Source organism: Marmota marmota, unplaced genomic scaffold (assembly GCF_001458135.2).
Source record: "Marmota marmota marmota unplaced genomic scaffold, marMar, whole genome shotgun sequence".
NCBI lineage: Eukaryota > Metazoa > Chordata > Mammalia > Rodentia > Sciuridae > Marmota > Marmota marmota.
In genome coordinates, this window is record NW_026000037.1 from 14,014,980 (window position 1) to 14,087,068 (window position 72,089).

Genomic DNA, 72,089 nt, shown 5'->3' on the forward strand with positions numbered 1-72,089 from the left:
CCCACCAGGACTCTGGGTAGAATGACAATAATTAAAAGTACAAGCACCAATAAATGCTGATAAAGATGTAGGGAAAAGGTACATTCTTGTGTTGTTGGTGGGACTGCAGGTTAGCAAAACCACTTTGGAAAGGAGTATGGAGATTCCTCAGAAGACTAGGAATGGAACCACCATATAACCTGGCTGTCCCACTCCTTGGCATTTGTCTAAAGGAACTGAAATCAGCATGCTCTAGTGAAACAGGCACATCAATGTTTATAGCAACACAATTTATAATAGCCAAATTATGGAACCAGCCCAGGTGGCCATCAGTAGATGAATGGATAAAGGAAATGTGGTGTATATACACAAAGGAGTTTTCCTCAACCATGAAAAACGAAATGGCATTTGCTGGTAAATGGATGGAAGTGGAGAACATCATACTCAGTAAACAAGCCAGACTCAGAAAGTCAAAAGTCAAATATTCTCTCTCAAATGAGGAAGTTTGAGAGGAAGAAGGAAATTTTAAAATGTGAGTGGGTGTGAATGCCATGAACATACAAGGGATATCAGTGGAGTAGAGGAGGGGGATTGAGAGTAGAAGAAGGAGGGATGAGAAAAGGGAGCGACTATAGAATGAAATTGACCAAATTATTCTGTGAACATACATGAATATTTCACAGTGAATTCTACCCTTATGTATACCTATAGAGAATCAATTTAAAAACAGTAAATAAAAAGAAGGAGGAACAGTAGAGAAGGGTAACAGCAGGAGGGATGAGGGGAGGGAAAGAAAAAACACCGGGGATTGTAATGGGCCAAATCATATTCCATGCATGTGTGAATATGTGAAAATGAGCTCCACTATGATGTCTTACTACAGTAAACTAATACAAACATTAATAAAAGAAATCTCTCCCAAATATTTCTATGCGAATAGAGATGAACTGATTCAAAGACTATAAAATTAAACAGGTGTTCGGAGATGAATGCACTTGTCCTGGTGAAAGGTGATGGGAACCTGGACTAAGATGAAGTCAAGGTTGCAACAAAAGGAAACTTTTAGGAGACACAGAAGAGATGAAATCAACCAAACCTCATTACAAAATCAGCTATCAGTGTTGGGCAAGCGAGGTTTTGAGGATGATGCTCAGGTTTCTGAATAATCTTCTCCAGCACATGATGCTAGAAACCCCAGAGCTGAGAGCTGAGGCTTGGACGAAGGTGTCCCTATGGTTGTCAAGAGCGAGCCAGGCCCCACTCAGCTGGGCATGCATTCTGCTATTTCCTGTTCCTGTTTCAGATCACCCCTCTGTGGCCGGTGGCATCAAGTCCCCCCAAGACGGCCATGCTGTAATCCTGGAAACTGAATGCTAGGTCATGTGGGAAATGGAATTAAGGTTGCAGGTGGAATTAAGTAGCTCACCCGTTGACCTGCAAACAGGGATAGTGTCTTGGATTATCCTGAGAGGCCTGATGTCATCACAAGGTCTTTAAATGTGAAACAGGGAGTCAGAAGAGTCAGCATCAGAGTGATGCAATGTGACAGAGACTTGAATCGTCACTGCTGACTTCCAAGGTGGAAGGGAGCCAGGCACAAGGAAGTCAGGCAGCGCTAAAAGCTGGAAAAGATAAAACAAACAAACAAAAAACCCTTGCAGCCTGACAGTTCCTTGCTTTTATCCTAGTGAGACCCATTTCAGACTTCTAACCTCCAGAATGGTAAGAAGTTAAATTTGTGCTGTTTTAAGCCACTAAATCTGTGAGAATGTGTTATAGCAGACAGTGGGTGTGGAACACACTTGCCATTTATCCTCTCTTAGCAAATCCCTGGTCCCAGATTCATCTACAACCCTAATTTGTTTACATCTCACCAGCACCTCATGGTTGTCTCCACTTGTTATCTGCAGTTTATTTAGATAGTATTTACAATATGCCTGCTGCTGGGTGACTACCACTTTAGTGAGTTAAACCACCAGGTATATTCCCCAGGAACAGTTAGGCCCATGAAATTATCTCAGTACAAACATGAACAAAAAGAATATTTTCTCTCTCTCTCTCTCTCTCTCTCTCTCTCTTTCTCTCTTTCTCCTGCTTATCTAATCATAATTCAACTAAAACATTTCTCAAGCAATAAATAATTTAGTTATAAAATTTAGGCAGCTTTCTGTCACAAGATATAATATTTATTTTGCTGTGGAATTAATTAATGTTTAGGAAATGCCATGTAAATGTTAGCTCTGATTCTTTTTTTATTTATAGTAAGTACATAACCTTAAATTTAATTTCATGCAATAGAAAATGCCATGAAATATAAGTGGTAAGGATGGATGAACATTATATGCCCTCTGACTTTTTGTCAGTAACCTACATATAATATTCAGAGCTTGGGATGATGAAGACAATATCTCTCAGGCCAAACTTGGCCCACCATTCGTGAAACATAGATGTAAATGACTTTGGTTGGCAGGCTTAAAAATGAAATGAAGCCACAACAACTTTCCTATAATTTTTAAATGGGAGTAAGAATAAGACAGCAAGAGGCAAGACTGTCCAAACTGTGTCTTTAGGGCAATGAGAATATTCTATGTATTTATTTAGGTCCAAAATATATTTCCAAATAGAGATAAAACAATGCTAATTTTTAAGGTCACAAATATTCTTAACATTGGCTTCCTAGGTTTATACTGTGGATCTCTCTCTTGGAAGATTGGGTCACGACTGAAAGAGTGCTTTAGAATCACTGTGCCACTGCAGGATGCTCTTAGAGGTTAAGGGGAAAGAACAATGGTGTTTCCAAGACCACACCATGTTCCTGGTGGGAGCAGGAATCATGTGAACAGGAGGTTCTTAGATAAAGTGGCCACCATCCATCCACCCAAACCAACACAGCCTCTGATCTCTGGGTTGTCCTTAGTTTTAACATTACCACCTACAGGGACAAAAATGTTAAAGTGGGTCAGAAAGAAATGCATGGGTCATATAAGTAAAGGAAATTTAGACTTATCTCCATGCACAAAACAAGGCAGAAAGAGACTCTACCACAGAACCCAAGAACTTTCACTCCAATCTGTGCCTTGGAATAAAAGGCACAAAGAAACTGATGTATGAAAATGACACTAGAAACAGCAGTTTGATTAAGGTTGAGATAGCATGGTTATAAACTGCAGACAAAATCACAAATATTTTAAATATTTGAAAATTGGGTTTTTTTTTAAAGAGTTAAGCCATATGCCATAAATCTCAAAACACAGGGTAATTGCAGTCTGTGTGGCAAGTCTGTTTGTACAGCAAACCTATATTTGAGCCTCTCAGGAGGACTGAGGTGTCATCTGCCACAGCTGTGTAATTGAAGATCTGATGCACAGAACTATACAAGTTATTTGCAACTCACAGAGCTCAGGAGGTTTTTCTTTCAGAATGAAACCGTAGAGTTCTGGGTTATAATTGTATTTCTACCACACAAATGTTTATGTTGTGATAGAAGCAGGTCCTAAAACAGACAGTCCAAATGTATGGAATTTCACCTTTTCTCAATAATGCAATTTTTAATCAGTTACTAAGTACCAGAAGTAAAATGCACCTGAGCCCAGGCACTCAGTGAATCCTGGGTGGCAATGTTCATTCCCATGTGTTTTGCACAAAGTGAAGGTCCTGAAATACATCCTCATCCTTTTTCTCATTATCTGCCCCCTCTTAAATATTGAGGCAGAAGCATTTCATGAATATCTTCTGCCTATGTGAGCATGGTTGTTCCATGCGCACAGAATCAGGTATTGCTCCATGCAGACTCTGGTGCAATACTAGACACTTGGGAACTCCTGTGACCTGTGCCCCATGGAAGCATACTCCCTTTTCCTCTGCACTAACTTGAGAAGAGTTGGTTGGTTTGTCCCTGAGGTTTTCTGGGTGAATTTCCACAAAGTGTCATCAAGAGGGTCTGATCGCTGGTTCTTGCCTTGATGAATAAAAGGTGCAGTTCAAATAACTGACTGTGGGCCACCCAGGTGTGCCTCTGAGGTAAGCTTGGCACAACTTCAGTCCATAGATAGGACCCAAATCCTTCTCTGGCCTATGAGAAAATAAATAGAGAGGAAGCCAAATGACCACCAAGGACTACAAAGAAGTTCTATAAGAAGTTCTAGCTTTCTGTTCATTTTATTTATTATTTTTTAGTTATTATTAATAGTATTGTTGTTGTTGTTGTTATTTGCAGTTGTGGGGATGAACTCAGGAGAGCTCACCCACTGAGTAATTCCCAACCCTTTTTGTTTCAAGACAGTGTCTTGCTAAGTTGCTTAGGCTGCCCTCCAGCTTGTGATACTCCTGCCTCAGCCTCCAGTGGAGCTGTGATAACAGGTGTGTGCCACCACACCCAGTTTCTGCTGGTCATTTTAAAGACACCATATCATCTGCAGGACTCAGAACAAAGAGAACCCTATGTTTCTCACGAACAGACCTTGAGTTGCTTTTAGAGTCAGAAGCTGGGAATGCAGTTCTTCGTGAAGTCCTCACTTGAAGGATTTATCTAGAAGGGCAGCCTTTCTAAGAACTTGGCTTGGAAGGAATGCCATGAGGAAGTGAGAGAAGAGAGCTGATAAGAAAGCCCCACATCAGCCAAAATTAGAGTCAGAAAGATGGCAGTGTCAAAGGCAAGAAGACTGCTCTTGGTTCCTTTTGTATCCCACTATTTAAATTTTCCTCCATTTATGAGTTTAAATTTTCCTCATAATTTATTTAATTTTGCCACAATTATTCTCTAACTCTGCATACAACATAATAAATAAATAATAAAACACTATTATGACTATATTAGAGTCAGTTCATACAAAGCCATCCTTTGTTGAGCTGTTTTGGCAGATAGTGAACTGTTTAAGCAGGGACATATTCATTTTTGTATGTCTAGAATTAAGTGTGTATTTGGCAGTGAATGCAGAGAAGAGTTTATTCATTTGAGTTGGTTTTACTGGGGACAGAACCCAAGGTCTCACGCATGCTAGGCAGTGCTCTATCACTTTATATCCCTAGCCCTTAATTTGAGGTTTTTTTTAAAAAAAAAGTCCCACAAATATCTAGCATCTATATCTTCCTTAGCATGGGTATGTCCTAGTCCTTAGAAACTTTGAATAATGAAGTATAAAATAAATATTTATCATAAGGAAAGACGTGTTAGGATTCAGACAGATTAAAGAATGTGAAAATTCCCATTAGCCTGAGACAGCTTGCCATAGTGTGGGGACAACATGGATCCAGGAAAATTTCATTACTTTCATTCAAGGATATGTTCAGAGAGGATATTGTGCACAAATTTTAAGCGATTGACAGCTTATGGAATAATGGTGGTTTGACCCTCAACGGAAAGGAAAGCCGAATTAATGCTGAAAGTAAGTGTCTGACCAACACAGGGAAAGTAGCTGCAGTATTAAGTTCTGCATAGTCGCAGTTGCGCCCCAGATCCCACTTCTTCAGCTCCACCCCACAAATCCAGAAGCAGAGCAAATGTGTAAAAGATTCAGTGAAGTCCTCATTTGAAGGATGCGGTTCTCAGAGCCATGATTTTCTTGTTCTTCCTTTCCTTCAGACCTAGTAAAAGTAAAGAATAACAAGGCTGTAAGATCCCACCTTGCCTGCAGGGGTGCCCAGTTTCTCCTCTCCTGGCACACAGAGGCAGCTTCAGATGTCCATCACTCCATAGCCAGCTAGGTGGAGCTGGCGCACATGTGGGAGGAGATGGACGAGGAGAAGAGGGACCACCATCCTCCAGCCTCACCCAGGCCACAGACTGCCATGGCTCAGGAGTCCACAGTGAAACCATCCTGACCCAAAGCTCAAGAATCACCATTTGCAGAACATTTTCCAGCATTAGCAGAAAATGTGATTTTTTTTTTAAGGAGACGACTGGCTACAGGACTGGGGTCTACCATTAGGCTCTGAAAATCCTCTCTCCCTGAGGTATGCAGCTCTCTCTTCTTTTTGTAGTCATGGCACCTCCTATGCTATCAGTCAAGGCAAAAACTAGACAGATGAGCAAACAGGCTTCTTATAGACCTGAGCCTCCATGAAACCTTGCAACTGTTCAGATGAGGTCCTTGCAGCCTAGAACAAGGGAGCATCCTGAAGCTCAAGGACAAGAGGAGGGATGAGGCAGCATAGAAATAAGGCAGTTCTCACCACTTCATAGACAACTTGCACCTGTGGACACTTGATTTCTTCCCAAATTTCCATGATGTCAGACAACCAAGCAGAGCTTGGGATTACCTTCCTTTAACACACATGGTAGTATAAAGCACACTCAGTGATCAAAGAGGAAACTGCCCCCCAAAACCCTCGTATGCAGTGAAGCCCTGCAATATTTTCAGGTCTTGATTATGAATTTAAGTAGGACAGTAGGTCAGTGTTCACTCAGGTTCTATGGTAGGTTAGTGGTCAGGCCACGGCTTTGGAGTCATGCTGCTGGCTTGGAATCCTGGCTCAGCTATTCTATAGTTAAGTGACTTGATGGCAATTATTGAACCTCTCAGGGAATCAGTTGTCTCACCTGCAAAGTGGGGATGGTGATAATGTACCTAGCTCACAAATATTTAATAAAAGAGATGTGTACACAACAAGGGCTTCCTAAGCCTCAGTTATGCCTAAACTGGCATTTCAACATTTTATGAAAAGGAAATGTTGGGAAAATAGTGAATAGATTCTATGGTCTTGTTAGAGGATGAGAAAGTACTTGGAAATAATTTTTAAAAAGAAGGAAACAAAAATCCTTGGAAGCCAAAGAGGGAATAAGACCTAGGGCTGTTTAGTAACAGATTATACTCAAGAAGAGGAAAGTCCCTATACTATGCAGTGAAGTAAAATGTGTTTTTCATGAACATTTAAAATTTTCTATGATTGAATCAGCCAACCATTAAGTTTTAAATTAAGAAAAGCCCTATAGAGAAGATAGACAGCCATCTAGGACACAAAAATAGAGATTAAAAAAAAACTTTAATTTGATTTTCACATAATCTCTTTATAAGATTAATACAAATGTCTACAAAGCAGAATAGCCTATGTAAACCAAAAGTTTTTTACAAAAAATTGAGCTTAGATGAGATATCCCTAATAAATCCAAGCAAGTGGTTCATATATTGTCACTTTCATATGTAGCACATCTAAATAGCTATTTCAAAAGAAAAAGCAAAAAATGTAGGCTTACTTTTTAAATTCACAATAACAGAGCAATATTGTTAATAGTTCCATTTGGGATTTATTTACATATTCATTATATGAATGCTATAAAAAGGTTAATTTCCCCTTCACTACATTAAGATTTATACAGAGTAGTATAGAATTGTAGAGGCATTTTAAATAATTGACCACCACCCTTACTTTTTCATTTTTGGAGGAGAGGGGAGAAAATGGGGATGGAACTCAGGGGCACTTGACCACTGAGCCACATTCCCAGCCCTATTTTGTATTTATATTTAGAGACAAGGTCTCACTGAGTTGCTTAGAGCCTCGCTTTTGCTGAAGTTGGCTTTGAACTCACGATCCTCCTGCCTCAACCTCCTGAGCTGCTGGGATCACAGGTGTGTGCCACCACACCTGGCTTAATTTTCAATTTTTAAAACTGAAGCCTATAGAAGAGAATCAACTTGCCCAAAATTATAACTAAAATAATTCACAGGATTATGTCACATGGGAATGTGTCCTAATTCAGAGGGGACCACACAACATTGCATATGCAGTGGATCAGATTCCTTGAACCACTAGAACAAATTACCACAACCTGAGTGGCTTAAAACAAGAGAGATGTATTCTTTAGGGGTCCTGAAAGCCATTAAGTCCAGAACCAGGGTGTAGGCAGTGCAGCGTTCCCTCCAAGGATGCAGGAATGCGTCTGTTTCTTGCATCTTCCAGCTGCTGCTGGCTCTTGGCCTTCCTTTGTCTTTTATTAAAGTCTTTGAGTTCCTTCTTTACATCACCCTCTCTCATGGGTCCAACTTCAAACTTCCTCGTTTAGAGCTCACTTAGGACAATCCAGGATAAACTCTTTCCTCAAGATACTTTAGTTCATCACTTTTTTTGCCATACAAGGCAATAACCCCCCAACCCACCCCCATATAAACCAATAATCACAGTTTCTGGTGACTCAGAGGTAGCCATATCTGAGGGTGGGAGGAAGAGGAGCTGGAGGAGCCACATTCAGCCCACTGAAGCCCAGGAGTACTAATGAGCCTACAATCACTGCCCTTTACTCTTTGACCTATAACTCACCCTTGTTAATTAACTGAGAGGTGATTCTAGAACTATGGAATTCCATTAACTCAGCAAACCATTTTTATCTAGATCTCAGGCTTCCATTCCCCTGGGCAGGTGAGTTCCGGTTAAACATGACAGGTTGGATGCATCCCATTACCTCTGCTCATTCCTCAAATTCCACTGAAAAAGCAGTTAAGGAATACAACAGGGAAAGATCTGTATGTTCAAACATTATGGTAGAATAGACAAAGACAGAGAGATATGTAAGGCAGAGTTTGCAAGATGGAAAGCCTGTGGACAAGCGGTGACAGACTTCATGTCACAGGAGGAGACAATGCTAAGCTGGCCAAGGGAGAGGTCAGTAAGACACATGTGGATTCCTACTGGAGACTTCCAGGGAATCTGGGGGATCAGAAGCATTGTCATCTTCAAGGCCAGAGAGAGAGATAAAGGTTCAGTAACCCTTTTCTTGCAACTCCAAAAGATAGTATTTAGGAGTTGAAATGTAAAGGGTTTTTTTGTTGTTGTTGTTGTTGTTTTAAAAATACTCCTTTGGCAGCAAAATTTGCTATTGCCCAAACTAATTCACTATCAATTTATGACCTAAAATATGTAAAGCTAATTTTAGTCTTTATTCATGCCCTCTTAGTGAGAATGAGAATATCCATGTTCCACTGCAAAAGATTCAATGTGTTTGATTAAGGAGGCTGCTGCAGATTCCTCTAGGTAATATATCTATTTTTGCACCTTATTACTTTCTAAAATTTTAAAAAGAATTTGAATTATCAAACACATCTGGCCAGAAGGGGTTTTGATAAGAGATTCTGGATCTGTGCAATGAACAATTTCTAGTCCCAAATTCCTCCCATATCTTTCTCTATTCCTACAGGAAGTGAAGTTTATTCTCTGGGAAAACCGCATCTGAAAAGTCCGAGTCTCTGTGAGATCTTGCACATGAAGGCTAAATATGGCTCTATCCTAAAATGGGAAGATTAAGTTGAAACATACTGTTAGAGTCTGTAAACAAGTCAGGATGGCGCCTGGCATTTTGCCAGAGAAATGTTAGAGTCTGTAAACAAGTCTGGATGGTGCCCGGCAAAATGCCAGAGGGAGTGGTTTGTGAAGTAACGCCAGCGAGCCATTAAGTGTGGAGATTCCTGATTGGTTGACTGCTGTATCTAGTTTATGTTAATTAGATAAGCTGTGTGGAATGTATAAATACCGCTCCTGTCCTGCAATAAACGGCTCCCACTCCTGCTGTATTAATCTACACAAGTTCTTCGTCACCCCCCGGTTAGTTTGCTGCAGCCGGACTGCGGCAACATACAAAGAGTGAAGAATTCCAATTCCCCTGCATGCTCACAGAAAAGAACACCTGGGTTTGTATTGGTCAACTTTCCATTAGGTGACAAAATACCCGAGACAATAAACTTAAACGGCAGAAAGGTTTATTTTGGCTTGCAGTCTGTCTGAAAGCCTTCCGTTCTGGTCACTTGGGTTTGTGGAAACATAGGACATTAGGTGGCAGAGGAAGCCTGTTCACCATCTGGCAGCAGGAAGTGAAAAAAAAAGAGAGAGAGAAGGGGTTCAGAGTCCCAATACCCTCTTCAAGGACATTCTCCCAATGATATAACTTCCTCCACTAGGTTTCTCTTCAGTTCCACTGCCTCCCAATAGCACCATGGGCTGGGGACCAACCCTTGAACATGTGAGCCTTTGGGGGGCATTCAAAATTCAAACTAAAGCAGTACTCCTGGGGAGAATATCAGAAATTGGAAGATTTTTCCCCTGAGTGGCTTAAAATAAAAGACCTCTACATTTGACATTTGGGGGTTCCTCTGAAAACAGTGGGAACTCCATTCCATCTGTTTACCCTACAGAGATGTCTCATCCAGGGGTACAGGACTTTAAATTAGACTGAATGGCAGTTAAGGATCACTAGACCTTTGAGAACATGAAAGGCTAAATAAAACCAATGGGAAAACCAACTCAGTTATAAAGTTTCCCCAAAGCTATAATTAATATTCTTAGAAAGGTAACAGATTATATCTATAAAATGAGACTAGGAGTTTTACCTTTTAAAAAATTTGCTATTGCCCAAACTAATTCACTATCAATTTATGACCTAAAATATGTAAAGCTATTTCAGAAAATAAACAGTGTAAGCAGATGAAGGGTATAAAATATTTTGTATTCTGTGGAAGTGCTGGGAATTCAAACGGGGAAGAAACCATTGCCAGAAAAGAGAACAGAAAGAGAAGTACACGGAAAATGAAGAAGAAGTGTACACAGAGGTTACTGAACATCATGGAATTTTAAGAAGATCCTGAAATCTCCCAGGGATAACGGACATGTTGAGAAGAAGGGATCATAAATCAAAAAGGCGCTGACACTAGAAGATAACTGACTAGTCTTCAAAGTTCTGAGGAAAATTAACATCTAACTAGACTTGTACATCTAACGTGTTAATTTCAACAACAGCATTTATCACCTTCCAGATAGCACAGTAAGTGACTTGGAGGAGTTATTTCCAGAAACCTGAAGAAACATGGAATCAAAGAAACAGGTGAGTCTAGATTTTGAAAGGAAGTTGGAATTTCACAGACAATATGTCTCCTACGTGATGTTTTGTTGGAAGCAATGATGATATAGTGACTGAGAAGATGGACGTAAAACCAATCCTCAAAGCACTTAAATTCTACGTACATCCTGCTAAAACCTTCTTTTTCTACATCTTTGTTCTCATGCTTTTGGCTTCTCAGTCTTCTTCTTGTCTTCAAGTAGGTTATAAATGAGCCCTGGTTATTTTTAGAACAGAATTTAAAATGCTGCATTCTTCACAAGGTGCCCAAGTGAAAGTTCATTTTTTCATATCCAAAATGTCCTTTGAACTTCAGCCATATGGCTTTAAAAACTTACTGCTTTCTCAGTAAATTACAGCAACTCACAAACATGTTGCCTTCCCAATTAGAATCTGAATTCCTTAAGGGACCTTGACAGCAGATTCAATCTCATATTCCCTATGTAACCCCTGCACATAGTAGACGCTCAATAATTAGCTGAGAATCTAAGGATACTCTCACCTGCAAACATTGAAACAACCATATGAATAGTGGTTTATATCCTAGGAGACTCGTTTTTTATTTTGATTTTTGTTGAATGTTTTATTGTTGGTATAACTTCAGTTTACAGAAAAAAAAAAACGTAAATAAGGAGCCCCCATGTACCTCGCATCCAAATTTTCCTATCACTAATGTAGCCATTACTATGGTACATCTGCCAGGGGATTAAAGAACTTATATTGATACATTATCAACAACTAAAGTCCATAGCTCTTTTAGGTGTTCTTAGTTTTTATAATCTTCTATTTTCTGTTCCAGGATCTCATCCCAGATGCTTCATTAATTTAGTGGTTAAGACTCCTTTGGGCTGTGATGGTTTCTTAGATTATTTTTCTTTTTGATACAGTATTAGTTTTCTTTTGCTACAGTAAAATATTGTTGCAAAAAATCGTGGCTTAAAATAACATAAATTTATGACCTTCCAATTCTTTGGGTCATAAGTCAGCTCAGGACTAAATGGCATTGAACCAAGGAAGCAGGACTTTTTGGCTTGTTTGTTTCCCTTCTTCTTTCTGCTGGCTCTAGAGAACAACCTGCCTTTGTCACTTCAAGCTTCTGTGGGCCACCCACATTCCTATCACAATGACCCTTGATACTTTTGAGTAGCATTGCTTAGGTATTTTGTAGAATATTCTGCAACAGAGCTCTATCTTGTATTTTTCTTATGATTAGACTGGAGTTATGAGTTTTGGGAGGAAGGCCACAGGGGTAAAGTCACACTCTCATTCCACCTCAAGTGTGCATGACACACCGACATGACTTTCCACTCACTGTGAGCTCCATTACCTGCGTGAGGTAGTGTCTGCTAGAAGTGGTGGAGAGAATCTTCAGTTCCACCCTCTCAAATATTGGCAATGTCTCTGGAACCTGTGGATATGTCAGGTTACATGACAGAGGAAATTCAAGATTGCAGATGGAATTAAATTTTCATGTTCAGGAGGAAGGTTACCCTTAAATTACCAGTGTGGGCCCAAGATGATCAAAGGCAGAAGAAAGTGTCTTAAGAAAGACAAGGGCGCAGTTCTCATGTGGTGTGATGTGAGAACTGGGCTGTTGCTGATAGCTTGGAAGGTGGAGGAGGGGCCACCAGCCAAGGAGTGTGGATGGCTTCCAGAAGCTGGAAGAGGCAAGTCTACACTCTCCCCTTCAGCTTCCAAAAGGGCATGAAGCCCTGTCCATGTCCTTCCAACACTTTGATTTTAGCCCAATGTTAGAGTACTAACCCCAAAAATTGTAAGATAGTTGTTTTACAGTTTTACAGAAGTATGTTGGTGACCATTTGTTGCAGCATCTGTAGAAAACAAATACCTCGGGGCTTTCTACTATAAAATTACTTTTTTCAACTTCTTTTTCTACTCTTCAAAAGGAAACCACTACGCACAATCCATATTTAAGGGCCAGGAGTTCCGTTCCACTTCCTTGGGGGTATCTACACAAACTATCTAGAATTCTTCTACAAGGGAAATTTGTCTATACTTCTCCATTTATTTATTCATTTAATGATTTATTTGTATGAACATGGATTCACAGTTATTTATTTTATATTTAGGATTATAACCCAATGCTACTTCATTTATTTTGTTGCTCTTATTTTCCAATGTCAGCCATTCACAAATCTTTCATTTGGCTCCATTGTCCCTTTGACATGTCTTTATCATTGGGGGGGGGGGGGTTGTTTTGAGCATTTCCTCATTTTCTGGCACTATAATATGACTCATATTTTTCAAGTCTGCAGTTAAGTACAGCAGGTTCAGTAGCTCGACGGTATCCATGGGACACAACTCTTTCTTTCTGCTCTGCCATCTACAAAGTGCCAACAATGCATGCATACGTGACTGTATATCAGCTGCAGAGCTTTAAGCATCACAGAAACATTCCACAGTGTTCTTAAGAAGGGAGAGGGCTGGAGCAAAACGGCTTTATTCTTTGGTGCCTCTTTTTTATAAAGGCAGTAAATCATCTGAAAAGCTTCCATTAATATCCATATTTACCCCCTTGGCTAAAACTGAATCATATGACCAGCCCTGTACCAAATACTAGCAAAAAAATCTTCATGTTTGGTTTTGACTGATCTTATCTGCCAGGGCTGGGCACAATGCCTGTCCACCCCCACCACCATCAAAAAAATAAAATAAAATAAAATAAAATAAAGACCAACAGGAGTTTATTTGCAAGGATGAGGAAAGGAGTAGTTTGCTCTTCAATGAGTACTTAACACAGCATATTAATAACAGATAGTTGGGTTTTGTTTTGCCTTATTTTTAACATGAAATGAGTTTGAAAGACATATGCAGAGACATGGGCTAATTTATCATTACATTTGGAAATGAATTTCTTATGCTCCTGAAATAGGCAGGCAGCTGAAAAGACAAAAACATAATTTTCATACTGACACAAAACGTAATTGTTTTCAACGTGAAAATACCTAAATGGAAAGTTATATATTTCAGGGGATTGCTATACATATTCCAACAAAGATTCTCAAAACTCACATTTGTAAGGTGAATTTTGTTTTGGATCTGTCAATTTAGCTAGACTACAACCCCCAGTCATTCAATCGAGCACTATTCTAAATGTTCCTTTCAAGCGAACCTTGCAAATGTAATTAAAGCCCCTAATCAGTGGACTTGAAGTGAACTAAATTATTCTGTATAATCTGAAAGGGCTTGTTCAATCAGCTGGAAAAAAATTTAAAAGCAAGTCTGAATTTCCACCAGGTGAGAATTTCCTCTTTGGACGGCAGCTCCTGCCCATACCCAGGTGCTGGAACTCGCCCATGAGCTTCCCCTCCTTATTGCCTGCCCGGTGGAGTCCAGAAGTCTGAAATCCCACAGTGAGGTAAGCCAATTCTTTGTAATAAATCTGTCTTCCTCCATCTCTCCCTCCAACACTGTTCTAGCTACCTTGCTTTCTATCACCTACCTCTCTCTCTCTCTCTCTCTCTCTCTCTCTCTCTCTCTCATCTATCTGCCCATCCCACTGGTCCTGCTTCTCTGGAATGGATCATCTTCTGGCTTAGGATCATAATAATATTTTTCTTTACCCTGATATTTCCATGATGTCTTTTCTCTTAAATTGTATTAACTCTTGACAGATAAAGAGTAAATGAGTTTCAGTGCCCGATGCACTCTACATGAGCCACTTTCTCCAAAAGGAAATTTCTTCTGAGCTTGGCTACATTAGGAGGGAAAACTTGAGGAAGGATTGAGATGGAGGGAGAGTGGGGCAGAGTGCAGAAGGTGGGGCCACGGAATCACAAGATGAAAAATAACTCAAGTTGACATTTTGACAAAATAAATACATCTCAAACATCTGCTGGTCTTGGGGTGTTTTGAATACTCCATGAGCTTGTTGACACATGCTAGAAGTAAAGAAGAATCTAAAGCTGACTCCGATGCTTGCCTTTCAACAGGGGCCAAGTAATAGTGCTTTCATTTCTTCAAAAAATAAACTTCTTTAATTTCCTTAGTTAGGATCGTCCATCCTTTATTTTCTAGGACATTTCTTCAGTCTTGATTGTTTGCCTGAAAAAATAATTAATGAACCACAGAAAGTATTCTTTCCTGTGAATCCATGTCAGCCAATATCTACCTCCTTCTCTCTTTATTTTGTGTCTTCTTACATTCTCTCTCTCTCTCTCTCTCTCTCTCTCTCTATATATATATATATATATATATATACACACACACACATATACATAATACATATGTGTGTGTGTGTATTTGTGGTGCTGGGATTGAACCGTGGGTTTTGTGCATGCATGCGAGGCAAACACTCTACCAACTGAGCTCATTCAGTATGATTTGCATATTAACTTCATTGGTTTTCCATCTCCCATACTAGAACATAAGCTCTAGCAGGCTAGGATTTTTGCCTGTGTTCTGGTATGTAGTAAATACCTGATACACAGCAGATGCTACTGAACAGCAAGCTTCACTCTTACTGAATCTGTCATAATAACATAATAAGAGTACTTAACTCATTAGTTTACTATGAGTGGGAAATGATAGTGCTGGAATATCCCCAGTCAATCAGAACTTGAACTTTCCATGAGAATTCCAATGTTTGCTTCCTTCCAAACAGAGTTTATGGAGATGGAATAATAAGGGGCAGAAATAAAGCATTCATCAGCTTTACTCGTTTTCAGAATTTACTATTCTGTTGTCTATAATTACTTCATTCTCCAGCTATGACACTATCTTGGGTCCTAGGTTGTTAGTTAGTCTGTTCTAACCTAGCGCAGCACTGATTAGGGATTTAGGAATAACATTCTGCTACCTGTCACTTAAGTCTGCCAGACAGCCAACAAATAGGATAACTGTTGCCTGGCGTTATGCTGAAAGTGGTGAAGTATCAAAGATCAATGAGGCATTTTCAGTAACTAATAACAATATCAAGAAAGTGTTCTTCAGACTTAACCTGAATAGCTTAGATTGTATTTGGCAGTCAGTCCATTCCTCTCATTCTTTCTTTACTGGAAAGGAAGAAAAGACAAGTATTCCTTCTGCAATAAAACACTGAATAGAGCTTGCAAATAAATGCATTTGAATATTCGGACCAAAGAACAAAGATTTTCAAAGCTTCATTCTCTAACACTTTGCAGTTGAGAATGAATGATCCCATGTTAAATAAAAGATACTCGTGTATAAACTCCACAGAGACACGCTCAGGAATGTTAACATGGGTTGTCTCTGGGTCACAGGGGTTGTTTGTTGTGGTTAATATCTCCATTTTTTTTTCTGTTGTGAGGATGCATTATTCATATACCAATAAGAAGAAGAAAGAAAAGCATCTTTTTTTCTTTGAAATGGCATTTTAGATCTTAAGGGTAATAGAAATTTTGCAACTGTCTGCAAAAGTCTTATTACCATTAACTAAGTAGAATGGAAGAAAAGATAAAAAGCAACAGGAGTTTAAAACATAAAAATAGGTACACACAGGGTCATAGACGAAATACATAGTCAAAACATCAGTGAGTAAACTCTTCAGTTAACTCAAAGCATTTATAAGAAACTTCTCATGGCCCTTCTGATATTTTCTCATAAACACTAGGAAATCAACCCATTTGGGGACTACAGGCTATTGGCAGGGGACAAAACACAAAGCACATTTCTTACTAATAATATTTTACTTTAAAACACCATTGATCTTAAGTTACCTCCACAATTGCAAATTGGGGGCTTTTCAAGTAATTTATAGGGAAAAACTGTGAAGTTTATCTTTGAAATGAAATGAAATAATACCTGCACTTCCTACTTTGGGGAAATTTTATGTTAAATCACCCCGACAGGCAGAGATGACAAAACATTGAGCAATATTTAAAGATTTCATTTCTCTTCCTGATAACGACAAGGTTCATTTTGCGCCCTCAGAGGGGAAATCAAATCTGATTTACCATCAGCTGCCTCCGTGCCACAATCCACATTTCACATTCCTTGAACAGACTCAGCATGGCAATGACATTAGGGTCCTTTCTCAATGGGGCTGATCACCTGCCACATGCCTGACAAATCCTCACATGCATCCATTTAAAGCTACCTGTTTCTTTATCATGATAAAGCAGAATGCACAGCTTGTGGTCAACTGTCAGAATCTCATTGGCAGAAGGAAGCTGGATTGACACCACCTTTCTTTGAAAAGGGCAAACAGAATCAGCCAAAGGGACAGTCCACGGCCATTCTTCTCACCTTCCTTCCTCCTCGATTTGCTTCACCCAAACAGCAGAATGTCTCACTGCTTTCCTTGGCCCTGTCTAGAAAAGCTCAAGTAAGATTTTTTAAGAAAGCCCTGGGGAATGCCTGAAAAGCAACCCTGAGCAGCCTGACTCTCATAATCCACAAATTACTATTCTGATCCCGAGTCCCAAGCACACGGGCAGTAAGCTGAGGGGAAGCGTTGGTGAACAGGTTGTGAATTTCAATGTCCAACAGAGAAAGAATTAAAATGTTTAATCATCTACCAATCTCACAGGTGTAGCAAAGCAAATGCTAGCTGCCCAGATGGAATTATTGTGGGGAGCAAAGAGAAAGTGCATCCTTTTGAATGCATGCCTGGGTTATATTCCGTTGTTTTCAGTTTTGCCTCAAGCTGGATCCAAGTTAGTCAAAACTGTGGCGCGGGGTATAACTCCCAGGGGCATGTCCCCACGCCTGTGCCTGTCATCACTACAGACCATTCCTTGGAGGCAACTGCCACATTCCCAATGACAAGATTTGGAAGTGGAATGGGGAAGGCAAGACATAATCTGCTGTGTTGTTGAAGAGATACTAAAGGATATAACATTTATTCATAATAACTGCATTCATCAACATTCTCCTCTTGGATAACAGAGGGCAGGAAGTCAGAAAAATGTTTGTAGGGGGAGGGCCCAGGTGAGTGACACAGGGAGATTGCATTCGTCACTGAGAGGAAGCAAAGCAAAACAGCATGATAAATGCTCATTTTAATACAAGGTTTAATTAATTGTCTGTATTTTCCTTTCCAAAGCCTGAAAATGTTTGCAAGAGTCATATTCAACTTGCTTTGTCTGGACTCAAAAGCATTTCTTCTGTTAAGAATCCCGTATTTCCTCTCATGGCATGGATTCTTAAGCCATCCCGTGCAGACCTACCTAAGTTACCCATTTGTATCTGAAGCAGTTAATTTTTGCTGTTGGGCCACCTTTCAATTTTAAAACTTTGGAAGGTCAACGACCTTCCATCTCAGAATTGCTAGGAAATGTGCAACTAGGATTCTCTGCTCATATTACCAATCCCTGTTCCGCAAAGAAAAAGTAACACTGATGTTTCTGCATTCAGGCAAAAGAAATTCACAGCATGTGGCTGAGGGTTTTTCTTATGTTTATTAGTCATTCATTCGTATTCTATTTAGTGATTATTACTTTGCCTACTCATCTGTTGCATTGTTTGCCTTGTTCTTATTTATAATCTATATTTACTATGTCAAAAATTAAAACAATTCTTTGCCAGTAAAAAACGGAGAAGAAGAAGAAAAAAAGAAGAAGAAAAGAAAGAAAGAAATTCTTGGCAAAGCTTAGTGTACAAGTTAGGGACTGCCAGTTTTCCGTTGGCTGAAAGTATAAATAGCAGACTTTTTTTTTAATGGGATCATTTACATTTTTTGAATATGCAAATGAGCTTCCAACAGATTTGAGAAGTTGACAATAGATTCTCTTAAGCCCCTGGACACTTGGTTTCTGGGTTCTCCAGCCTCTGGGTTTTCCTTCAGCCGCTCAAGTTACCAGACATTGGCTCCTGTAATGCCTCTTCCTCCAGTACTGAATTTTTCTGCACTGAGGCTCCACTCTTATAGATGGAAACACCATGCACATGTGGCTAACATGTTCATTTGCACAAAAGATATTTATTACTCATGATCCCCCTGTCCTTCTCACTCCCATCATCCTTTGGCAGGTAGCTTCCAAGATAGATCTTTATTTGGCTGAAATAACTGAATGGAGGCCCTAGGAGTGACCATGGGTAATTTGTTGTGGAAGATGGGGTGGGGACAAGGTCAGCTGGAGATAGGCTTGTGGAAGGAGAGGTGGGAACTGAGGCAGCTCCCACTGAGAAGAGCCTTGGTGAAAGGGTAAAACACTTAAAAGGCACAAGGTGAGACATTTGGGTATGTGACTTCCAACCTTGCTTGCCCTCACAAACCCTCGTGGAGTCACACTGTTCACAGTGTTTCTGAAGCCACATTTGTGTACGGGAAATTTTTATTTTTCTTGGTCTGTGTGTTTGGGGCATGCAAAGACATGCTCAGCCGATCCCCACCATGGAAACTAGAACAGAGGTGGCCAGCCTCACTTCCCTGTCCCCTGGGGCTCTCTGTGCAATCCACAGCACCTTCCTCTCACATCCACTGCAGGCAACTGGACCGTCAACCTCACTTGCTTCTCTTCTGCCATTTCCCTTTCAGGAAATGACAGAGCCATCCCCCCACTTGTCCTTGAAGGACAACTCTACTAGAAAACTGCCACCACGTTTGACCTCCACGTCTGTCTCAACTCTGTCCTCTTTTCTCCATCATAGTTCTGGCTCAAATACCATCATCTCTCTCTCTAGAAGAATTATTAATGCTTCCTAACTGGTCTCCTGTTTCCACTCTTCCCGCTTTCCAATCCGAGTGATCTTTGAAACATATCACATCATAAAAGCAGAGCCTCTTGCTATTCTTAAAATCCAAAGTCCTTATTTTTACTGACAAGAACTTTCATGATATGACCGACATTTCCACCCAATCTTACAATCCTTCTTTTCTTTCTTGCCATATTCAAGGCTCCTGATCCCCGTGTCATTTCTCTGAAGAGCTAAGTGATTTCCTGCTTCTAAATATGTGGTTTTCTTTGCTTGAGAGCCCCATCCCCATTAGGAACCCACCTGTCCTTACCTCACTAACGCCTTTCTTCTGCTCCCACTTCCCCAATCATCTGGGATGTCACTTCCTCAGAGAACCTTTTGCTCCTCTCCCATGCCCTCACCCTCCCAGACTTATCAGTTCCCCCTGTTATGCACCCTCCTAGTGCAATACACAGCTGCTCCAGGGCATTTATTTCATCCATAATAAATAACCTCTTCTAAAATCATTAATGTCCACCTCCACTACCTGACCCATGATGCTGATGTTGTAGCCTTGTGTTGGTGACTGCTGATCTTTTAATATCACATAGGCACTCATATCCAGGCTCAGGATTTCTGCGATAGATTCTTTTAAGGCTAAAATATTAAAAATTGAAAGATCTCTGTATAAATTATAATTCTATTTGCTATTTCTATTTCTCTATTGATGCTAGAAGAAGATGCTACCTGAGACACTCAGTAACTATAGGAAAGTAAGATTGAGATGTGGGTGAGACTAAAATAAAAATACTGGGAACTGCAAGGCAGGGGCGTTCTTCTTCCAAGGATGCGTCAGTCACTAACAAGGACACGATCTCCCATGACCCAGGCAGCCGTGCACTTCCTGAGGTAAAGGAGCAGTGTCCATTCCCCTCGAGTCTCACCCTCATTGCTGAGGGAGCTCAGGAAGGAGTCCATTAGTGCCACCTGGGTGACAGATTTATGGTTTCATCATCATGCCCACTAATAAATGAACTGGCGATATGAATCAAATTCACTAGAATCTCTGTTCATCTTGAATACATTGTAAAAAATCAAAGTCAAAATGATGTGCTCCGTACTATTTCAGATGTAATAAAGCCTAAAGCCCTCTCTGCCAAATGAGAGTTATGTGCACTGAGCTATTGTATCTAACCCAAAATATTTGGGGGCCTAATAGCCCATGGCGCACAGCTCATCAAAAGGGACCAGGAGAAAAGACAAGCTTTACATCAGCAGCTGACTCCATTGCTACACCCCCCACCCCTTTCCACCTCCAAGAGAATCAGCATAGGCACTTGGACCTGCAGAGGTGTCTCCAGTGTCTTTCCCTAAGAAACCACTTCAGCCCTCTCCTCCATTTACCAGCCAGTGTGTACGATTTTTGATTCCCTCATTTGATAGGAATTTCATGTGTATTCAGTAGATGTCCACAGCATGCATTGCTTCAGGTTCTGTGGAAAATTAAAATATAAAAGGAAAGAAAACCGCAGCTCTAAAACTAGTTAATATTTTCACATTCATAACTTTCATATATGCAGGTAAACCAATCCAGGGGACTACTCATTTTAAAAGTGGAGACTCTTTAGCTCATAGATCATAATGATGGGTTTTAAGTGAATTTCAGAATAAAAGGGAGGTCACTGTGGGATGAGTTAAGTCTAAGAAATATTCTTGGAAGAACACAGAAGGTGAAGGGTTGAGCTGTACTGGTACCTACAGCTTGTTTAAGGGGGACCATGAAGAAAGATTTTAAATCTGAATACATTAATAGGGATAACGGAGGACTAAACCCTTAATGAGAAAAAAATAATAAAAGTGCTGTTATAAGGAAATGATAGGTTAAAAATTGGATGGGCAAACAGTGGCAAGAAAGTTGTGACTATAAGTCCAAGATGCTGAAGGCCTACCTAGTTGATAGAGAATGAGAATAAATGGAACAATAATTGGGAATGTTGGTGAGAAATGAGAATCTATACATTTCAGTGGCAAGAGAGTTGTTAGAGATTTTAGGAAGGGTGGGAAACTTGGACATTTTTATATTTAGAGTTGTTTAGTTAAAATTGGAGCGGGACATCCATCTGAGAACTGGGTAGGTTTTGTTTTCACTATTTGGCAATAAGGATGGTGATTCCAATGGACCTGCCAAAATTTGGGATTGAGAGGCCCTTGGTGTCCATGGGGTTCAAGTCCCTTGCAGAGTTCAGGATTCCTTCCTAGATACTTCCACCCAGGTATGAGTACTTTCTGTTTCAGGTCACTACGAGAAATCGTCCCTTATGCAGTATTAGTATTTACTCTCCTGTAACTTGTACCTAAATTCCATTTGACCTGCTGAAACAGCTCTGAATAAGAATATGTGCTCTTCACATACATGAGAGTCATTGCCTTCTACTCAAGTTGTAGCCTTTTGAGAACACATTCCTCCCTTCAGGTGCAGCTCATTCTCACAACATACAAACAAACTCCTCATTTATTAATAGACATTAGAAAGGCATCACGAGGATCTCCCAGCTACAAGATTTACTGATGCTATTTCCATCTTATGGTTGGTTTATGGTCTTCTCTTGCTAGAAAAGGACAGACAACTTCCTATTCCCTGAGAGAAAAAAAAAAAAAACCATAAAAACCACATTCTAAAACAAAGCATCTTAAGTTCAGTGAAAACCCAACTCCAGCAAGTCTGAGGAATTTGTGGTGGAGCTTCTAACTTGAATGAAAAAAATAAATAAATTTAAAGAATCAAATTCGGTGTTTCAAAGGATTGTGATTTTCTACTTCCGTTCATGCTATAAATTTAGCAGGCTCTAGTGATTTTTAAAAATTTGTCATTATTTTCTGATATTTATAACACTTCATCTGCTTCTAAACCTTGAAGTGCATACGTGAAAAAGAAAAATCCATTTAGGTATCTATTACCTCTGAATGGGGACTGAGTTTGAAACCTCCACACACTAACAAATATTTGCCTATGCAAATGATTTTTGCACTGGTATTCTGGCCGAGATAATAAATTGTTATTATTCATGCTCATAATAATATATACATTGTAAGTTTCTCAGAAGAATTGAAACGAATTCTTCCTTATTCTACAGCAACTCATATTTATAAAAGTCACAAAATAGTACCTTTGTTGTTCCAAGTGAGAAAATGTTAGAAAGATACACGCAGGCCCATCAAAGCCAAAGTTGGTGTCCAATGTGCCAGGAGTCAGAGGATACTCATGAATTAACACTCCTCTGATGTTTCATCTTTCTAATTCAGTACCAGTTACTTTTATAAAACCAAAAGCAAGAAGAATAAAAAAAATACTACATGCACCTACTGTGTGACCAATGTTATATGATATGGAAGACGCAGTCTAACCCCAAATCTAATTGAGAAGGTCAGATTTCAAAATAAAAAAAATAACTTGGAGACTCTTGTTAAAGAGAGTATATCTTGACTTGTTTAGGGAAAGCAGTAGCTAAATTACAAGATAAGAAATAAAAAGAGTTCTGTTTTATTTCCTACTCTGCGACCAACCTGATGCTAGTTACTTATCCCACCTGTAAAATGCAATAAAACTGCACACGACAGGCCTATCCCAGAAGGATAAGTGAGGATTCATCTCCTGTAGGTGTCTGGAGTTTCACAAGTGTTGTTGCGATATACAAATTGCAGCTCTTCATTTTGCTTTGATAACACATTCATGGTCCTTGCACACTGGAGGCTACCTTCAGCTGTCCTGATAGTAGATCAACCTCTACTCAACATTCCGTCTCCAGCATCTCCTGAGGATTAGCGAAGACCAAGCTAAAAATATCGCTCAATGATTGCACTTTAAATCATACACGGTTGAGACTTACAAGGTCTCAATTTACTTTAGTAATACAAAATTAACCTTGTAGGTGCAAAATTACAGTATTATTTTATAATTATAGCTATATTCACTATATTTATGGGGTATTTCAAAATACCTGACCTTCCCAATGTAGGTTAACTAATTATTTTGTATCTGGCAAGGAGTAACTTCATTAAACCTGTATCTCAGTAGAAGTGTGGCTAACACTTCTTCATCTGACCAGGTTCTATTACCATTGTGCCTGACACATTAATTAAATTTCACGTCCAAGCATGAACTTAGAATTTTAAAAAAGCTTAGCGCACTGCACCCATGTGACTATTAGTTGTTTATAGTATCAGACTCTCAGTGTAAAAGGCCTATAAATTAATTTATATTTATTGTCTGTGTATATTTTGTTTTTTTTTTTTTCTCTCTACTAGACCACAAGCTCTTTGGGGGGCAGGAAATTTTGTTTTTTAAAAAATTCATGTTTGTAATCAGAGTTTCTAGAAAGATACTTTGCACATGGGAAGCAGATAATAAATATGTGTTGCATACTGGAAATGCATTTGGACTGAAATGAAAGATACAGATTTTTCAGTGTATTGTGTTGAGTGAGTAGAACACTATCTGAGTGTAGATCAGAGTTTAGTTGGTCATATTCTCATTTATTCAGGTTTTAAACCATTACTAGTCTAAAATGAAAGATGAATGAAGTTATGTTATCTTTTTTTCCCCTATGGTCATTTCTTAAAGAGGCAAACATAGTGCAGGCTACTAAACAATATTATATACAATGTCATACAACATGAATCAAGAAATTCACTTTCCTTAAATAGAATCAAGTTGAGAAGTCTTTTTTTGTGGGGGGGGAGGAGGGGTAACTGGGGATTGAACTCAGGGGCACTCAACCACTGAGCCACAAAACCCAGCCTTATTTTGTATTTTATTTAGAAACAGGGACTCACTGAGTTGCTTAGTGCTTTTCTATTGCTGAGGTTGGCTTTGAACTAGGGATCCTCCTATCTCAGCCTCCTAAACTTCTGGGATTACAGGTGTGTACCACCACACCCAGCGAAAGTAATTTTTAATTACAGCAAATTGGAAAAAAAAATAGAAATCTTTTCTTTTCTTTCTTTTTTTTGTGGTACTGGAAACAGAACCCAGGACCTCACATATGTTAGGCAAGCACTTTACTGCTGATGAGAAAATCATCTCTTCTTGTTTTCTAATTTCAAATATGTATTTTGATAAGAAATACTTCAATATTCAAATGTACATAAACCATTTAAGTAAATAAAAATCAAAACTTGAAATTTATTTTGTAAGCACAAAACCCAGGAAATTCTCACTGATTATCACACTATACATCCTTAAATTTTTCTCAACCTGAAGCTTTATGTTTTCTGTATCTTTTTTTCTCTGTAAAAAAAAAAATGAAAGAACAAATTACTTGCTACTTCCTTTGACTGAGAAGAACTGATACAAAATTATCTATTTTTAACATAAAAATTGGAGTTTAAAAATTTTTGTATGAATCATAGAAATCCTTCTGAAAGAACACAGGAGTTACATATTAAGACACAGCTATGAAATTAAGTGAGCTATTCTGAAAGAACTCTCTTTTTACCATATATGTTCCGTATGCCTTCATAACATTGGTACACAATTGGATATGACTCAAGTAAGCTTCAAAGTTCATTTAAAACTTGTTTTTCGATTTCCAGTAAGAATATAAAAATATTACCTAGTAGTAGAAATGCAAGTGAAATAAGGAAGCTTACTGTTGAAAAGCCTTAAGTAAATTTGTAGACACTAAACATAGACCCAAACCATGACTAAGAATAATTATAAATGACAAGTAAAAATAATTATAAAGTACAAGTCAATGAGCACAAGCCATCCTCTGTTGAACTCTACTCATCAAAAGTGCCTTTTAGAACAAAAGCACTAAAAGTTAATGATGGAAGTGATTTCACAGCTTAGCAATACCCATAGGTAGGTTTAAGAGGTTGCCATAGATCAGGATCTACTCATTTCACATTCACCTGAATAAGCAATGGCACTGGCTGCAACGTCCATATTAAGACCATTGGTAAATAAGATCAGGAAAGTGACTAATGACCAAAATGTAAGAGCTGTCCTATGACAACTAGAATACTTATCCAACATAGACTTATATATTAAATCCATGTGTCAGTTTTCCATTACTGTGACAAAATACCTGAGATAATCAATTTAGAAAGAGAAAAGGCTTCTTTTGGCTCATGGATTCAGAGGTTTCAGTCCATGGATGCTCGGTCCTTTTGCTTTAGGTCTGTGGTAGAACACATGGTAGAGGAGGACTCTCACCTATAAGTAAAAGGAAAGCAAAAGAAGCAGAAGAAGAGGTCAGGGTCCCAATTTCTCCTCAGAAGGCTCACTCTGATAACCTAACATGCTCCCACTAGTTCTTACCTCTTAAAAGTTCTACCACCTCCCAATAATCCCATAAGCTAGAGACCAAGCCTCCTAACACACAGGTCTTTGGGGAGGGTACTTATCCAAACCATGGTGACCCTCTCTTGATTTTTCCCTATATATAAATTCACTTTATTTTTAAGTAGATATAAAGCAACACGATATTAAACATCAGTAAGTAAATTAATAAATTAATAAATACTAACCCTACTTGAAAGTTCAGAAATACAATTGATTTTCTACTTTTCCTGTCACTAGATAAAAACAGCTTTTTAGAATTATTCATTTCACAGTGAATATCAGAGTGGATTTGCATTGCTATTGTGATCAGAAAATTTAATCAAACTGTAGGAAAAAAAATAAGGAAAACCAAGCAACAGATTTGTTTTCTTTCGGATGCTAAATTGCATGTGAAGAAAGAACTGTGTTTTCTCTTTTTCTATTCCAAATCAGGTTTAGCATTAACTTTATTTATTGATTTTACTTTATGACATTTCAGTCTTTGATGAAGCACCCTTTGGGGGGTTAGATCCTTAAAAACAACAATATAAAAACTACAACTTGGAACCAAAGTTAAATATAAAAGCAAAGAAATTCAAGAGAGCAAGCATTAACTAAAGACACTAAATAGATAAGATTTAGCAATTACCATAACATCTAAAATGCCTTGTGCATTTCTTCTAGAAAGAACTTAAAGGAAAGCTCTCTGTTTCAATTATAAAGTCATGCCATATTTTTTCTTAATGGTGTTTGTATGGTGTCTATTGAGTAAATGTGGCCAGAAATAAGAAAACTTTAAGCCATATTTGTCTGATTGGCTCCATCAGGAAGTAGATACAGACTACGAGCGTGGTTCCCAAGCCTTAGCTGCAGCTGCCCCTGAATCACCTGGAAGACTTAGATTAATAGGTAGACCCCCTCAGTGGTTTGTAATAGGTCTGTGGTATGGAGGGCTACCCAGATTTCATTTTCTAACAAAAAATTACCCAGGTAATTCTGGTATTTCTGGTCCTAGTACCCACTTTATAAATTGAGAGGAAAGGAGACTGTTAAGAATTGAAATGCATTAATATGTAGGCTCCTCAGAATCCAGTTGGACTGAGAATTCCAATCCAGGAGTTTAACGGCCAATGAAAATATCATCTACAGGGTGTCACTATTTTCAAGTCCTTCTAGAAACTACCTCAGAAATACCAACTATATGTAATGGTTCATGTACGTAAGATCCAACTCTATACCTTGGTCCAAGGCCAAGAGGAATGTTGGAAAGTTGGTGTATATTACACGCCCTCCTGCTCCACTCTTAGACTTACTAAGTACCTCTTTCACCATGTGGGTATACACACAGAGCACACCCAGCCAGTCCATCAGTAAAGCTACAGGGCAGGAATAACAGTACTAACATCACATACCATGGGTATAAATATTTAAAAGTTACAAATACCATTTTAAAAAACCACTAAATAAAATGTCTTGTCCACTTAGCTTGACAAATATATTTTCATAACAACTTGGCAGGTGCAATTCTAATTTAGAAAATGCAGACTTAGAGTTTTGTGCCTGAAAATTGAGAACTAACCCCTAACCTTCAAGATATTCTTCTTCCCTTTCCAATCCCAGCTGTAATTTACACTGTGAGGGGCTGGGAAATTTGACTACATACCATAGAGAGCAGCTACCATCCCCTGGCCATCTCTTGGACCCACTGTTGGATACTATGGCAAGGTCTTAGGAGAGTGGTGCCATGGGAGATGCTTTCCAGACCATGGGGAACAGGGTCAGGGCCTGGTGAACAAGGAGCTCTTAGACCACTGTTCCCCGAATAGAGTCTAGAAGAGGGGTACAGGTCTAGATGGGAAAGTGTCCTAGCCCCTGTAGAATCCCTACCCCAGGGGGTGAACAAGGCCAGAAGAACATCAAAGAGCAACCTCTAAAACACAGGAGGGGAAACTGTGAAGAAGGAACTACTGTTTTCCTCACCAGAGTCCTAGGATCCTCATATATTATATATTTTTTCACCAAGACTTCAAATACTGTGTTCATCCTAAATCACAAGCAACTGAAGACAGAATAAGGTATTCTGCTCTTAAACACATCTTTTTACTTGTATGAAAATTTCTATTATAAACAGTCTAATGGTATAATAGGAGGACAGGAAAAGTGTGTCAATAGGAAATAGATGTTATTCCCTGATGCTACGAAGCCTCTGCACACACACATGCTGTAAGATAAAATTTAATTGGCATATTTAAAGAACATAGGTGAACTTGAAAATAGGTGGCAAAGGTGGTAGTGGTAGAGATTGGTCCACAATCAAATAACTTTAATTCACATTGAGTTAATTTATTTCCCACAAATGTATATTTTAATCATCTAGGAATAAATCTAGAGTATATACTGTTTCTTAAAGTTATTAGAACAAAGAATACTGTTTCAGAGAGCATCTAACTGAATTGGTGCTTCTCAGAACATGCGTTGGAAACGGTAGATTAGATGATGTGTTAGTTATCTATTGCTTTGTTACAAATTTCCCTGAATTGTGACTTAAAAGATAATCCATATTTATCATCTCTTAGAGTTTCTACAGGTCAGGAATCTGGGAGAGGCTAAGCTTGGAGATTCAGGCTCAGAGTCTCTGATGCAATTGCGGTCTGACTGTCAGCCAGGATCAAGTCAAGTGAAGGCTTGACCGGGACTGGAGGATTACAGGCAGGGTAGCTTACCTCCGCCACTGGAAATGGTGCCAGTTATTGATATAGGCCTTTCTCCTCAGAGGAGCCTCTTCCTAAGAGGCTGGAAGGTTCCCATCCCATGGCATCTCGTGTTTCCTAAAGGGAGAGTCCAAGGCAAAAGCCACTGTGTTTTCCATAACCTTACCTCAGAAGAGACACATTCTCACTTCCACCATATTCTATGGATCACAAAGTCAACCCTAGTTCAACACAGAAGGAGACTGTGTAGGGCCATGACTGCCCAGAAGAAAGGACCATTGAGGGAGTGCTGACTACCACAGATGACTCCTATGGACTCCTCAAGTTCTAAGAATGCATAATTGGTCGAAATTTAGACTTGTTACCAATGATACTGAAAAGCATTCAGTTGAAAATGAACTGTTACGGATGTATAAAATTGATCACTGTAGTAAAAAGAATATTGGCTCCTCAAAGATGCCTGTCTCCTAATCCCTGGAATCTATGAATGCATCCCCTAGTGTGGGAAAAAGGGATTTTGTAGATGTGATTAAGTTAAGGACCTTGAAATGGGAAGAGTATCCTGGACTGAGTTGGCCCAATATAATCCCAATATAATTGCAGGGTCCATCAAATTGAACACATTTTTTGGCTGTGGTCAGAGAGGTGATGATGGGAGAGAAAAAAACAAAGAGAAGGCAGTGGGAGAAAGACTTGGCCCCCAATTTTTCTGGTTTGGAAGATGGAGGAGGAAGGAGATCAAAGAATGTGGCGAGTGTCTAGAAGCTGCAAAAAAGAGAGAACCATCCCTCCTCCCTTGTCTCCTGGAGCTAGCCTTCAGCTGCCTTGATTCTAGCTCAGGGAAGCTCATGTTGGGCTTCTGGTCTACACAACTATAAGAACACACAAACTTGCATTGTTCAAAGCCACTAAGTCTGAGGTAATTTGTTATAAACCAGACGGAAACTATACCATCACCATAGAAACTTACTTTTTTTTTTTAACATTTTGTTTTATTCGGGTTTTGAGTCACTGTAACCAAAATATCTGACAACAGCCACGCAGAAAAGGAAGAGTTTATTTTACTGGGACTCGCAGTTCCAGAGGTCTCAGTTCATAGATGGCCAATCCACAGTTCTGGGTCCAAGGTGAGAGAGAACATTATGGCAGAAACGTGCGGCAAAGGAAAACAGTTCAGGGCATGGCAACCAGGAAGCCCAGAGAGAGCTCCGCTCAGCAGGGATTAAAAAAATAAACCCCAAAGGCACATCTCGGCACCCATTTCCTCCATCCACACCTTACCTGGCCACAGTTAGCACCCAGTTAATCCATTTCAGAGGATTAATCCATTGATTAGGTTATGACTCTCATAATCTATTTCACCTCTGAAAATTCTTGCATTGTCTCGTACTTGATCTTTTGGGAGACACCACATATCTACTCCATAAAAACTTTATTATATTAAAATCTTGAATTAGTTAGTTATTCAGCACATAGAATATTATCTAATGGAATTTTCAGTTATCATTAGCATTGTATTTTGTTTCCTTACATTAACATTCAAGTTTGCCTTGAGACCAAACTGACAAAAATCAACATCTCCTGAGTCAGAATATGTATTGTAGTGAAATTATTTTGAAGAACATATTTTTCCTCGCAGGAGACAACACAGAATTATATTTTAAACAACAATTCTCCTGGGAACTGCTAAAGATAGATGAGATTTAGGAATTGCAAGGATAGGTTTCAAGGGGAATAGAAGGTTGAAAATGCATACATTAAAAATTTTGTATAATAATTTGAGTGCATAAAATATTTTAAACTATTTTATATCACTATTAGTTTTAAATCATGATAGAAATGATATTACTTATCATTTGTAATGTGTTTGAATACATAATAGTAGTACACTACTAAGGCCTGAATTCCATCAATAAGTTTAAGATCTAGTCACTAACCTCAGGATGAGCACAACCTAAATGAAAATATAAGACAACATATGAAACATTAAATTACTGTTAGGTTTCAAAATAGAAGAGATGACAGACTAGCAAGTGATTAATTTCCAAATAAATTATTAAAAATTATATAGGACTTCAAAAGAAGGAACAATAATCAGCAGGTGAGACAACAAAAACATCATAATGAAGATGCTATTCTATGTGGACTTTGAAAATTGCAAGACATTGTATGATATAAGGAGGAAAGTAATTCTAAACAGCTAACTTAGAGATAGGAAAATACTTCAATCATTATATGAATCATTCTATATTATGGTTGTTTATTACCTTCTTAGGAACTCTTTAAGGACAAGACTATGTCCCACATTTGTACCTCAGAATTTGTGAACATAACCAGCACATAATAAAAAAAATCAACATCTTATTGTACATATACATAGGGAGTACAAAGTGATATTTTAACACAGAAATACATAGTGAAATGATTAGCTAAGCAAATTAACATGCCCATAATTTCCCACAGTTACTTCTTTGTGTGTGTGTGTGTGTGTGTGTGTGTGTGTTAGAGCACCCAAATCTACTCTATTAGAATTTTTTCAATGTACCATACAGTATTATTGATCATTCTCCTGCAGCACATTAAACCTCTAAATTTATTCATCCTATATAACTGCAGGTTTGTGCCCTTTGACCCACAGTTTCACATTTCCTTCCCTCCCCACTACTGGTAACCACCATTCCAGTGTTTCTATGTATTTGACTCTTTTAGATTCAACATATAAGTGAGGCCACATAGTATTTTTCTTTCTGGATCTCACTTATTTCACTTAGCATAATGTTCTCCAGGTTCATCTATACTGTCACAAAGAATGGGATCTTTCTTGAGGTTGCAATTTTTCCTCGTAAGTGTGGGTGGGGGAGGCAGGCTGTACCTTGATCCTTTTTTTGCCAATGGGCATCTTGGCTGCTGTGAACAACACTGCAATAAATATGGTGGCATGGCTCTCCCTATGCAATGTTGAGAACATTTCCTTTGGGTACGTACCAAGCAGTGACATTGCTGGATCATTTAGTAATTCTATTCAACAAATATTTAGAAGGTGAAAAAGACCATTTTTGGAACAGTGAATTATAGTGAAAAAATTATTTCCATGAAATACATTTAAAGGAACTTTGTAAGCTGAATTTGGGTTTAAAGAGAGATTTAGGTGCCTATTAGAAGGTCGTGTTGACTTTCTATGAAGAAGATAGTAAAAACATGAACCAAGGACTAGCAATGAGAAAGGAAGGGACATGTGACGTAGCAATAATAAAGAAATTACAAAACCTGGTGAATCATTAGATCTGAGTCAAAGAAAGAGCCAAGGTGAAGTTTTGAGGCTTGAACCCGAGTGACTGTGGTAATGATGCTGCAGTGAACAAGAATGAGGAAATGAGCACAGGACACCTTATGAGGATGCTGGGCTGGTTTCCAGCATGCCCAGTGAAGTGCAAACACACAAAACAGAAATGCACGGGGACTGTGCTTCCGAAACTCAGGAAGGGAGATTCATTCAAGGGAGAGCTATTGAGCATAAATCATGAGAGAGGATGAGGTTACCAGTTAAGCACTGGAAAAGAAGAGAATAAAAACAGAAGCTTCCACATTTAATGAAATAAAGGAAAGAAGAGACACTGGTAAAGGAGAGAGAATAAGCAGAGATGCCCAAAGGAGGCATGGGCAAGCTGGACATGTCTACACTGGGACCACAGGCTTCAAAGACAGAAGAGGGTCTTCTGATTTTGCAAGTGTTTTTGGTTTTGTGTTAGGTGTCTGTTGTGATCTTCTTTGACAGGAAGATGAAAAAGAGCAATGAATATTGTGTATCTCAAGAATCTTTCTGACTTCTAAAATTTATTAAGTCAGAAGTTGATATTGTGAAACTGAAATAATGGATCTTTCCACGAGAAATACTGAAGAGCCCACCAGACTCTTCAGGAATATGTGCTGGGTGTGTTTCCAGAGCAGCCCAAATCATTGCAGGTTCATGGAGCAGCTAATGGCCAAGCTGCCCACCTGCCTAAGCTCAAGTGTGTGTGTCCTAGACAGCAGGTTGCCCATGCCTTGAATCCAGCAAGACTAAGAATAGGTGGAACCCAGAAAAATCAATTTTATCTGGGTGTGCACAGAGATCTGCAATCCAGGTGGTTTCAAGGCTCCTTTAATAGGAAATTCAAATAAGCATGTTATTTTCCCCATTCTTTGGGGGCATCTAATAACTGAACCACAAGGGAGGAGAGTAGCCACTCTACCATCCAAATAATTGAGAGGGTGACATTTGCTCATGATATGCAGCATGATAGAACAGAAATGGTTTCTTCTACAATAAGCACTACCTTTACCAAATTTACAATAAGGATTTCTGGTAGGATGAAAACATGTTAAATTAGCAAAACTTTGGGTGCAAAAAGGCGTCTCTTATATGCCAGTAGCTAAAGCACGCTATCTCCACTCACGCTGACACTTTGTCAACACACTCTGCTAATTATTCAGGATAACATTTTTCATAATTGGCAAGGCCATGCCCCCTGCGTGGACTTTCTCAGTGAATGTTGGAAATTGCTAAATACAATTTATGTAATTTATTTTTGTCAATGACCTTATTAGAGCTTCTACTGCCAAACAGTATTTGTGGGTGGATATGCAAACGAAAATGCAGTCTTGACTTTTTCAAAAAAGAAGTTATATAACTTTACACTTCATAAATTTAACAACCAAAATGTTATCTGTAATAAGTGTTCGAGGAAGCACTGTTTTACCACTGACTGGTTTGATGGGAGTTGATTAGATAATGGTGTTTCATCTCTGTGTTGTTACTGATATTGGCCCCATTCCAGTTGGCTGCTAAGGTGTCTAAACACTCACAAACAAAAATTACCCATAAAACTTGTGACAGGTTTCTCTGGGTTCATGGATACAGATCACTGAACATCTGGATGGGTTGTTTTGGCTCAGTTTATAATGTCATATTCCTTGTAAACATGATACACCTGTCTCTCCATTTAACAGACAGTTTTGGAAACTAAAGCATTTATTTTCTCCTGGAAATCTACAGTGTCATATTATTTACCAATATTGAACCCAAGAGTCACTTAATCATTCCAGAATTTCCATTAGTTTACCTTCACATACAATAGCCCTTTATTTAAGTAAATTAGAAGGAAAAAAATCTGCTTTATTTTGGCATAATGGAGAAGTTAAAGGGACACAATGAAAACATCAAATAGCTTGTGATTTCCATTCTCTTTCAGAGAATAAAGATTGGGACTTGCAACTATTTTCATGTTTTACATGTTGGAATTACTTTTCCTGTGGATGTTTCAAAGGATCAATCACCAAACTTTTTGTGAGCATTAACCATGTACAAGGCACTGCAGAACAGACTTACAGGTTACGAAAAAGTGTATCACTGTTGTTACACTATTCCACAGAAGCTTACAACCCACTTAGGAGGATAGGATGGATACGCATGAAAAGATACTGAAATGGACAATAAATAGGTGTCAATCATGCACAGGGTGGGAATAAAGCAGGTGATGAATGGCAGGTGCCAGTGTCCGTAGCAAACAAGGATGAGGCTGCCCTTTGATTTAAGACCCGATCTGCTGCCTGCAGAGTCAATCACGGTTGGTACTCTGACTCTCATCTCAAAATCATTGACTTCAAATGAGCCACATTATTAGTGTAGGTCTCGGGATTTATTTCCAGGCAATGCCATGAAATATATATCAGATTTTCTGCTCCTCATCCCCTGCGTTCTGCTGCTAAGCCTCAAATACAAACTCTCATCCCCAAGGTGTATACACATTGCACCCTCAGCTTTATGTTTACTGAATATGCCAGCCAAAATCATTACACTGGGAAGGAAACTTAGGGGCCAAAATTCAAATGCTCTGAGGACATTTGGAAGTGGAAATTTAATAGTCTTTAGAACAAAAGCCCTGGAGTTCTATCTTCATAATTGTGGTGCTAAAGAAGTAGTTTAAGATAGCAATGTGAAAGGCAGTTTCTGAAGAAGAAGACACACTCGTGAATTTTCTTGTGACCACAGTACTTAACTGTCCTAAGAAAATGTTGGTAGATTAAATAAATGACCACAGATCTTCTCATAATTCATCGATTCCATTCTATCTACCTTTAAGTGCCTACTATATACCAGGTTCTGTGATAGATGCTGGGAAAACGAAGATGAACCAGTTCGGCATTCAAGAAATTTTCCCTTTGGTGGGGAAGAGACAAGAAAATACACTACAAAAAAAAGTGTATATGTGCTCCTACAGGAGCATGGAATATAAAGGAAGGAAGGAAACCAAGACAGGGGGGATCTCTAAGTTGAGTTTTCAGAAGTTAAAAAGATGGGCAAAGACAGACCTGGAGAAGAAGACAATACCTGTGTTGTAGGTTCATGGGGCCCAAATAGGACCCATTTTCTCCCCCCCAAAATCAATTGAAAGTAATTCACACATGACAGCAGAGGGGAGCTGGTATGGAGAGAACATTTATATCCCCCCGGGTGCGTATGTTAAAATCCCACACCCAGCAATGGTGTTGCTGATGGAGCCATTGGGAAGTGATCAGAAGGTACAGGTGGAGCCATCATGAATGGGATGTCCTTGTGAAAGAGACCTTTAGATTTCCATGGTCTCTTTTTACCATGTGATGATACAGGAAAAAAAGTGACATTCTGTAACCTGGAAGAAGCCCTCACAAACGCCTGGTCATGCTGACCCCTTGACCTCAGATTTCCAGCTGTAGAACTGTGAGAAATCAACGTCTATTGGGTCTGAGCCACCTGGACTGCCGTGGGTTGTTCCAGCAGCTCTGATGAAAACCTCTGTCACCAGAGAAGGCTGCAGTGGAGGACACAGGTCACCCCTGTGGGTGAGAGTTGTCCAGACTCGGGCAGTCACAGACGATGCTGGACAGAAGGACACGGAGCAGGTGGGGAGGCCAAGAGCAGGCTAGCTCCTAAAAAAAAGGAGGTCTCTTGGCTGTTTCTCCTTCCAAATCCTTCAGTTAGATAGGTCACACTCCACCTTCTCTGGGGTGAAGGCTGTGAGGACATGAACAGAGGAGTAAAGTCAGGCTTGTCATCCTGGTAGGATTCTCTTCACCTTCAAAAGACAGCAGGAATGGGAAAGAGACATTACTCCATTTCACTGTGAGGATGCAGAGACAGGAGAGAAAGGCAAGGCACAGGAACAGGAGAGAAAGGCATGGCACAGGAAGGCCAAACAAATTGATGCAACGAAAACAGATGACCTGGAACCACATCTTAGGGGGAGGCTGATGGGGGCCACCTCACAAAGGGGTATATGATGGACCAAATGCACGTATCTCTCAACGTTCATGTTGAAGCCCGAGGCGATAGTACTAGGTATAACAGACTCACAAGGAAGGGTCTTTGGGAGTTAAATGGGATTACAAGAGCTCAGGAGGTGGAAGCCCTCATGAATGGGGTTAGTGCCCTTGCAAGAGTCCCAAGAGAGCTTTCCTACTCTCTCCACCATGTGAAATCACAAGTCTGGAACCCAGAAGTGTACCCTGACCACAGCCCAACTACGCTGGCACCCTGATCTCCAACTTCCAGCTCCCAGAACTGTGAGGAATCAGTGTCTGTTTTTCATAAGCTACCCAGGCCAAGGTGCTTAGTTATAGCAGCCCAGACCAAGGCTGCTGAAAAAAAGAAACCAGAAGCTCTATATTTTAAGCATTAGTGTCCACCCTGTCCCCGACAAGGAGAACCCACTCCTTACATCAAATCTAGTCACAGTTCAAATATTTTGAGGCCAGTAACCAATGGTGATGGTGACAATCTGTGAGGGACATACAAGTAACAGCAGGGGGATGAAGAGCTCAGTGATGGACACAGTCTGAGCACTACTGATCGGAGGCCACAAACCGTCCCCTCTGCCTGTTTGCTCATTTTCACATCTTCTCAGCCACAGTGCTACTCTGAAGGTTCTGAAGCAATGAACAAAGAAAACGATCACCTGTCCATCTTCAAACAAGCATTCACAAGAACCTATATGGACACAATTTTAAAAGAAATTCATTTAAACTTCATTATTAACCTTGTAAAAGATAATTCTTCCAAGACAATTCCTTCCAATACCCTACAACACTATGATTTCATTCTGACTAGCAGAAGCAACTCTGAAAGAATTAAGTGGTGCTAAAACATTTATTTCTGATGAACTCCACTATGAAGTTTAGGACTCTCAAATATTCTGTCTGAATCTCTCTATGAAAGACAATCTGGCCTGAACCAAAAACATGTATGTGTACATGTGTGTGTGTGTGTGTGTGTGCACAATAGACTGAGGTACTTTAAAGTCTTTTCAAGACAACAGAAGAATATGAATATAAATACAAATATAAACACACACACACACACACACACACACACACACACACACACACATAAACCTTATGAAAAACAAAATCAGTCCAGCCATGGTGTTGTGTTGTTTCTCCATCCATTGAATAAAAATTGCATCCGCCTGCAGCTGTCTTCCCTAATGGTGTTCAAGAGTCCCGAACAAAAAACATCAAGTCAGGGTGCCTTTATTTGCATAGTGTCACCTCACCTTAATCTCAGACCTCTCCCTTGCTTCTCTCCACTCTGGCTGGGAAGGCCTTTGATTCCTGCTGCCGGAGTTCCTGTTTGCTCTCCGAATTGTTTGATCACTCAGGGCAGAGCAGAACAGCATGTCGCTGTTGCCTTTTTGGCAGAGGCTTGATATTCAACAGTAGGTGGCTTCTCCCCAGTTTGGCTCTTGCTTTAGGACAATGAGTGACAAGATGTTAGTTCACACAGCACGACTTATGTAACTTACAAAAGAAAGAGATCAGACTGGAGGTTTGTCTGGCAAATCAGCAAGATTTTCAAAACAAGAATAAAAGTCTTCTTTCCCTGTATCCCAAGATAAAGAGGACTTGGCCAAGCTACTAAAGGGCAACTCAGTCAAGAAAATGAGTCTATGTGGAGAATGTCACTTTTAGATGAAAACCATTCAAAATTGCCAGAATGGGTTCCCTGAAGATGTCCTTTGTGGGGAGAGGAGAGGTGGAAAACAGAAAATATTATTTATGAGAGTGTTCACTTATTTAAATAGTTGTTGGTCAGCTTTTTGTTGCTATGGCAAAGTACCTGAGAAAATCAGTGTAAAGCAGGAGAGATTTATTTTTGGCTCATGGTCCATGGTCTTTAGTTCATGGTCGATGGGCTCTATTGCTTTTAGGCCAATGGCAAGGCAAAAACGTCATGGTGGAAGGGTGTGGCAGAGAGAGGAGAAAGGGCCAAGGACAAGATATCATCCCCAAGGGAATGCACCCCCCCAGCACCTTTTCAGCTAGGTCTCACCTCCTACATCTTCTACCACCCCTCTATAGTCCATCCATCTATGAATCCCTTAACAGATTAATCCGTTCGTGAGATCAGAGCCCTCGTGAACTCGTCATTTTCCAAAACACCACCTCTGAACATCACTGCACTTGGGACCAAGACTTTTACACCAAGAGCTGTTGGGAGCATTTCAGATCTAAAGCATACAACAGCAGTGTCCATGTTAATATAAGAAATCTACACCTAGCAAGAAAATGTCTACCCCAGAGTTTTAAGACACCCAAAATTATATAGCATAATTTTGCTAGATCCTGATAAATTCCTGTAAATGCTTGTCTCCTGTTTAGTGGTGTTCTCAGCTGTACAGAAAGATAGTTGCTCAAAAGCAAACATCCTTTAACGTGAAAGCTTTGAAATTGCTGTTTTTTTGAATTTGGGAACTGGTGTTTTGAGACCTCAATTATGATTTATCATCATAGCTGCAAAAAAATCTTCCTGAGAAGTAATACAATAATTGCTGAAACTCGGTATCTAGATTTCTCAACAAACCATGACAATTTGTTCACATTTGACTCTTCCTCTTTGCTGCCTAGGAATAATAGTCACATTGCAAACAAAATTTCCAAGATTGTTCAATGTTTCCATGTATTTCTTTTCTGTATAAATTTTAGAAAGCAGAAACAAACAAAAATATAGTCATTGCTTGCCTCCAGAGTTGCGAATGCTGATGCCAGTATACTTTCCTATAATTAACTCTGAAGGAAATAATTTTCCTCCAAATTCAAGCAGGCAGTTAGTTTTTATTTCAGATAATTTAATGTCCATCCCCTCTACCCACCAGTCACACATATATTCCTTGCTAAGATCACCTCTCAATGCAATAATAGACCTGCAAGATCCATTTACCACTACTTCTGGAGAAGTTAAATTTCCTCATATATGTTTGAAAATGAAGTAAAACAAAATAATTTCTACAACAATGATACAGTTTCCTTTTATAGAAATACAGCTAAAATAGAAGTCAAATACATTGACAAATCAACCAAACATGTTTCAATAAGCTAAAATCAAATGTACATCTTAAATATTGCATGGTCCTCCTTATTTTTTAAATCTGAAAAAGTATTACAAGTGTTGTTAGTAGCAAGTAAAGCAGAGAGGTGGGTCATGTCACAGAGCGGTGACAGAGGTAGTGACAAAAGAAATGAGTTCAAGCCATCTCATCCACTAACCACTTCATCTCTCCAACCTGACCTCTCTGAGTCTCTGGACAATAGCTGCTCTGTCCATTACTGCACTGGATGGTAGTGAGGTTCAGCTCAAATTGCATATATAAAGGTGCTTGAAAACTATAATGCATCTAGATAACGGTTACATAAAGATTGTTGTTACCATGCAAATGTAAGGTGTTATGACTTTGTTAAGATGAGGTGAAAGCTGATAATCTTATCTTTGTGTTTCCACTTTTATTCTTTATAGAGAAGGATTTTTTTTTCTTCTTTCCTTCTATTTCCTTTTTTTTTTTTTTTTTTTTGGTACCAGGAAACCAGGGACACTTAACTCCTGAGCCATGTCTTTTAGTCCTTTTTAAATTTTTTTATTTTTAGACAGGATCTCACTCAGTTTCTGAGGCCATCACTAAGTTGCCGAGGCTGGCCTTGAACTTTCAATCCTCCTGCTTCAGTCACCAGGGTCTCTGGGATTACAGGCATTGTACCACCTGGCTAGAGAAGAATACTTTGTAAAAATCAAGCAGAGATTACAGAATCTCTATGAATGAAAGCAGCAAAGTATACAACTTAGTTCTTGAATCTTAACTTCCATCCTGCAACCTAGTTAAATCATATAATTGTGTGTGTGTGTGTGTGTGTGTGTGTGTGTGAGTGAGAGAGAGAGAGAGAGAGAGAGAGAGAGAGAGAGAATAATTGGAGACTGAACCCAGGGGCACTTTACCATTGAGCTATGTCTCAGCCCCTTTTACTTTTTTTAAATTTTGAGACAGGGCCTCTCTAAGTTGCTGAGGCTAACCTTGAACTTGCAATCCTCCTGCCTCAGCCTCAGAGTCTCTGGGATTACAGTTGTACGCCATTGTGCCTGGCATGTCATATAATCTAATACTTTTAGATATGAAAGGACATTAGTCAACTTGTAGTCCCAAATCATCATTTTGTAGGCAAAACGACTGAAGTGCAGTTATGAGATGGCATGACAAGTTTGTGCCCAGAAGGTCCCCACAAGCATAAGAAGTCAGCAGACAGTGAGGAGCAGGGGTTCCTCCTTAGCTTCTGGCCACCTTTGCCGCTGATGGTAGTTTCACAAAAGAGGAATTAGTATGGGGGTCACTGACGGCTAACGGTGCGGTAAATATCATTTCCCTGAAAGTTAAAAACAACAATCAGATTTGGTCACCTGTATGATCTGTGTTTGGAAAACGTCCGTGTTGACTGAACAAACACACTCAGGCACCGCACATCTGTGCTCCATGGTGTGGCCGAACTTTCATCCCACTAAGCCTGTTCTTTGAGAGAGACGGGCCTCCTGCTGGACTCAGCATGAGAACAACAGGGCAGGACACCAATTAGTGGAGGCATTTGCACCGATTCGACAGGACCACTGGGCAGGGAAGTGCCGCGGAGCCCAAGCGGTACTGGAAGAATGTCCTTTGGCAGTAAATAATTAAACTGAGAGTAAAAACATTTGCCTTCATAGATGGAGATTTGATTTATGTTCAAGAAAATCTCCTGCCTTGGGAAAATCTGATCAGTTCCCAGTCCCACGAGATCTTGACAAAGCCACAAGGAATTGAACTGTTCTATGCTGTTCTTTTGCTGTGAACTAAATTCACCTTTTTGACCTTCAGCAGGACAGGCATGGGAACAGAGGTCATGACTCTGAGTTGGCCCAGCACTGGGTAGAAGCTGTCAAGAACCCAATCCCTACTTCCTCAAAATAGACACCCTCTTTAATTATGGGCCTCTCTGGACCTCTAGTGCCATACTTTGGGAGCTCTTAAGTTTTGACTTAACTGTAATTGTTACATATTGTCTTTTCTACGTTTTTATACCATGAATCATTTTTAGAGTGAAAAATAAAGAAAAATAACCAGCCATGTGTTGGCTGCATTTTTTATAGCACATGTTTTGCTTTTAATCCTTATTTACAGATCTAATTCCCTCTTGGTCAATTTCCATTCAGACGGATCCACTAGAAAATACTAAGAAAAGATCACAAACCGAATCTCCTATGAAAATATCCTCAGAAATTTTCAACAGCTCTAAGAGGTTTGGCCTCAGACCCAAACATTAACATGATCGCTCAATTTTAATGAGGTCAAACAAGTCGCTGGGCATCTGGCAGGTGCTCAAGGTCTTGGCCTGAGTGGGGAGGACCACCTTGTTCTTACGGAGAGTGTAAGAGGTAGTGACAGGTGATAATGTAATGCACAAGGCTGCTGCCCTTGGTCACTTCATCTTTTCACCCCACTGCATTCCCAGTGGCAATGACATTCTAGCCAGATGTCTGCAGATTTACCAATATCTGAGGACCTAAAATTTTTTACAGAGAAAATTTAAAAAAAATTTTTAATAAAGCCCTAACATATGTCACCTTGGGTTCATCAATCTAAGAAAATGAGAAAGAAAACAATCCTGTGAAAGTGCTAGGCAGAGAGATGGAAATTCCTAGCTGCACCGTTAATGTGATGTTTCAAAACACATGTGCATTCTTCATGGTCGAAACAGGTTAAACATAGCTCTCTCCTCCAATGTTTATCATTTGTGGTGAAAACAAACTCCTTCCTTTCAACTCATAGGAATGTACAGTACCATATCAATATCCATAGTCACCCTACTGTGCAAAGAGAACACCAGGGCTACTCTTCCTATCCAACTTGGTACCCACTAATTGACTTATACCATGCACTCAACAACCTAAAACCAGGATCACAAATCTTTGAAAGGTACTTCATGTGTCACCATGAGAGTACATACAGGAGGCCAGGTCACTGTACCCCAGAGGGGCAGAGTCCAAGAGAATATGCTGCAATGTGAGAAATGTTCAGCAATCACACTGTCCAATATGGTAGCCAATTGCCTTGAGTAGCCACTGAGTTCCTGAAATGTGCCTAGGGTGACTGGGGAACTGGGTTGTTACTTTTATTTAATTCTAACTAATTTAAATTAAAATTGCCACATATAGCTAGTGGCTCTCTCATTTGACAGGACAGCTGAATAGAGTATAAATAAATCTTGTGGGCTGTTAATCAATCAGATTCACTGAAAGCGGGCATCTTAAAGAAGAAAGCCTTCTCCTCTGGTGTTTTCCATTACCACCATCATATTGGTGATCTAACATCACCTGAGGATTTCTGAAAATGAGGAATAAAAAGGGTAGAAAATCTTACCAATTAAGTCAGCACTTTTCAGGTGATAGAACATTGATAAGATGGCCACTTACACACGCACCCTGGGTGCAGAGATGGTACCATGTAGTATATTGCTTGACCCTATTCAAATCTCAGGCAAACCAGTCCACCAGCAGCTATAAGTAACAATAGTTACTCAGCTTGGAGAAAGCAGTATAAATTTGTCTTAATCAGAGTCTGTAAGTCAATTGAGGGGTTCTTTTAAGAGTTGACTGTTTTTACCTTCCAGGAAGATAGTCCAAGAATGTTTAAGGACATTAAGGGAAATATAGATGAGATGCAAAGAGCTTCCTCCAGACTTCACTATTGAGCAACAAAATGGGTTTCCAAAATGACACAAAATCATTAATGGGAGACATTGTCATACATGCCATCTGGTTTAGCCTATTGATGTCATCCACTCTGCTATTTCCAGAATTGTGTGTCATATTTCAATAAAATATGTTTAACTCATTAAAGTCTTGCTATATCTTTTCCAGACTTTCAATTCCCACATGGTCTAGTGTGTATGCAAAATTACTTCCATAAGGTTAATAGGACTTTATATATATTGTTAATAAGGTGGTTATTTAGTTGTAAAAGGAACCAATGTGATTGGCACTGTATTGAAGTACACAAGTTCTTAACCTAGGGCATAGTCCAAAACTTAGCCAAATGAAGGGTAAAGAGAGAATTACGCTTCAGTTATTCAAAAGCTTTACTGGTAGACTATCTCAAGGGGAAAAAAAGATTTTAGAAGCACTATGGAGTAGAATGAAATCATATAATCATAATTTCAACTTTTAAAAATTAGGGAAAATGGCAAGAAGAAAATATTGACATATTGGGCAAGAATTTAGAGAGAGTAATAAGCTTGGTATGTGTTCATTAGCAGTAGATAATAAGTTTAGCGGATTAATTATTAACTATTGTGTAAAATGAAATGCTGCTACAGGCTGTATTTATGAAGTGTGGTTTTGACAAGTAATAATTATGTGAACACATCATTCCTTTGCAGAGTTCCTTTTTAAACTTTCAGTTTCTACTATTTGCCCCTCCAAATGTTAACACCACAGATGCAAGCATCCGGGGGTCTTCATGCTTGCTTTCCAACCACAGCAGACACTTAACACTGCACTCTGAGGAGCCAGCAGAGACTCTGACACAAGCTTTTCCCTGTGCCACGGTCCACTGCCACCCCAGGCCATAAGCAAAATGGAAGATATAAAGTGAGATGTGATGCAGGATGGTCAGAAAGAGAGCTTTGGGTAGTGAACAAAGAGAAGGTAGATCTGAGGGACCACAGGTGTTGGAAGAATTAAACATCTGAGACAAAGAAAGAGCTACACGGGTCAGAACTCCAGGAGGCCTGCTCTTCTGCCTCCAGGCCTTGATCTGGCTGAAACTGTGTGCAGAAGTGAAAGCAAGGGCTTGTGACAGGTGACTCTCTCAGGCTACTTTCTATAAGAGATCATCTGAACTCCTTCCACCAGCATGACAGAGACCACATGGAGGTCTGTGCTGAAAATCAGATCACCAGCGTCCAACTGCTAAGGCTGCGGCTATTAGCTCTGCCTGAGTCTGTTAGAGAGAGATATATATATCTGCCCAAGTGCAAACTTCATGCCACTGGTAGTCTTATGACCTTGGGTAAGTGAATTACACTGTTCAGGACTCAGTTCCCTCAACTATGAAGACGGTCGCAGTAACACTGATCCCATTGCATTGTGAGGACTTAAGGGGACTGTGATCAGGAAGTCTTTAAACCAATGGCTGATTTGTTAGGAACACTCAAGAAATGTTACTCATTATTATTATTTGTAGCTTTCCTACTTGGTTGAAATAGTTTAACTGTATTTCCCATAACAAACAAAATTACTGATATTTAACTTAACAGATAGACATGGTGGCTTTAGTGGTTGGTAAATCTCATTAAATAGGTTCCTAATGGCCAACGGGAATTTAATGAGCACATTAGTGGTCTTGTTGCCTTTAAATTAAATCCTGATTTCAGCCATTTAATCTCTGTTTATAACTTATACTTTCATCCTTTAAAAAAGCATATCAGGCCCTTTTAAAAAGACTAATGATGTCCATTGCCTCATTTTCTTCTCTTTTTTATTGTCTGCCTAATTCTTAGAAGCATTTGAGCAAAGACACTTGGTGCTGTTTAATCCTTAGAGGCAACACCACTGGGTCATATGTTGCTGTGAAATTATTTTCTGTCTAACCACAAGTGCAATACACTGGCAAAACTTCCTCTTTCACATTTCGACCATCTGATGGACAGAATCCCAAGAGCAAATACTTATTTTCTCTCCATTTGGCCACGGGGCTTCTGCCTTTGTGTTCTTTCTTACTCCCTTCTTGTCTGTGCCCCTTGCAAATGGCTTCGATCCCATTCTCCCTGTTCCCATCTACTCACAATACCATTTCCTCATTGTGTTGATGTCCTTTCTTTCATCCCATACTTTCTATCAGTACAAACTCTTTCTTTAGATTGATTAACCAACCTCGATTAAGGTCCTTTGTCCTCGTCTCCAATTGATCATCACACATTCATCAGGCACTGGATAAAATTCACAATGTGCCACCAGGTGGTAAGGGATCACTGACCACTAGAAGACATATTTACTAATCATATAGCAAAGATCAAGCTGACCCCTGCTTGAGATCTTGCAGGAAAATGCAGAAAACTCACAAAAGACCGGAGAAAAGTCATCTGTAAACATCTGTCAAGTTGTCAGCTGAGAACACCTGCCAGGATGTAGCTCACCACACACGGCTCTGAGAACAGCCTTAGCTGCTTTCCTTACCTCCTCCCCTCCCCACCTCCAACCCTTGAAGAGCCTGAAGACTCTCTTGGTGAGCTAGAGAAGAAGGACTAAAAGGTTAGGCAATAAATCTCATCCCTCCCACTTCAACTTCAGGCTCCCTAATCACAGCAGATCCAAGCTGCCAGAGAGGAAGAAATATCAACTTTAAACACAAGGTCAAAGTTTTTGCTAATGTACGCTTTTGACAATTAAATGAGTACACCAAGGCTCCATTTGAAAGGATGGACATGTTAGCTGCTAAGTGAGGCTAACTTAAGACCAGTTTCCAAATTTGTTCTTTCTTTTTTTTTTTTTTTTGTATCAGCTAAAATTCTCTGGAGAAACTAAGAACTGGCCAAGATCGCTGAGTTGTTGCAACTCATTCTTTTAATCGACTCAGAGTAAACTTGGTTCATTACAATATTGAACTGAACATGCCCAGAAGTGTTTGTGTTCACCATCTTTTCTTTTCAAAAATGTGCTCTATGACCTTAAACTGAATGCGCTCCAATATGTGCCTGCCTCTACATGTGCTTCCTATTATAGATACATGAGGCTTCTCAATAAAATCCCTATGATTTCTTTGTCCAATGAGGGCATCGCTTTGCAAATAACCCTGGTGCTAGCCTAACTTGCTTCAAGTAATAAATCTTTCTGGCTTCTCTCATCATCTGGTTGTCATCCTTGGCTTTATATTCACCAAGAACCTGTTGCATTCAGCAGTACAAAGAGACAAAATTTAAGCTGCTTTATAACTAGGTTCCTCAAGTCATCTTTCTTCAATGGGTCGGTTGCTTTTCGAAGAGAAATTGGTGCTATCAGGGGACAAGATGGTGTCCCTACGAATGAAGATGTCATGCCCAAGCCAAACTCAAAGAGAGTCCTTGAAACCATGGAAATCATCCCGGGCAGAAACATTTCACTTGTCATCTCTGAGCAGTAGCAGTCACCATACGTTTCATCTGCCCTTGGGGATATAACAAAGGACCAAACTATAATTCCATTCCTTACCCTGAAGCTGCTGAGAAGGAATCATCTAAAATGCCTCTCTCTGTCTTCCCCAGAAGGTGCTGTGGAGACTGTCATGAAGAATCAGAATGATCTCTTTATGTAATGGTGCACACTTTAATGGGAACACTCTTCTGCATGATAATTTGACCATCCATTAAAGACACAACTTGTGACACACAACCTACCCAGAGAGAGGTTCTAAATCAACAAGAAATAACAAAAGGGTAAAAAGCACATCCCCAGAGACACCAGAAGAAATGTGCATGTTTTGCATTTATTAAAATGCAGGTGTGAGCAAAAGGCATAAAGTGACAAAATTAAGCCAGAAGTTACATTTTGTAGAATAATTTATAAGATGATAATTTTGCTTTCTTTGGGAAAACTAGAGGGGACAGTAATTGCATGAGACTGTTCACTGTTGATTTAAAAAGCTTCTAGTACAATACTTGGCGTTTACTTTTTAATGAATGAATGAAAACCGAAAGGAGGATACAATATCATTCAAGAAAAGGTTTTTGCCTGAGACTCTTGAAATAATATTGAAACTGCTCAATTACATGTAAATCCCCTCAAATTGCCCTAGAAGGCACCTTCTCTTAATCAGACTTAGAGGCAAGACCACCTGTTTAGCTCACTGAAACAGGCGATCTCCTTTTTTAATTTGCCCAGTATATGCATGAGTAGGTAGGTGTTTTAATCAGCTTTTTCACTGCTGTGACTAAAGAATCTGACCAGTACAACTGTAGGGGAGAAAAAAATTATTTGAGGGCTCACGGTTTCAGAGGTGTCAATCCATAGACAGCAGACTCCATTCCTCAGGACTAAAGGTGAGGCAGAACATCATGGTGTAAGAGGTGGCAAAGGGAAGCAGCTCACATCATGGTGATCAAGAAGCAGAGAGAGACTCTACTCGCCATATACAAAATATATACCTCATAGCCACACCCCCAATTAACCACTTCTTCTAAACCCCTCCCACCTGCCTCTAGTTAGCACTCAGTTAATCTCACTAGGGATTAATTCACTGATTGGGTTAAGACTCTCACAATCCAATCATTTCTCCTCTGAAACTTCTTGCATTGTCTCACATGTGAGCTTTTGGGGGACACCTCGTATCCAAACCATAACAGTAGTTATTTGCTTTGTTTTATTTTAAATGAGCCACCTCTTAATTGCATTTCTCCTCAGGCCTGAGGAATCACAGCCCTAAGGTAGTACTCTACAAGAAATAGGGCCATCCCAGGGGGCAGGGGCCTCAGTGGGAGCTAAAACTCTTGTTCCACTTTTCTCAAATTGCAAGAAGTTTGCTTTGCCACAGCTTTTTGCATCTTTCAAAAGCTCAGCTAACACTAATCTGATGCCATTCTTAAATTACCAGGAGGACCAACAAGGCAGTGAACACGAAATTGGAGAAGACAAATACTCTAACACAGTGATGTGTGTTTTATTCCTTTTGCAATGTTTCAATGAGAAAATTTCAACTATGTAAGGACAAGGGAAATAAACTAGAAAGCCAGAGAGTATTATTCTAAGAGAAGGACCAAGTGTTTCTGTATACCCTTTTTACCCTAATATGCAGATATAGAGAGAGCTAAAAAGAACAAAGAATAATTTAAAGAAGAAAGAGGCATGTAAGATTGACTCACAAAGCCCTCTGTTAAACTCCAAACCCAACCCCTGAAGCACATCACGATTTTCACAAGCCATGGGGTAACTTATTTAGTTTCTCTTTATAATGAACTACTAAAGAACCTCTTCTGAATTCTTGCTTCCTTTATGCCACCAAAGGAACAGCTGAAAGTTTACTATCCAAGTTTTATAACTTTTAATGTCCAAATTTATTCACCAGATTCCTTATGTTTGGCTTCACTAAAATAAGGGAAAAAAAGTGACATTTTATTTCCTTCATTCCAATTCCAATTCCTTCATTCCATTCCAAAATTTCACATGTGAGACAATGCAATAGTTTCTTCACTACTATTCCTGGAGACTTTGCTTTAGCCATTTGAGGCAGGAGTAAATTTTCTATCTGCAATTTGATAATTCTTGACTTCTTTAGCAGTAGTTGGCATTTTGTAGAAGTCCCTGCATAAAAACAAAATTTTTTTCTTAATTTTTTAAATTTTATCATCCATATTTTGGAAACAATAGAGGCACATTGTAAGATATATTAAAAGCATAATTTCAAAACACAGAAAAAATTTTCCAGATTTCATACACAAAATAACAATAGCTAAAACATTAGCATGGCATTATTTAGTCTTTTTAGAATAACTTTTTTGGAGATTGGTTAGTTTGCTGTTGTTCTTTAATATAGGAAAATTCATATTACATATGCATTTGGTTCCCTACTTTTTCACTTAACATCATATGATTAGCATTCATGTGAAAAAATTATTTGGAGCATGAAGTTTAATGCTAGTTTTAGTTTATTATTTGGTTATAATGCCCAAGTTCACAATAATGGAATCGCTTTGTATTGGCCTCTAATAAATGCTAGTTAGTTTGCTGAGGATGTTTGGACCTACTCACAATTAATTTGCTTGTTTTTAAAACATTAGAAATGCTTTTGAAGTGGAGCAAAAACCAATTGAGATATTTATCTATTTTTCTCGTTAACCTGTTAAATTATGAGATATTACCTTCTGTTTCCTCTTTTTATTGCAAAATGTGGGAAATGTGGCCAGAAATATGTCTCCTTTTAGAATGATCTGATTGTGTTTTGGGGAGCTCATTGCTTATAATGCACTCCCAAAGGTGTACGCATGTTTCGTGCTTTCCACTTGACAGTACAGAAAAAAAGCGTAAAGATTATTTTCCATAAACATGGAAGGAAAGTTGTAAATCAGCTTTATTTCTATAGTTTGTCTACAGAATCAAACCTGAAACAAGTGAATTCTTGTAGTGTTGGGCCTGGATAGCACGTTGCTATTTCTCTTTCATTAGCAATCACTTACTAAAAAACATTGGTAAACCAAGGTGACCAACCACCTCAGTTTGTACTAGAATGAGGAGTTTTCCAGGATATGGGACTTTCCGCACCAAAACGAGGACAGTCCCAGGCAAACTAGGAGGCTGATCACCCAAGTCAATTTCCCTTATTGAAGTCCGTCCTATCTCAAATTTTCAAAAGTTAAATCCAGCCAGGTAAATCAGTTCTTGTTGAAGAGGTTCACAGTTGTAATCCACTTGCTGTGATAAGGGACACTGTCACAACAGAATCAAAGAAGGAATCATGATCATCTTGAATGGTGTACGTTTAGCTTATTCATCTTGTCTGTGATGTTTTAAAAACATTCATGGTGGGTGCATTTTCCAATTATAATATTTCATGAGAGGTTACCTGGCCCCTCAGCCCTCTTCTCTGTGCCCTGTCTTGCCACTCACTTCTGGTTCACTATACTCCTGTCACTCTGGCTTCTCTCTGTTCCTTGAGCATTTCACTTCACAGCACCCTCTGCCTGTGTACTTACTTTTTCCCCAAATATCCACCTGGTTTATGCTCTCATTTAAGTCTTGGTACAAATCTCAACTTCATTAGAGGTTGAGAAAACCATTTAAACAAAATAGCACTCTCTCCTTTAATCTCCATCCCTTTCCCATTACCCCTTATCTGCAATTTTGATTCCTGGAGTTTCAGTTACCTGAGGTCAACCACAGTCCAAAAATATTAATTGGAAATTTCCAGAAATTAAGCAATTCATATGTCTTAAATTATACAACACTTCAAGTAGCATGATAAAATCTTACTGCTTGTACGTACCCATTGCATCCTTCCAGGATGTGAATCATTTCTCTGTCCAGCACATTCATGCTGAATACAATACCCACCAATTAGTCATTTAGTAGCCACATAGGTTATCAGATCATTGTCATGGTAGCACAATGCTTATGTCCAAGTAATCCTGATTTCACTCAATATTGTTCTATTTTTTGTTCTACTAATAATTGTTCTATTTTATTGTTAGTTATTGTGGTTAGTCTCTTACTATTCCTAATTTGTAAATTAAACATTATCATAAGTATATATGTACAGGAAAAAAATATGGTATTTGAAGCTTGGTATCATTCATAGTTTCATAAATTCACTGGGAATCTTGGAGGATATCCCCTACAGATAAGGGGGACCACTGTATTTCTCTTTGTCACAGTTACGATCACCTAACATGTATTTATGTATTTGTTTTGCATCAGTTTTCTCCATGGTGAATTGTGAGCTCTGAGAGTCAGGCAAGGCACTTAGTAGCTATTTGTGCAATGAATGGATGAGCCAAATGGGGTAGTGGACAACATCTCGGACTGGAGTCAGAATGCCTAAAATCAAAACAGCTTTGCCTAGAATAACTGTGTGACATTGAGCAGGTTACCTAACTGAACTTCTCTGGACCTCAGTTTCCACATAAATAAAATGGGGTAACAGTAGCTCCTATCTCTGAAGATTGTTATAAAGGGCAGACAAGGCAGTACAGGCAAGCCATCTGATGCAGTGTCACTGTGTGTACCTGGTCATAAGTGTTGACCTGTGTTGCTATTATTTTGCTCCTTCATTTATATGTATTCAAATATTGCATTAAATAGAGGCATCAAGCCTGGGGGGGTTCATCTTAATATAAATACGTAAATAATCAGGATCACAAAATGGCAGATGCTATATATCACTATTCAATTTTTCAGACTTTATATGCTAAAGTGTTTTGGAAAGTCATATGATCTCAACCTTCCCTCCTCTTTTGCAGAAGTTTTCATTCTATAACCTTGACTCTGATGTCAAGCAGACCAGGCTACTGCTTAACACTTTTCAGCTGAGAAATAATTGATCATTTAGGCACATCCAGCCAGTTACCTGGGAATGGCTGGCCTTGGGTTTTACTGAGTACATGTGTATCATGAACAACATTTGGAGTGGGAATTGTTCCTTTCATTTACAGAACCAGTTTCTCTGACTAGGATCATTTTCTGGGCCATAAAGCACACAAATTTGGTTTAGTAGGGGACATCAATGGGAGCCTTTGTCATGGATTCCACCAGCAGGGTATTCTTACAACATGCCATCTAAATTTTTCTGAAATTTTACAGAGTTGAGCAGATGGTTCAGCTCTGATATTGGTCAGAATGGCCTCACAAAGCTTTTTATTTCATTTGTAAAATTTTAATCTTTAAACAATGAATCATGGAGGTGGTTGAGGGGAGAGGCATAGAATAGCCTTTTTAAAAAAATTATTCAATGATATCTTCCCATGTGCCCTAAGTGGTTAGATATAGATTCTTGTTCTCTTGTCTTCCAACTACTGACTTCAAGATGTTGGGGGGAAAGGGTAGAAGCATGCAGATTCAAAATTCTGGAAATTATAACTTTTGTTACTTACTGAAGGAAGGAATAAGTGAGACCACCAGCCAGAAGCTAGAGGAGTCCAAGAGCTGAGTGTTCCCACATCAATTGCATGGCTCTCTTTGATACAAGGGCAAACCATCACCACACCCCCACTAGGAACTGCTTTGTGGTCCACAGGGGAGGAAAGGCCCATGACATTCAAATGATCCGGGTACTCCCCGGTTAACAAACTTCAAAATGTTTTCTGAAAAGAAACTAATAACGTATATTAAAAAGAGGTCACAGTTCTGTTTGAAGATGTATAAAGGAGTCATGATCTTTGTTCATGGAAGTAAAACATTAAGGAAATTTTTGTTAGTGGAGATCTTAACTGAACAAGTGCTATGAAGTTCTTCTGATTATAGAGGCTGCTTCCAATTCAAAAATGAAATAAATGCTCGGATACGCAAATGATAAAAATATCCTTTGGTATCAAATAATATCTAAAAGCAAACTCTTCAAAATGTCCCAAAACTGTTTGTTTAAGAACATTCTGGGCAAACTTCAAAGTAGAGCCTACAGGCAAATATTTATCCAGATTATTTGAAAAGGGAGTTTTTCATTGATTTCCATGGTCCAGTTTTATTTCATTGATTTCTATCATCCAACTTTATTCTTTTAATGATTTCAGACTCTTACCACAAAGGAGTATTAAGTAAGGTGCCGATAACAATAATAGAGTTGAAAATTTCACATCTACCAACTCTACAACCAACTATAGCGAGCTACCTTTAGTTAAATAGACAAGTGACCTATATTTCCCCAGGTACATTAACTGCCATAGCATACTTGACTAATTAAACAGTAGCAACTACCCCCTGGCTGAGCACAGAGTGAAGTAGCTGGAAATTCAAGTTAGGAACACTTCTTTAGGAAACTGATCAGGATCTTTCCCTGGACTTCAACCATGTGATGGTAACCACCATGTTTTCCTGACTTATTTCCTCTGTTGTTTCATCGAGTAGCTCTCTGCCTGGAGTCTTGCATTCTGGTGGCAGCTATTGCTTCTCCTGATGGGCCTCAGCCTGTCTGGACCCAGAGACTCTGGCCTGCAGTGATCCATTCTGTCCTGAGGACAGAGCTGCTCTGGTCAAACTCTGTTACTAGGCAACCATACGGTGTGACCATGGATGCTGGCTTCATGTGGATGTGTCCTCCCTGGCTCACATTCTGTAAGAGCCTCCTCTCCCTGGGATTCTGAGACAGGTCTTTGGAGAGTGGGCCAGAAGTCAGAGTGATTAACAGGCTTATATAAAATTATTAATGATCCTTCACCATTATGGTGCCACTCCACATCCCAATCTCTGTCACAGGAGAACCCCGAATCAAAAGAATTTATTCAAAACTGGGACAAGTCTGTCATAGGGGAAAAAAAGAAGACAGAAAATGGCAATATTAAAACCTAGTGTAGCTTGCTCTTTTGACAAGACACCAGACTCAGGCAGAGCATGAAAAAGCCCATTGTCAACTATTCTCCACCTGAAACTCTTAAGAGGAGGCTGGTGCTCATTCTACGGCAGCCTGTGGTGGTTGAGAGGTCCCTGTCTGAGCATAGAGGCAGCTGAAGCAGGCAGAGGAAAGAAGAATAGATGACCTTGACACTTCAAATGATGAAAGTCTAATTTGGGACAGACCTTGGATTTTACATACCTGACTTTCTACCCCTTGCATTAATTTTCCTTAGATATCTGTGAATCAAAGCTCTTCCAAATATTCATTACTTACTCATAAAACTCATTCGATTTCTTAAATTATAACATTGCATCTTCAAATACTCAGATTTAGAACACTGTTCCTCCTACATTTCACATGCTTTTCTTGTTTTCCTTGCCACATTTTTGTGAGACATAAAATAGTCTACATAGCCATTAGGATTTATATATCATGGGGACCTGTAGAATTAGAAAGCACAGGTTTCATGTTTAATTATTGTTTCTCTATCTTTGTCCACTAGCATTATTAATGCTACCAGCTGAACAAATTGGGTATCATGATAGCTATGGCAGAGCTAGGACCCAGCAGTCTTCCTTGAGAGTAGGGAGTTTAGGAGCCAAATAGAAGCAAAATGGGAACCAACAAGATAATATCTCTGAAAGAATGTAGATATTAACATAAACTTTTCATTCTGGTGTGCATGGATATTAAACTTATCAGATCATCAGAGGTATAGCAAATGAAGAGTGAGTCCAATTCTGTCTGACTGAGCCTCCTAACAATGCTTGAAGCTCCCATTTGAACAGCAGCTCACATGACCTCTAGTCACTACAGGTTAATTAGGTTTTTGATGTCTAGAGTCATTCCTGCAGAAAGTGATGTTGGAATCTTGCATTCTGGTGGCAGCTATTGCTTCTCCTGATGGGCCTCAATATTTGAAACCTAAAACATAGGGATGCTTTATGACTATTCAGAAGATCCCAAATAATAACTAGGAGAATTCCCAATAATTGGTCGCTGAAAATTCAGACATATGGGTTAGGGATTCCCCCAAGGATTTCAGGTGCATTTAGGAGATTAAAACCAGCCACACAAGTCCTCAGTCCGACCCATATGATATCCCATCAATATTTATCAGGCTTTTCCAGATTGAGACAGAAGATTGGGAGCTGAGAGGTCCACCCAAATTCTATCACTAATGAGCTTTGTAGCTTTGAAAGTGTCATTTAGTGTTTCCTTCCTTCTGTTGAAAAAGAGGCAAAATAATCTGTGGTCCCATTCAAAGAATTCCTCTGCTCAGTTAACAGGGTCATGGCCATTTACAGGAAAGTTTTATTCTAGAGTCCATGGGAAGCCAAAACATAAAACTTCATAATTTCAAGCTATTTTTCTATTTTAAGCATCATTATGTTTGAGGGAAAATAGTCCCAAATGTTTTTAAATTAATTCTTCTTAGCAACTTCCCAACACTTCCCAAATTTATTCAAATTAGGTAGAAAATTGAGACATTCTACAGCAGATATACATTTAGTTTTAAAATGCCTTTATATTTTACATATCATTGAATTTCCAAATAATAAAATTAGCAATAGTGCAAAAAAAAAGTAAATTGAATTTAAATTGTGAAGCTACAGGGATAGAAGTTTTTAATCACTGGATGTTCTGTGGCATAACCGAATCAAGTTGTTTATGATAATTTTATTACCTCGGCCCTCTTTTTAACAGAGTTATTATATTTTCTCATGATATATGATATTACACTTTCGAAGCCCTTTCAGTAATTGGAGCTCCACAAACCTGGCTTCTAAGACTCATTAATATGAAAAATTATCTGAAAAGTTAGGTATGTATAGTCATTTCATTTTGGTTTGTAACTTCCCACTCAGAAAGATATCTTCTGCTTCTCGGATGGTATCTTTGATTAGATATCACCTCTTTTTGCCAACAATATCTTCACGAATTTCATTTTCATTAAACCTATTTGTAACAGGATGGATTTAATATTTAAAACTAAAAATGTAAATGTGTCCATTTTACCCAAATTGCAAAATTTGTTCCAGAAACCCGACAGCAGGGGTTCTAACCATGAGTGCTTTTTAGAATCCCCCAGGGATGTTAGGGAGGCAAAGCACGCCCGTGGGTCCTAGCCATAGAATTAATATTCTAAAACCCTAGAGATAGGGAGCAGGTACTTGTATGTTTTGAAAGAGCCCTAAAGGATTTGCAATCGGCCCTGAACTGCTGGTCTGGAGTAACTTCTTATCTCATTGAAGTTTTTTAGGCTCTGTTCATTTTCCTGTTGGCACTCCCAAACCCACACCTGCTCCATCACAAGGTCCCATTCTTATCCTGTCTCTAACAATTTCCAAAATGCTCTTGAAATGGTAGTTGTTTTATTTTCTCTCTTTATAACAATTCTATGGAGTTGGCAGTGCATGTATTATCCTATTTTACAGAAGAGAGAGCCTCGATTTGCCCAAGGGAGCACAAATAATGAGTGATAAAGCAAGAATAAGAACTTGAATGTGCATATGCCAAGTCTAGAGAGCTTCCCACAGCACCACACTACCCATCACGTGTGGAAACCCAGCGTCTGCCTTCACCACTCTGCTCTGCACCCAGAATTGTCTCTCAAGCCTAATGAAAGTGCCAAAGAAAACAGAAAAGAGAGATGACTCATATATACAGCTGAGGTCCACTGACCCCCTATATTTAGCATGTGATGATTCCTTAAGGGGTTTTGGCAAGACCTCCAATGTTCTGTTATAGAAATTTTATCTCACCAGAGATAGGTCATTTGAATAAACAATTAATTCACCAGTTTTTAGCCAATTGTCAATTAGTTGAAAAATACCAGCCAGAATTATGTTCTAACCTGTTTTTGTCTGTTACTTTACCTCTTGTTCCCTAACTCCTCTTCCCTAATTAAAAATACTCCCAATACTCTGACCATTTCTTCTATCTGGGCTCCACATCTAGAAAGAAAAACAAAATCTTCCCTTCCTGGTAACATATTTTAAATGTGTATAATTAAAACTTAACATCAAAGAGAAGAACATTGCAAATGTTTTCAGGGCAAGGTACTTTGCCTTCATCATCTGCTAACAAAATTATGTGAATGTGATCAGTGCTTGTGATTTTCATAACTCAGTCTAAAACTCCTCAACAGTAGAGTTATATTCATTTGCTTGAATAGTCTGAATACTTGGTTTGATTTTCATTTCTCTTTATTTCTGTATAATAGCAATCCATGATTAATATCTTAACAGTACAACTAAAGAGATCGCTAGATTTATAAACAAAATATACTTTTTAAATTTATTTTTTGTTGGTTCTTTTTAGTTGTATGTGACAGTAGAATCCATTTTTTAAAAAATGGATGGAGCCAGGTGCGGTGGCATACGCCTGTAATCCCAGCAGCTCTGGAGTCTGAGGCAAGAGGATCTTAGCGTTCAAAGCCAATCTCAGCAAAAGTGAGGTGCTAAGCAACTCAGTGAGACCCTGTTTCTAATAAAATACAAAACAGAGGTGGCGATGTGACTCAGTGGTCAAGTGTCCCTGAGTTCATTCCCCAGTACCCCTCCCCCCAAAAAATTATACAAGCATGAAATATATCTTATTCTAATTAGGACACCATTCTTATGGGTGTCCACAATGGTGGGATTCACTTAGGTATTTTCACTTATTTACATAAGAAAACTATATCCAATTCATTCCCATTGTCTTATTTTTAATTAAGAACAATATATGTAGTAAAGAAGTCTTGTAGATCAATTCTGACTTATCAGCCAGTAGAAAGCTATTTTTTAAAAAATGAACATTCCTGGTGAATCCAAACATGCAGAAAGAGAACAAGAATTTCCCAGCTACCATTATAAGAGGTAGATTGGAAAGCAGGAGCTGTGTGTCCAGTTCCAGTGCTTCTCTGTTCTGCCTCAATTTCTTCATCAATGATGAGTTTAACAGAAGTTCCCACATCATGGAGGACCATGAGTTTTCAGGGAGTTCATGTGGTGGTGCATGGCACACACAGCAAGGGTCACCTACCTAAGGGTTAGCCAGCACTGTCATTGTCAGAGCATTTTTATCTCTTCCCTCCTGATTCTTGCTCTCTCCAAGATTGTGTTGCAACCAAAATTTTCATCGCCACATTTAAAACCATTATCAGTATATATACTTCTATTGAGGTGAGGCCGTGGGGACAATACTGGGGCTCACAGAGGCAATCTGTGAGAGCCGGAAACAGATGATGAAATGGAGGGATGAGGCAATCCCATGTAGCCAAACTGGATTCATTGGAACAGACGGCACAGAGCACTGAGGAGCCTGAGATGTCCACGAGGATTTTAGAGAACTTTTCACCTTCTTATCCTAAGCACACTGGTGTACACCTGCAGACACTCATACACTACCCCACACCACAGCACACACACACCAGGAAACACACACACACACACCATCACCACCAGCACCACTGCCATCACCCACATACTGCCAAACACTCTACTGACCACAACAGGGAACAAGCCACAGCCTGGACACACCAGCCCATGGCAGAATTTTAGCCACATCTCTACGACTTTGGGTTTTAGAATACCTTGACCCTAATAAGGCCTTGTAACCAAAAGGCCCTGGACAGAAACTCTGGACCTTTGAGAGAGTTGATGGTGTCATTATAAAGAAAAAATTGGCAGTAACCATTATTTTTGAGCAGTGTCTTAAGGGCTCTACAGACACTATTGAATTTCATGTTCACAGTTAACCCTTTGGAGGCTACTTAGCAAATGAAGGAAGTTTTGAAAACTCAAGGATTTCAAAACCTTGAGATTTCAAAACCTTGACAATACATAGTCATATTTTTCCCACTTAAAATATTTTGTTTTAGATAGTGAGTTAGTGCAGAAAAGTGAAATAACAGATCTCAAACACTATTTAAGCTATTTAGAATTAACCAACTAGATAGTAGGAACAGAATTTCCCACCTTAGCAGAGAAAAACCTGGTACCTGGTACAAAAATGTATCACTCAATCACATCCCATAATACTCCTTTCTTTCCAAGCAGAATGAAATTATATCATTTGTAGCTCATACCCTCTGTTATTACTTAAAATGAACAAAATAGATTTTTGCATTTTTAGGGATTTAAAACCTGGTGATAGAATTATAGTCTTTATGCCTTTTGACAATGACCCTGATGCTACGTAAATGCCAATAGTGAATGAAAACTAATTACAGTTCTTTTGGGCTAAAAAGCAGCAGCCGAATACCACTAATTATGCGATGAAGCTAACAATACTAGTAAAAACATTGGCAATAAATGAATTCACTGGGAAGACAAAGAATAAATGCAGCAAATCAGCCATTACAGAGAAAATATGGCCAATGCTGAAATCTTCCTTATTATACAATGGGCATTTTTAAATGCTTTAATTACCACACAATGATTACTTTTAGCTCACCACCAAGACAATTTTCATAGCTGACACATATACCCAAATGGCCCAATGCATCTTCCACACATATTGATGATAGAGAGTTTAGTATTAATGGAGCCATGCCGAGGCTCAGATGGCAAACAATGAGAGTTAATATTCGCTTATGCCAATAACCATAGACCAGTTTATCTGATCACAGTTATCCAAATGATGAGAAGGGGCAAAAAAAAAATAGTCTTGCTTGGATTTAGGGGAAATAATTGCAAGTCAAGTCTGTTAACTTGGCCAAACTATTCTTCCACACAGACTTCTACTCCAGTCAAGTGAGATGTTATATAAAATCCTAAGGATTCAACTGGGGCCATATGCCAATTTCATCCTTAATGTAGTCTAATGCAGGGAGACTTGGTGGAGAGAGAATACTGATAATTCAAATATAAATCTGTTATAGCTGGGTATCGATTTTATTAGTGCCGTAGACACCCCATCATCGTCTTCAGTGTTTGCCCCAGAGTAAGCATGAAATGAGAAAAAAGATTCTGCTCTGAGCCCACTTGGATTCAGCGTTTTGTCTTTCTTATGGAATGAGCATCTCACTTATTATGGATTATTTATGGTATTTTCAAGAGTAATTTGGTAAATTTAACTCCATACAATTTTTGCTTTACATGTTTTCTTTAGAATCTGTTGAAAGGAAACTATTAAAACTAAAGGTGAGTTGCTCTATGATAATATCTATTTTTATGTAAAGAAGCTGGAGATTTTATTATAGTGTTAATAGTTTGAGTGTGGATAAGTAGTAAGTTCTATAGAAAGAAAATTGCATATGTTGTATGATATTTTGGAAAAAGAGTAGCTACAGTGAAATGAATGGGACTTAACTCTCCTAGGCTCATGTATGAATACACGTCCAGTGTAACACCACATCACATACAGCTTCAGAATGGGATCCTCATTACAATGAATTAGACTCCATGAATGTAGGATATGTCCAAATACACTCTACTATCATGTATATCTAAAAATAACAAATAAAAACAATCTTTTAAAAAAAAATAAAAAGAGTAGCTAGAAATATGGAAACTAATATTAGCATAAGAGCCAGCAAACTAAATTCTAGGCCAGACTCTAAAATCAATTAGATGTGACCTTGAAAAAACACTAAGTTTATTTGTTTGTAAAGTGAGGAAGTGGAGAAGAAATGAGAAACAGGAAAAGTGAAGTCTAAAGAATGTAACACTTTTTTTGTGTCCCTGTTTCTCCTTAGACCAAAACATGAGTAATAAAAAAAGCCCCTTCCATTCTGACTGGAGTAAAATGGTATCTTGGAATAGTTTTGATTTGCATTTCTCTAATTGTTAGAGATAATGAACATTTTTTTTAATGTATTTGTTGATTGACTGTATATCCTCTTCTGAGAAGTGTCTGTTCAGGTCCTTGGCCCATTTGTTGATTGGGTTATTTATTTTTTTGGTGCTTAGCTTTTTGAGTCCTTTATATACCCTAGAGATTAGTGCGCTATCTGATATGTGAGGGGTAGAAATTTACTCCCGGAATGTAGGCTCTCTATTCACCTCACAGATTTTTTTTTAATATTTATTTTTTAATTGTAGGTGGATACAATATCTTTATTTCAGTTTTATGTGGTGCTGAGGATTGAACCCAGGGCCTCACGTGTGCTAGGCAAGCACTCTACCACTGAGCTACAACCCCAGCACCACAGATTGTTTCTTTTGCTGAGAAGAAACTTTTTAGTTTGATTCCATCCCATTTATTGATTCTTGGTTTTAATTCTTGGGCTATAGGAATCTTATTAAGGAAGTTGGGGCCTAATCCCACATGATGAAGATTAGGGCCTACTTTTTCTTCTATTAGATGCAGAGTCTCTAGTTTAATTCTTAGGTCCTTGAGCCACTTTGAGTTGAGTTTTACTCCAGTCAGAATGGCAGCTATTATGAAGACAAACAACAATAAGTGTTGGCAAGGATGTGGGGGAAAAGGTACATTCATACACTGCTGGTAGGTGTATGAATTGATGCACCCAATATGGAAAGCAGTATGGAGATTCCTTGGAAATCTGGGAGTGGAGCCACCATTTGACCCAGCTATCCTTCTCCTCAGTCTACACCCAAAGGACTTAAAAACAGCATACTACAGGGACACAGCCACATCAATGTTTATATCAGCACAATTCACAATAGCTAAACTGTGGAGCCAACCTAGATGCCCTTCAGTAGATGAAGGTGGTATATATACACAATGGAATTTTACTCAGCAATAAAAGAGAATAAAATCATGGCGTTTGCAGGTAAATGGATGACATTGGAGAAGATAATGCTAAGTAAAATTAGCTAATCCCAAAAAAATAAATGCCGAATGTTTTCTCTGATATAAGGAGGCTGATTCATAGTGGGGTAGGGAGGGGGAGCTTGGAAGGAATAGATGAATTCTTGATAGGGAAGAGGGGTGGGCAGGGGATTAGCAAGGATGATGGAATGTGATGGACATCATCATCCAAAGTACATGTATGAAGACACGAATTGGTGTCAACATACTTTTTATACAACCAGAGATATGAAAAATTGTGCTGTATACGTGTAATAAGAATTGTTATGCATTCCAGTGTCATTTATTTTTAAAAAAAAAAAAAACAACTCCTTCCAAGTGTAGTGCAGGTCCATTGAAGTTTCTTTGTGGACTAGCCCCAAGCAGGGGTGAGTCCACAGACTGGAAAGATTCAAATTTTCCTGGGCCTCATGCAGAGAGAGGCAGGATTCAGAAAAGAGCACAAAATCATGCAAACAAATTTAGGTACAAAAATTAGTTTGTTGCCAGGAGTAGTGGTACACACTTGTAATCTCAGCTATTTGGGAGGCTGAGACAGGAGGGTGGCAACTTCAAGGCCAGCCTCAGGTATTTAGTTAGGTCCTCAGCAACTTAGCAAGAACCTTTCTCAAAATCAAAAATAGAAAGGGACAGGAATGTAGCACAGTGGTTTGATTTCTAGTATCCCCCTAAACAAAAAAATAAAAAAGAGAGAGAGAGAAAAGAAAAGAAAGAGATGAGTATGAAGTTTGAATGATACAAGCTATAACAATAATGATAAATTTTAAAACTTCTTAAGAATAAAATAAAGACTAATTTAAAAGGAAAGTTGTTAGGAGTCTTGTGAAACAAGAAATAAATTCATGGAACTAGTACTACCATATGCTCCACAATACTACCACTGGGTATATATATCTAAAAAAAAAAAAAGAAATGAATCTATCAAAGAGACATCTGCCCTCCTACCACTAGGCACCACCACCAAGAGATGGAGACAACCTAAGTGTCCATCAGCTGACGGATAAACTAAAAACAATGTGGGATGCAAACACAGCAGAACAGTATCCCACCATAAAATAGAGCAGAATCCTGTCATTTGCAAAAATACAGAGGAACTGGAGATCACGAAGCGAAATTAGCAGGCACAGAAAGAGCAGTGCTTCATGCTCTCACTCATGTGGAATCTAAAAGGTAGATTTCCCAGGAAAGGAGAGTGGAATGGTGGCTCCCAGAGGCTGCAGAGAGGGGGAGGGAGGTTGGGGAGAGGCTGAACTCTGGTCCCAGGTTACAGTGAGATAGGAATGAGAAGCTCTGGTTTGTGACTGCAAGGTAGGGTGACTATGGGTGACGAGAATGGAAGGCACATTTCAAAGAGCTAGAAGAAAGGATTTTGAAAGTTTTCCCTAGAATGAATTTACCAATGTTGGAGGAGATAGTTACGCTTCACTTCATTGAAACATTGCATACCGCTTACCGGTAAGGAAACATCACGTGGTACCTTATTAATATCTAAGATCTTTATGTTTTTATTAAACGTTAAACGGAGGGGGAAAAAAAGTAGTCTTTTCTTTGTTGGTGGGATTCCTAGGTGACAAGGTCTCACTGGTTATGGAATGGATTTTAAGGTCCCTAGAGCTGGTCTCTCTTCTGTTTTGTGTTGTGAGTGATCTAGTGGAGTTTTACAAGGTCAAATGTCCCTTTCAGGCTGAGTCACATGGGTGGCACTTCCACATGGTCATGCTTTGGAAATCTTTCCTATAACGTCACGAATACCATAAAACCATTATAAAAGTATTAATTAGAGAATTATGTGTCATACTGTATGTTTTTTAGCCACATATCTCTGGCTGCCTTTCATATGACAATTATTTTGTAACACATATTCTAAAATCAGTATTTTCTCAATTTTATTTTATATTTAAAAACAAATGATATGAATCTGTTGTAAAACCATATAAATATACCAAGTATACTGAATTGTACACTTAAAAATGGTTGAGTTGAGGGCTGGGGATGTGGTTCAGTGGTGGAGCACTTGCCTAGCATGTGTGAGGCACTGGGTTCAATTCTCAGCACCAATATAAATAAATAAAGTCCACTGACAACTAAAAAAAATATTTTTTAAAAAAATGGTTGAGATGAGAAATTTCATGTGTTTCATCGCCGTTAAAAATTATTAAAATATTTTTTAAAATATTGGTAATCTGATAATTTAGAAAAGTTTTCCTCAGCTTCACAATTCAGTATCAATCAAGTACATTTTTAAGATGTTTGTCAAATTGGGAAAACTGATATATAGATTAAGATACTTCAATTTTGCAGTAATATGAATAATTTGAAATCTTATAAATGTTGGCTATAACTAGTTTGTTACTGATAGCCTCACTAGTAGTGCATAAATAGTAATTTATCTTCATCTATAGCAATATATATGTCAAAAGACCAAGAAATTTAAATCTTTTTCCAATGTCTTCATATGCTTTATTTCTCTTCATTAATTGGGTTATTGAGAATCTAAGAACTGTTCATTATCTCTACCACAAATATACTTCTTTCAGTAAATCATTTACTACTTTTCTTATGATTTTTAATGGTACACTATAATTTTTCAATATTCCACTTTTATTAGGGATATCATTTAGCTCTTTTGATAAGGATATCAAAAGAAGGATTTTTGAAACACTATAAAACATTTTTTTTCTAAAATGCTGTTCCAATTGAGCATTTGAGCCTTATTAATTATTTTGAATAAAGTTTTGACAACCTGCTTATAATTGGGGTTTCTTTTTCGAGTGTCCTTGATGTCGTTAAAACAACATTTCAAGGCCTGAACCACCTCCAAGTTCAAACCACCCAAAGGCTTCCAAAGATAACTCAAGTTTCCATGTGTGTTTAAAACCTCTATCCAAGAGCTGAACAGGAAAATAAAAAAGGGTAAAACTGTGTTCCGGGAAGGTGTCTGTAACCTGGAGGACTGTGGAGGTGGCCCCCAGACGATGGGGAGTGAGTGGGTGGCTTTGGCTCAGGTTTTGCCACCTCCCATTAAGCAAAGTTAGTAGTGGCCATTTGGGAGACAGGACAAAGGGGGATCTTTGCCACGGGCCATCCTGGGAAGGTGACTGTGAGGCAGATGTAGTCTTGCAGAAAGGGAACTGTGAGGAGGAAAGAGACAATTAGCTATACTTCTTTAATAATAAAAGAAATTTTCCTTAAAAGCTCCCAGGTTCCTGCCATATGATGACAAGGGTCCTACTGCAGTCCTGCCATAGCCATCCCCAAAGCCTCACCAAAGTCTTCTCAGCCAACCTCTTTGCTAAGTATGACTTATTTGCTGAGGTACCTAGAAACCAAATAGCTGGAAATCTACAAATTCCAAACTAATTGTATTCCTGACTCAACTCCTCTTTGCCCAAAACAAAGAAGGGCTTCATCCACTTAAACACCACCCAAGAAGAAGAGAATTTTCACAGAGATGGAGTCAGAATGGGAGGTCGAGGCATCACTTATGGACAAATGGGCTCACTTTTGCAAAATATTTTAAAATATAGGACCACAGAGACCTATTCATCAGGGTCCCCTTAGGTGCCTAGAATGGGACCAAGACAGGGGTGGTCCTGGAGCTCACACCTTACTGCCTTCAGTAGGTCCTCAGGCCTCAGACTCCGAGCTGGTGGAGAAGAGCAGCCACATCTTTTTCCTCTCTGCATGCACAGCTCCTTGCACAATGCCTGCTGCACGTGGGTGCACAGAGAGATTTCATGGTTGAAAGGAGCAACGGTGAACATGCAAGGCGAGACTGGCTAGAGGAGGTGCTCAGCTCCTAGATCAACAGCCAGGACGACACAAAGGGCCATGGAAAAGCACAGAGAGAAAAACACTTTTAGGATTACTGTGAGAGACATTTCCAGTTGAATTTTTTTCCTACCCTTTTTCCGATTTCACCTTCCTAAATTTGGGCTATTGGCCATTAGTTGAGCCCTGTGGGAGGTTGCACCCTACCTTACACAGAAACACAAAGGCCAACTAACTGCTTGCTTTCCCTGATTCGAAGAGGCTATGAGCATGCCCTCCCTTTGCCTGAAGATGCAGCTGCTAGGGATGTGCATCTGGGGTTACTTACTGATGAGAATGTACTCAGAGAGTGGAAACAGCACCTAGTGTCCAACGGCAGAGGGTCCGCCCATGGCGATCTGTTCAAGCCACGGGGTGGTGGTGGCAATGGGGCCAGAATTCATTGTCTAGCAGCACTTCTCAAGGTGCAGAGTTGGAAAGAAACTTATTTTAGCTTCTTTACCTTTGTCGCCATGACAACACACTCTGCTGATTCTGCCTTTGTCCCTTGTGCAGACACACTCTCTTATTGTTCTCCTGACCATTTCTTCTGTGTCACCACTGAAGACTCTGACATTTCACCTTCCTGGGATCCCTGGCTTTTGTTTTTTATTTATCTATTAATTAATTTATTTATTCATTTATTGGTGCTGGAGATTGAACCCAGGACCTTACTCATGCTAAGCACAAACTCTATCACTGTGTGTTATACCCACACAGATCTTCAAGATTCTCAGAAGTGGTAGGCTCTCTCCTCTTCTCACTTCGTAATCACCCACTGACAAGCTCCTCCTCCCTCTCCCTACTCAAGTCCAGGGACCCTCAGCTCTAGCCCAGATCACCATAGTATCATCCTTGCTGGCCTCTACATCCACCCACACACCTCGCTACCTCCCACCCTACCTCTCTAATCAATCTCAATATTGAAACCAGACTATACTTTGGAAATGGCAATCAGATTGCTCCTCTGTGGAAGCCCCTCCTTGAATTCTGAGTGTTTATAAGATAAATACCCAAATCCTTATCACGACCTATACGGCTCTTTGTGAACTTGTTCTTGCCTACCCCTCAAAATTCGTAAGATATGATGCCTTGTCTTTTGATGAAACTGACCTTCCCTCCATTCAGCTATTTCTTATTCATAATTCAAATCTCAATTCAAGTATGATATGCTTGTGAGAGTCCTATTAACCCAAACCAAATCTGATCCCCATGTTAAATGTTCCCAGAGAAACAAATACTATTCTTTCATAAGTATTCTCATTTGGAATTATACATTTATATGTGTGAACGTGGGGGTTGATGTTTAAAAGCAACTTAATGTTTGCATCCTTCAAAATTCACACATTGAAATTCTACTTCCCAATGGCATCAGGAGGTGGGCCCTTGGGAAGTGATTGGATCATGTAAGGAGAGCTCTCATTAGTGAAATTATTGCACTTATAAAAGAGACCCTGGGGAGACCTCTGGCCCTTCTGCCATGTAATGTAACAGGGAGCAAATGGCAGTCCATGAGGAAGCCAGCCCTGACCAGATACCCATGCTGCCAGCACCTTGATCTCGGGCCCCAGCCTCCACAACTCTGAGAAACAAAGTTTGTTTCTGTAGGTGCTGGGCCCCAAAATGGCTGTAGTTAGGCTCCCCGCTGAGGATACTTCCGGTGGGCTATGTTATGTTTTTAGTGTGTAGTCAGGGCTGGGAACTGTCTATGTTATGGATGGTCAAGCCAGAAACACTGTGATTCAGCATATAGACTCAGGTGGTACACATTAACTCTAAGCATGCGCCACCCCCATCCCCTTACGTAGCCTATAGGCAGTGTGCCTTCTTTGTTTGGCCTGCATATAAAAAGGGCCTTTGGAAATGAGAAGATAGGGGCTAAAAACTGTACTGGATGGAGGCTGAAGTTGAAATTGGGGGCTAGCTAATGGCCGTGGTCACAACTGAATAAAGCATATCCTCTATCCTACCTGCATTTTGTATGTTCTTCCACCTACCGAACCCTGACTCTGTCTTCTGGGTCAGAGCACCCGTATGACATTAAGTAGGTCACCCAGTCTATGTTGTTTTGTTATAGCAGCCACAATGAACAAAGACCATGCATAAATCCCCAGTTAAATGATAAGCAGCATGAAAAAGGGCCGCTGCTTTTGTTGTTGCTATTGTTTTCCATTTTGTTCTCAATGAGCTGCTTAGTATTGAATCACAGAAGTTCTCAATAAACTTGTTGATTCTACAGGCAAAAAAAAGTTCAATACTTAAATAATTTAGTGCTAATCTGTCAATAACACTCAGCTATCACCCCCTTCTCATGCTCAGGACTCAGGAGCAGTCATTGACTCTTCTCTTCCTTCATTCACCATTTAACCATTTAATGTCATCATTCTCCCTTGGAAATTTTCTACTCCATTTGAACTTCATATTCATATGCCGTCCTGCTATTGCAAACATCACGCTTTCAAACAAAAATTTTTATAATTGCAGCTCTGCAGACATGGAGCCCTTCCTCTCATCATGCATCCCACATACCGCTGCAAAATAAAGTATCCAGTATATGATAAGCTTACAGTGATAAATACTGGAGGCTATCAGAGTTCTTGAACATATTGAAAGTCAGCTTAACCTAATCATCATAGTTCATCAAAGTCAGCAATCAATGGGATTATTTCATTTCCCAAATGTTTCCAATATAAAAGACCAACTTTTTGCTAGGAAGATCTAATCACTTCCCAATTAGCATAACTTATGACTCCCATCTTTTATTCTTTTCTCAAATTACTCTCATTTCCCAGAATGTCCTCATCTTGTTTTGACTGTAAAAAGTGCAACACCCATCTACCAGTGAATCCACACTTAGCCTAATTCATTAGTAACATTGAAATGACAGAAAATTGTAAATGAAGATGATTACAATGTTTACTACCTCCCACCAGGATGGCAGAGGCAGGATCAAGGTATATTCAATGCACTGAAAAATATCATAAAATCCTCTTTCTATTGCTGCTTCCAATATTCTGCATAATACACTCCCTGCTTCCATTTTTAAACCCAAAACATTTTCCAAATTCAGCTCATAAATCTTTTACGTCTTCCCCTGGTTCTCTCTATCTCATATTTGTCTGCCTTTCCCCCAACAGAGACTCCTATGAAGTCATTCGTTTTATTATAAATGTCTTTGACTCTCCTACTTATATGTATCAACACAGTTTGCTGTGTGAATATGGAGTGTATGGAGTGAGGTACAGGGGCCTTGAATATTCATGAATGAATAATTTTTGTCATTATCTAAAATGTTATGCATATATAAAAACTCTTAAGGATTATATCTTCTATAAGAACTTCTCTGATGATTTCATCATATAGGTTGTATGCTTACACAATTAAGTTCTGTATCATACTATTCTACCCCTCAAATCACACTCAAAGATCATGTTTTAGAGCTAAAAGAATTTGAGAACTAACTAGTTTAACTCCCCCCAACAACCGACCCTTTTTGCAGATGAGAAAATAAAACCTGTCATTTCTGAACCATGCTAAAGCTCTCCCAGTAAATTAAGATATCTGGAGGACACACTGCACAAATAAGTAAACACCTATTTAATATCTGAATTAAGTAAATAAGAGAGACAGGGTCAATAAAAGGACAAAAAGAAACATTTAAATATGTTGTTTTAAAATACTCCATTTATAATATAATTTTATTAAGAAAGGGAATTGGATGTGCCAGTTCAGGGTAATAGTTTTATCTAAGAGGGGAGGAAGAAAGGAAAGGAGCTGAAAGGTCTTCAGAGATGATGTCATTCTTACCAAAAGTGTTGGGTCCAGGGGTGCCCTGTCCTGGGGTTCTTGGAACCCTCCACATGGTTTCCTAATGAAAATTCTTTATCAAATACAATATTCATATAAAAATGCAAAAATAGTGTGTACGACTTGATGGATTATCACTAAGTAAACCTATCATAAACCCAACACCCTAATCAGAAAACAGATTTACCGAATTTAATGCTTCCTTGTTGTCACCCTCAAAAAGTAAACACTAACAGGCTTCTGATACCATAGATTAGTTTCAGCTTTTGTTGAACTTCCTATATGGAATCATGCATTGGGTCCACTTCCGTGTCTGGTTTCTTTTGCACAACAATGTGTCTGTGAGATTCGATCATGTGGCTGCTTGTTGTTTGTTTAATTCTCATTTCTGAATATTTCGTAACAATACCATAATTCATTCATTCATTCTATTGTTGATGTCCATATGGCTCCTGTCCAGTGTTTGTCTCTGATAAATAGTGCTACTATGGTTATTCTTGCTCATGCATAAATACATATTCCTGACAGGAAGACACTTCACCGTGGAACTGCTTGTTCATAGAGTAAATATATGTTCAGCTTTAGTAGATTCTGGGAAACTCTTTTCTGAATTGGTTGTACTGATTTCTCTTCCTACTGCCAGGGAAAGCGTTCTAATTGCTTGGCAATATCTAAAACCTACTATTGCCAGTCTCTTCATTTTATCCATTCGGGTGCATGTTCTCAATAAATTTTATAAATATTTTGCACCCATTCAAACTTTAATAAAAGCCATTTTTAAAATGCATGACATTTTAAAAGTAAAGGTTACTATCAATTAAGAATTTGCTTTTAATTGACCTTTTTGTATCATGGAAATCTAACCTTTTCTTCCCTGGTATCGAAATGTGTAAGGAATTAATGGATTGATAGGTAGAGACATTAGTGTAGATGCAAATAATTGTAGTCATTACAGAGGCAGATTATCATACTAGGTAAGAGATGAGGCTCTAAACATAGAGAATCTGAGTTAAATCTGAGTTCTCCACTTATTAGCTGTGTGATCTTGAGTAAGTTACTTAAAGGTGTTTGCTTTGATCCCCATATATAAAATGCCAATAACAATATTACATTTCATAAATTGTTATGAGGATTAAATGAGCTAATATATATAAAATATTGAGAGTGTTAAAGAATTCAGAAAGCACTGAATAAATGTTAATTGTTCTTATTACTATACCTAAGACAATGTGACATCATTTACAGACGCATTTTTACATAACCATTACCTAAACTTGTGTGAATTAGGTGGAATTCACCCTTTTCCTTCTCCCCAGTACAGTTTCTCATGTAGGAAGAAAAATCTCATCTTCAAAAAGGAAAAAGAAAGAAAAAAAATAATAGGGAAATAGAAACACAATTATTTCAAACTTATACTTAGATTTGTCTAGCTTCATAGAAAAGTTAAAAAAAAAAACTGTAGAACACATTAGAGTCAACTTTTCCAAGCTTGTAAATTTCAAATAAAAAAATGAAGTCTGCCTTGTGTAAGGTCAGATGTCTAATTAATAGTTAATATAAAGCCCACTAGACCTCCAATGTAGAACTCAGATATTTCTTCACTAATCCCATCCATAGCAAGAATTAAGATTTTTCAATCAAGAAAGTCCATAGATTAGGGTCAGAAGTATGAAATACTTCTGTAATTCTTTGGAAAGTAGGTAAAATCGTAATATTCATTGAAAGTATGCTCACGTTCTATCAGCAAAACCCAAACTTATTTATTTCAAGATATACAATAATTGATAAAATGATGTATATAGTTCAGAAAGACAAGTTTATATCATTTCATTGAATTAATAAAATGCTAGGAAGGAATCAGTCATATTGCTTAATACAAAAATACCATCAGAATTGAAAGTCTTCCTATTTTGGAAAGGACAAACTCAATTCTGAGATATAACACTATTTTATTTTCTACTTATTTTACTTACTTATCCACTTTCAATTATTTATATTTACTTTTAGTAGAATCTCAAGTAAAACAGATTAAACATAAAGATCATTGGGGGCTGGGGGGTGGGGCTCAGAGGTAGAGCGCTCGCCTAGCACATGCGAGGTGCTGGTTCAGTCCTCAGCACCACATAAAAAATAAATGAATAAATAAAATAAAGGTATTGTGTCCGACTATAACTAAATTTTTTTTAAAAAAAACATAAATATCATTGATTTTTTTAATTCCATTGAACTTAATGGAAGATAGTACATTGTGAAAGTCTTTGTTTTTCTGAAATGTGTCTGTTTTAAGGAGTGAAATTATATTTGCAAATATGGACACTAAATATTATCAAAGGTCAAAGATATCGCTATAGTTCAAAGAGCATTTTTATATCAATTAGACTATGAGTCAATTAATAAACATGTATTTTATTTAGATAATTTTGTCTCTGTTCTTGAAACATTATCGTAAACAAATGCCTGGCAAAGCCACCTCTAGTAACATTCACAAGATTACAAGTTTCAGGGCCGTATCCCTAGCATCTCTGTCCTGTTTAAATAATCTCCATCTTTCATCTCCAAAGCTATCACCATCTTGTTCAATTTACCCATCTATGAAATTTACTGAGGTAGAACACGATTCCCTCCAAGGCTCAAATGAGACGAAAACAAACTGCCTATTTTCATCCCAGATATTAGCAAAGGTTCTAGTTTTTAAAGTAATCCTGAGACAAGGGTGGGGTACATGGAAATATTTAATTTACTGAAGGAATGACCAGAAAAACCACAAAGTAGTGATACCTCTCATATGTAGTCTTTTTGCCTCTAACATTTTATGGTAAATATGTCCAAACTTACACAAAAATTAAAAGAATCGTACCTTACTTACCACCTCAGCTCTACAATGTTTCTTAGAATCACTTTATTGTCTACCTGTTCATTTATCCATTCATGAATGCAGCATAATTTTTATGCATTCGAGTGTGGGTTGTAGATATCACTACCCATCACACAAAAACTCTTTGATACAATTTTTATCTTGTAAATTTAAAAAATCATGGTCTGTAAAGTGCACATATCTGAACTGTACCATTTGAAAAGTCATAAGAAATGCCACATGACCTGAACTACTGTCTGTCACCCCAGCAAGTTCCCTCTTGCCAGTTCTCAATCTCTACCCTTTATGCACAAAGGCAATCACAGACTTCCTCATCAGATGGTAGCTTTGCCTAACACAGGACTCTATGTGAGTGGAATCAGGCCACAGGTCTTCTTATGTAAGGCTTCTTTCATTCAACATGTCAGAAGAACATTCCTTTACATTGCTGAGTAGCGTTCCACCATATTTGTGTAACACGGTTTGTTGATGGCTAACTTAAGTTTATCTCTGAAAGCCTGTATGCCCTAATAGCCCTAAACTAGCCTTTTCACATTCTCATACAGGCCTTTTGGGGATATAAGCTTTAATTTCCTCTGAGTAAATTCCCAGGAGTATTCCTGGGTCATGAGTAAATATGTTTTAAATTTTATTTAAAGAAAACGCCTAGAAAATTTTCAGGTACTGTTATCATTTTACACTGGCACCAACGAACTTTGAGTGTTCAAATTGGTCCACAACCTTACCAGCATGATGCTGCCACACTGCTTTTAAAATTTTAACTAGAGTATAGCTTCTTTAAATATGGTACATCATATCACATTATCCTGGACAGGTTCGTGAGATAAATAATTAGGTTGAAGTGGTTGAAGTGAATTTAGGTTGAAGTGGAATAATTATGCTAGAACTGTGCTAACAACATGTAGTAGCTTTGTTAAGTGTCAAAATGACTGTTAGTGGGTCATTGAAGCATGGACTACTAAAATCTTCTGAATCTAACTGTGGTTCCTCTCTCCACAGCAAATTCTTAGAGGCTGGT

The 72,089-nt window shown here is 38.8% G+C and overlaps 1 long non-coding RNA gene across 1 annotated transcript; it reads right to left on the reverse strand.

Annotated features, from left to right (window-relative positions):
- Positions 1–25,488: 25,488 nt before the first annotated feature.
- On the reverse strand, positions 25,489–37,311 carry LOC125619345. Its single transcript, XR_007350844.1, has 2 exons — positions 37,006–37,311; positions 25,489–25,616 (listed from the first exon to the last, which is right to left on the reverse strand). It is a non-coding gene; the product is annotated as an uncharacterized LOC125619345 (long non-coding RNA).
- Between the last annotated feature and the right edge of the window lie 34,778 nt (positions 37,312–72,089).